At 43.3% G+C, this 72,089-nt stretch overlaps 1 protein-coding gene across 4 annotated transcripts; it reads right to left on the bottom strand.

The window, feature by feature from the left end:
- Positions 1–15,201: 15,201 nt before the first annotated feature.
- ZNF462 (zinc finger protein 462) lies at positions 15,202–67,729 on the bottom strand. 4 transcript variants are annotated; one of them, XM_033086526.1, is made up of 12 exons: positions 67,479–67,729; positions 61,307–66,846; positions 60,263–60,427; positions 58,393–58,667; positions 55,220–55,338; positions 50,886–51,077; positions 36,029–36,293; positions 32,582–32,718; positions 26,156–26,379; positions 23,648–23,780; positions 19,100–19,214; positions 15,202–18,184 (listed from the first exon to the last, which is right to left on the bottom strand). In XM_033086526.1, exons 1-12 carry the CDS (start codon positions 67,696–67,698, stop codon positions 17,983–17,985), a joined length of 7,587 nt encoding a protein of 2,528 aa, XP_032942417.1. In that variant the 5' UTR covers positions 67,699–67,729; the 3' UTR covers positions 15,202–17,982. The 4 variants fall into 4 exon arrangements, with proteins under 4 accessions (XP_032942417.1, XP_032942418.1, XP_032942420.1 ...); XM_033086527.1 differs by having other exon boundaries at positions 58,393–58,496; XM_033086529.1 differs by having other exon boundaries at positions 61,307–66,426.
- Positions 67,730–72,089: the final 4,360 nt, after the last annotated feature.

Genomic DNA, 72,089 nt, shown 5'->3' with positions numbered 1-72,089 from the left:
GAGAGAGTCAGAAACAACAGAGACTTAGGCCAGCACAGGTCAGCCAGTCATCTTGGGACAGCAGCAGCAACCCGCAAGGGTTTTATGTGCATGGCTTGGTAGGAAAAAAAAAAAAATGAGGTGTTATGCACATACTGAATAGGCAAAGCTGGATCATGGCCTAAACAAACAAATCTGGTGGGGAAACCCCAATCAGAAATTCCTATGAACAGTTTCCCCCCACCTCCACATCCCCATTATTATGGTTGTTGCTGTAATTATTGTTGTTATTATTTCACCAGTTTTGATGTTTACATTTAATCTCCATCTGCCAGACAGCTGCTGCAGAGCAGGGATCCTCTGCGTATGCACAGCTACTTTGGTGACCCGAGTAATTGCAGAAGTGCTTCATAGCTTTTCCCTTCCCTAGACACCGTGGAGATGACATCCCTGAGACAGCAGGGTACGGGTTTGGTCTGTGGCTGTGGATCATCACCAAATTGTTTCCTGAGCTCCTGTCACCACCCTGTAAAGATTAATGTGAGCGGAATGAAAAGCAGAGCTTTCCTCTCAGACCCTTCCACTCCTGCTGCTCACAAAGGAGGATGAGCACACCCCATGTGCTCTCAGCACTTGAGGCAGAGCTGGGGAGCCTGGCAGGTGAGGAAGAAGGGACAGCTGGTGTCAGGCTGAGGCATGCAGGGTGGGGAGGTCAAACTGACCCTGCCCTTCTCCAGGCACTTCTGAGAGCAGAGCTGAGCTCAGTCAGGGACAGCTCTTTGTCAAGGAATACACATTTTTTCCTGCCACACCGCCTAGAAGGAGGACACCTTGCCATGTGCTGAGTCCTTGGGCCAAGCGGCCCTCAACCCCAGGAGGCAGAGCTGGGGCACAGGTGAACCCACACTGCTCATCCTGCTCCACACACAGACTCTCAGCCCTGCCAGTGAGGCCACTCAGCTCAGCAGCCTCTCCAGTGGTCAGTCATGCTTCTGAAATTATGTATGCACTGAGCTCCTGGAGGTTCCTCAGGTTTCTTTTTGCTCTCTAGACAGCAGCAGCAATAACTCTCAGAGCTTCACGAATTTATGAGGCACAGCTCATGTCACTGCAACCATGGCTGGAAACATTAAGGGGCTAGATCCAGCTAACTATTTATAGAGGGACATAGGAGCACCTTCCAAATCACTGAAAATGCTCCGGGCTCTTTTGTCACTGGAACCAGAGGATGGGATTTCATAGAACCTGGTCTGTAAATCTGCACCTCTGAGTACCCAACAGGGCAGTCAAGAACAGTGGCCAGAGCCTCTGGTCAGCTTTTTGGGGGGCACAAAGGGAGGTAAATCCATCAGTCAGTGGAGGGGTGGTGATCTGTGCCAGTGGAAGAACTGCTGTCTTGGGGGAATCTTCACAAATGTTTTAGTCACACATTCCAGTTCATCAAGGAATTTCTCTTGCAGCAGGGCTGCAAGATGCCTCTATGTGCATGTGTGAAGCTAGTGAGATTTCCTATTTTTTTTTCCTCTGCAACTGGGTGGGAATAGCTTCAACCATGCTCCCTATGGACTGTGTGGCAGCTACCCAAACAGCTACTATACTTCACCCACCTTCTAGTTCCATGTTCTGGTGTTCCCATATTTCCATGTTCATGGTTCCCACTAAGCCTGTCCTTGCAGGACCCCAACCTTTCCCACTTCTCCATGCCCAGTACATCCCAATAACTTTGTCTCCTGTACCATCCACCAGCATCTTTGCTGTCATTGCCATAGATTGGGAAATACTCAGGAGGTGACCTTCTACTGTGTTATTTTTTCTCTTTGTGAAAAGCATTTTTAATAATACTCAGGGTCTTATTGTATTTATTCAATCTTTCTGAAGGTAATTTGACGGTGTTCATAAACTTCTTTTTCTGCAGCCACATGAAGTGCTAGAGGAAGCAAGGGTTGACCAGCGTGGGTGAGAGGAAGGAGAGCTGACAAAACTTCTGGGTTGTTTTCTTTTTTTTTTTTTTGCAGTCCTCTTGACATAGAGGAGCAAGCCACAGATGTGCAGTTGAGCAAAATAGGTGTTTTTGTAAGAAAAGGAACATTACAGCTCTGGGCATCATGTGAGCCTCAACCTTTTCTAAAGTAAGGTTTAGGAAAACCTGTAAAAAGCCTTTGTGTAACAAGAAAGATATTGAACCAGTGCAAGTCCACTGACAATTGAAAACTCTTTTTTGCTGTGGTTATGTCTCTGGAAAGGCACAGAGAGGGGAAAATACTCCAGCTTTCAGGCAGCAGCTGGTGGTAGGCTACAATAGGGAAACAAGACAGCTACTGTGGGATGCAGGCCTAAAGGCATGATCCAGTTTTCTGGCACAGGGGTATTTTCATCAGGACTATGCAAAGTGCATGCCCTTCTTTAGGATCCAGAGTTAGTGAGACTCCCTGGTATGCCTCCTGGGCTTCAGAAGGTGACAAACGGAGCCTGGTGAGGTCATGGAAAAACACCAGGGAAGCGCTGCCTGACATGCTCTGCCTTTCCTCAGCCTGTGCTGTTTCTGTAAGCCTGATCTCATCCTTTTCTCCAGTGTCCAGCCTGGATCCAGGGATGGTAACTGAAGCTTCTCATCTCAGTTGCCTGCCTCTTTACCAAGCTTCAGAGAAGCTGCCAGCAAAGGCATTGGCTCTCTGACACTTGTGCTGCTTGTCTGAGATGCCATCAATCTTCCAAGTCCCCATCCCTCTGCTCCTATGCTCCTGGTCCACAGAGATAACTCTTGGTCACTGTGCTCCCCATTTAACACCCCTTCAGCACTAGGTTTAAGACGAATTGGAGAGCATGGATTCCTGCCTCAGAGTGTCTGTTTGATTAAGTGGCCAGGTGTTGGAGTACCAGGTGTCCTCTAGGCTGGTATGGGTGAGTTTGTGGGACTTGGAGGAACAGGAATGCTGCTGTTCCAATCAAAACTAAAGCCCTTCCCTCTCAAATCGAGAGCTCCTAGCAGCACATTGTCCCTGAACAAAGGCTGTCAGGCCTTAGAGCAAGGGGCACCAACTGCTTTGATTTGCGAGGAGATTCCAGCCGTGGTAATGCTCCTGCACGGCAGGTTTTGCATCCATGGAATCAGCACTTCCCAGCAGAAAACCTCGCCTGTGGAAACTTTCCAGCCATCACTGCTTTGGAAACAGTGCTTAGGGCAAATCACACTGCCACATCAACACTGAATCATACCTCAGATGCAGATAGAAGCCTACAGCGTTTCCAGAACAAGCTTTTTTTAACCACACCCTTAATTCAAAAAAATCCTTTTTCCACTTCCAGTTCTTCCCAGGGCAATGAGCATTGTTAGAAGTGTTTACATTGCTGCTCTCTGCCAAATTAACATTATCACTCTCACCACCGCAGGAGCTTCTAGGTGATGCTAGCTACTCACAGGCTGCAATTTCAGAAGCACTAAAAGCAAACAGGATGCATCGCTACATTTAACCATCACTCTGCTTCAACAAGCAAGAATCCTAAATTCGTGAAAAAGCCAGGATATCAGATGCTTCCAAGTTTCATGGAAGCAACTTGCCTTGAACACATACTTTGTTGGTCTTTGCTCTTTCAGGCATCTTTCCACAGCCACTGCTGTATCAGAAGGTAGGTAGTGAGAACCAAAAACCATCTAAAATATCAGTCCACCTTGTGAACCAGGTTTGCATGGAATATTTCACCTCAAATCTCCTGTGGGATTCACCTTCCCTACGTTCCTGCTCCCTGTAGGAGCAGGGCAGCATTGCCACAGCTGACTGAAACAGGAGTCATTCCATGGTGTAGAAAACTGAGGACGATTCAGCTGAACCTTATCCCCAAGCCTGACCTTTAAATCTGTTTTCCCTCTCCCAGCTGTGTGTGCCAAGCCTCGATATATCATCATCAGTGGGAAATATGCAACAGCACTGGAGGAGGAAAATAACTGGGAGATGTGAGTAACTGAGACAATGCAGAACTGCCAGGTCTGTGACAGGACTGAGGGCAAATCTATGGCCTGACATTGTGCACATCCAGGTAAATTATCACTTTGATGTGTATTTTCTCGTAGGCTTGGGAACTAGCACAAACAGACAGGGGATTTTTCAGTGTTATCACATTGTGAAGGAAGTATTGGAAGCTCCATTTCACCCAGTGGCTGCTTTTTGGAGGGCGAGAGGATTGGTGGTGTTCCTCCCAAGCACCCTGAAGTGGGTTAAATGAAGGCATTCCTTCAAAAATGCTAAATCTACAACATATTTTAAATAAGCTTTTCCAAACTTTTACGAAAGCTCTCAACAACAACAACAGCAGCCTAAACACTGTAAACAAAGTGTCTTTTTCATGCTGAACAGCTTAATAAAGAACAGAAGTGAGCAGAAAAGAGACAGAATCAGAAAAGCAGTGGAGGACCACAGCTGTCCCTGTCTCTGTGGAGACAACTCCTCATGCCATGTAGCTTTGGGAAAACCTCTGGCTCAAGCCTGGAGCTTTGTCAGGCAGGTTCCTGGCTGATCTCAGCCCCTTGTGCCCTGCTAGGTCTCCCTCAGCCTGTGGGATAAACCACTTTTCCTGCTTTTTGTTGTGAGTCCCTGCAGCTCTCTGTAACCCTGGTGAAGTGCACAGTGCTGCCTGAGGCACTGAGCTCCCCCAGGCTGGTGAAAACTAAACCCTACAGCCTGCTTGGAAAGCTGTGGCCAAGCTTTGTCAGTGAGACTGGATGAAATATACCGTCTTGTGGTGGAAATATTAATTAGTTACTGTTTCTGAAGTGTATTAAATGTTATGGTGTCCCTGTCTCTTCTTATCTGCAATATGGGCTTTCTGGCCCTTTTCTTTACCCCAACCAATATTTTTTATAAAGCTGGTGTGCAGAGTCTGCGCTGACACATTACAGGATGAGCCAAGTGACTATCATTCAAATATTTATTTCATGAGAAGTAAGAACATTTTGCACTTTTCTCCAGAACTCTTTCAAAATCAGCTCATTTCTTCTTGTTGGAAGAGAGCCCATTGTTCATTTGACACTAAAGATAGAGCTTTGCTGTTTTCTTTTAAGTCAGCATTTGGAAGGTGGACAGCAGAGAGGGAGTTAAGCTTTATTATGCTGCCTTGTCAAAAGGATACAACATTATGCAAAAGGAATGAAGTGGGATAAAAAAATTTGCTTTCTTTTCCACACGCTCTCTCTCCCTGGCATACTGTTTTTCAAACGATATTCCTCCTTTGCTTTGTCTGGTAGATTGGATTTCAGATGACTGTGTCAATTAAATGGCAAGAGCACCTTGCTGCCTCAGGAAGGAGTTTCCTCTTGCCCACAGAATTTCTAAATTAATGGGGCAGAAGGGTGGTGCTGTTTGTCTGGTTTTAAATCTCCCTTAAACAAGCATTTGAACAGCTTAGTGCCGGAGCCTGCAGCCTGGAATGAACAACATTCCCCCAGAGTAAAGGCAGGCAGAGTGTCACACCCACAGAGGGGCAGGGGGGCACACAGAGGCACAAAGAGATCTGCCCGAGGTGACACCGAGTGTGGGAGCAGGGACCAGGGCTCACAGCTTCCCTGGCTTCAGATTGGAGGCAAACAGAGAGGGACTGCGTGATCCACCCAGAGAAAAGAGGACAGATGGTTGTTTTCCTCTGTGGCTTTGCAGGATAAACTAGGAAACACTGAGTGATGCCCCTCCTGATTTGTTTTTTCTAACAACATGTCCCTACATCCCAGCTGCTCACAGAACGCTGTGCAGTGAAGTGCTGGAGCACAAATCTCATCAGGAGCTGGGACAGGGGCTCACCCTGGAGAAAAGGAGGCTCAGGGGGGCTCTTTGGCTCTGCACAACTCCCTGACAGGAGGGTGCTGCCAGGTGGGTATTGGGCTCTGCTCCAGGGAACTGGGACAGGATGAGAGGGAACTGCCTTAAGTTGTGCCAGGGGAGGTTTAATTTGGATATTAGGAAGAATTTCTTCATTGAAAGGGCTATTAAGCATTGGAGCAAGCTGTCCAGGGAAGTGATGGAGTCATCATCCTTGGAGGGATTTAAAGGACACGTTGGTGTGGCACCTTAGGACTTGGCAGCCCTGGGTTAATGGTTGGACTTTATGATATCAAAAGGGATTTTTTTTCAGCCTAAACGGTTGTGTGATAGCCAACAAAGTGATTCTCTGTGTGTTTATCATCCTTAAAAGTGGAATCCCTCATGGCCGGATGCAGCTTGCATGGTGCACAGCAAGGGACTCCAGGCAGACTCCCAGTGAAATCCAGAGCTGTGTGTGATTAACTCTCCTGCACCTCTGAGGAATAGTACCAGGAAATTGCTAACATTGTAAATTGTCTCAAACATGCACTTACTGAAGCCCTTAAAGAGCAATTACTATATGTTAACTGAACACCCATCAACTGTAAAAACAGCAGTTATGTGGCTTTAATAGGTATATAAAGGAGAAAGTCTCACCACCCTGCAATTAGCTCTAAATCACATAAAAAGTGTAACTTGTACACTTATTGCTTATTAATACATAAAACATGCACAGCATGTTAAAACATTTAATTAGCGTGTACATAGCAGGCTAAAAGTTAAGTACCAAATTATCACTAAAATACTGTTGAGCTCTTCATTAGCCATGTGAAACCACCCTTCAGCATGCAGGGCTGTATTGTCCTGGGAATTGGGTGATTTCAGCTACTGTTCAGTGATTTTAGACGGGGGACAGTGATACAGTCCATTTTCCCTGACTCCAGAATCACCTCACAACTCAGGATATTCCTGAGAGAACCAGAAGGCAGGGGAGGGGCAGGGAGAATAGATGCCCCTGAGCAAGGTCTACAGCCCTCACCTCCATGAGGCTGTGTTTAAAAACCTGTTCAGAAAATGAGGCGTGAGCAAGTCGAACTGTGCTGACCTCCACCAGGGGCTATCAGCACGTCAGGACAGTGAAAAGGGTCCTGCATGAAGGTCCTCATGGTGGAAGACGCAACAGTGGTGGAGGACATCAGCAGGAGGGTTTTTGGCAGAGACCAAGGGAGTGGGGAGCCAAAACTGGAGGACTGGAGGCCCCCACCGTCACCAGGAGAGAAGTGAGTGACTGGATACTATAGTGGGAGTCTGAAAAAGTAGAGAAAAAAGGGTGAGGGATGGCAGAGCACGGGGTAGGGCTGCAGCTTGGACCTGCAGTCAGGATGGATTCTCGCTAGGGTTTTCAGAGGGAGGAAAATAATATCTGAGATGTGCCCCTGGGAACATCACCCAATCACACAGTCATGTTGACAGAAGGAAACCACAACGCAGAATTACCCTTTGTTTAGTCTAAGTCAGCTGCCAGCGTGCACACACACCACATGAAAGGCAAAACCTGAACACGTTCCCAGAACATCTTCCTGAAAAAGCCATCTGCTGCTGCCCAAGCTAATGTTACCATCCTCCCCATCACAGAGAGCTTTGGAAGCATAAACTCTCTTTCCCAAGCAAGACAGCATCCTCACCTCAGCTCCGAGCCTGCCAAGTACAGCCCAAAGAGTTGCAAGGTTTTTTCCTCTGCTTGCACACAGAGGTGGTGAGGATGGGACACCCAAACAGCCCCCTGATTCCATGGAGTAGGTCTGGAAGTGGTTGGTCAAACTGAAAGCCCAACAAGAGAGGGTTTTCTTCTGGCCCCAGACACACAGATGGAAGGTTGCTTCTCCCCAGCGTGGGTAGAAAAACCTCCCGTATTTTGACAGGCCCCAAGGAGGTGTGGAAATTTGTTTCCCCTCAGAAAAAAGGGTATCATCTCACTGAATTTGCTTAAATTATTCAACAGTATTTGATGGCATTTAATTCATTGCTCATCTAGATGGTAAACCCTAATATATGGTACCCCACCAGATTCAAAGACTAAAAAGAAAAAAAATTAAAGGAAACATTAAAAAATAAAAATAATAGTAAAATATTGTGTGCATTTCATGCACAAAATCATAACTTGGAGAAAGTATTTAATTTAAATCCTTTCCACTTCTGAATGTTTTCAGGCAAAGGCCATGGACAAACTCACCAAAATTTATTTTTGGATTATATAAAATTCCTCAAAACACATTCCCTCCTCTTCTTATACTAGTTCTCCATCTGGCAAAAAAGGGATGTTAAATCCCTTTTCTGCCCGAACAGCAAGACACGACTTGTTTTTCCTTTCTATTGTAAGCTTTTCTGTGAAAGTTTTCTACTCTTTTCCTACTACAGGTAACACTACAGAAATATTTGTGTGACATGATTTCTTTATGCTATTGTCATGCAAAATAGACTATTGTCTTATTCCATTTTTCTCATTCCATCCTCTAATTACGGTCTTTGAAAGAGCATTAGTGGCAAAGGATGAAATACTAACAGACTTCTGCTCAAACTGTATCTACTGTTGGTGAAAAGAAACATTAGATTTAAAATAACTGAAATACTTCATGAACAACAAAAGCCTTTCTAGTGGAACTGATCCTCCATGAAAGGGACCTTGAAATGGTGGTAGGAGATATTTATACATAGTTTTAAGCCCTTGTCTGTCACTGAACTATAAACAGGAATTAAAGTTCAGGGGCTTTGCAAGTTTGTACAACTCTTCCTGCTTCAAGAGACTCAAAGTTCAATATTGTAGGCTTAGTGAGTGTTATTCCTGACACAGTAAAGTTAATCAAGAAGGGACTACCACTAACTTCAGAAGAAAGACATCCCAGCCTGAAATTGGAGACAACCTGGACTAACCAAAGCTGTGCTCGAAGCCTGCTATTGAAGAAGAAAACAAGATACCCCACTGCTCAGAGTCAAGATAAAATGGAAAACTTGGTGCAGAGCAAAGCAGTCCACCAGCAAAACAGCTGTACAGACAGGTTGTTTAGGAACCATCAATTTAGATTTTCAAATTAGATATGGATCTGAGCCACAAAGTTTTGATCAGGATTCAGACAGGCTGCAGGTGAGCCTTTGGTCTGACCTACCATGGGACTGGAGCAGTGTTCACATCCTGGTGTCTCCAAAATTCTTGCTCAGTTTGGACTGAGAGGATTCAACTCACACCCAGCTCAAGCTCCAAAAGCTCAGATGTCTCAGTACCTCAGTTAATCCTCTGCTTTGAGGTCTATGTGGAAAAGCACCATGTCAGCATGGGCAGGAGCTACAGATAACCCCAAAGGCAGAAGGGAAATAGGAAGCAAGCCTGTATAATCGCTCTGCTTCTTTCTTCCCTTTCCCTTCATTAGCTTTCAGATTAGGCATTGAAAAATTAAAAAAAACCCCAAAAAACAAACAAACAAACAAAAAGGAGTATAATGGCATGGTTTGAGATACTTTAGCTTGATAAAAAGGCAAACCACCTTTGTGTGCTTAAGAGTCAGCCATGGAATTAGAATGGAGTTCCTGGTATTTGCAGAAAATATGACTGAACACAGAATTAGTAAACTCTCCCAAAGCAGAAGCTCACCTGAGTATTGGAGAACAGTATTGGAGAACAGCCCAACTGCACCCTTGATATTTCATTTACAGAATCTGCTGGTGTTCATTTCAGGATGGGAGCTCTCTGAAATTTAATCTAGATATTTTAACTGAGAAATCTTGGAAACTTGTCCTGTTCCAGGTTCTGATTTTGCACAGAAAATGAAGTGATCACCTCTCCCTTGAGCAGTTTAACCTTCTGTTAGCACAGCACTTTCCCACTGGCTGGTGAAGGTACATGATCATGCTTCTATTTGAATTCACAGTGTATAATCACAAAGTTTGCTCTCAAGGATGACACTGAGGAGAAGGTCTACCTTTTTTTAATTTTTTCCATGGGAAAAAAACAGGTGAATTTTCTCCATCTAAGGCTCTCCCAGAATGTAGAGTATCCCCAGGAACAGCTCACTGACTCAGAGACAGCATCCATTTGATACAAATTAATGGGAGGGAAAAAAACATCTCCTTGTCAGCTTTCCAATTAAATTACATGGAAAGAAATCTAGGCTACAGCATGAAACCCTGCAGAATGAGGTCCTAATTGCTAAACATGAACTTTTAAATGGATTAAATAACAGCATACATTTAATCTGATGGTAAGAATATAATTATACTCTTGTTGCTGCTGTTGATTGAGTCATTTACATGGGATATGATATCAACATCTGATCACCTGTCCTTGCTGCTTTTGCTTAATAGCACAGAAGCACAAACAGTTCTCAGGGAGGGATCAGTCATATTTAAAGCTTCTGACCCCCCAAAAAAATCTTTTTTCTGCCACTGAGCTGAAGAAACACAAATCCTGCTTGGAGCACCTCAACTAACAACCACAATAATGTTGCCCAGATCCTACCAGTCACATTCTGGCCAGTGTTTGCCCCCCAGAAAGAGATGCTTACAGGAGTAGCTGAGGAACAGGGGGAGCAGACATCATTTCCTAACCTGTTTTTCAGGAGGATAGTCCTGTAGTTTCAGCAATAAATACTTTGCAGCAGCTGCGAAACACCTCAAAGGCCTCTTACCATTCTGCAAACAGCATGTTTTGAGTACTGGATATTTATTTACTATGAGAAACCAAACCCTTTCCACTTCTGAATGACTATTTTTACTCAGATCACATGCTTTCAACAATCACGTGCTTGAAGTCCTGAAGAGCCTAAGCAGAGGAAAACATTTTTTTTTTCCTGGAAAAAACACATCAAAGACCTAGTGCTTTACAGAGCTTGCCTACTAATTATCTGTTGGTTCCTAGAGACCAAAACTACCTGCAATAGTTTAAAATTCCTTTAACTGCACCTTCTATGCTAGAAGCCTGCAATGACTTCTCTCTAAATGATTCCACAAAGAATTGAAGCAATATTTGGCACAGTAGCTAAATATGGTTTTCTTCAGTTGCAGAGGAAACTTTAAATTTCAGTCCAACATTTTCAGCACGAACTGAATTAATTTGAGGCATTGCTGGTGGGTACCCGCCTCTCTTTAAATGCTGCTGAGAGCACAACAGAACAGCTGCAGGGAGACACATTTCACTTAGATTTGGAAGTCATGCATGTACAGTTGGCTAGACTGAGCTAAGCTCTTCATTAATAGAAGTGTAAACTCTACAGAGAATTCAAGAATCAAGCTGAAGCATATTTGCTGTTACACCAAATATTCAAAGACAGAAATTATTTGAGGAGGAAAGCATGTCTCTTCTCATTCCAGCACCTGATTTCATTTTCTCTCTAAGCATCCTAGCTGAAATTAATTGCAATTCTTCACTGATTATTTTATGAAAAATGCATTTTATGAACAATGTCAGAGTAACAGAGCTCATACAACTAACTTTTAGGAAGAATTATTTTTCAGATACTAAAATAGCAAAAATTTTTAACATGAAAGTATTTTACCTCTTATCAGTTCTCATCAGAAAAACCAGGTGTTCAGTCAAATCTAAAATTGAATTAGTAGCAAAAGTACTGTAACTTGTATTACAAAATGAATATGAAAGAGGTAGGATTTCTACTTCTGTGGATAAAGCTTTTGTCAGAATGGATTAAGGTGAGACTTTCATTAGGGACAGATTATTCCCTTCCTGCTCAGCATGGGATTTTCTTTTTTCTCCTTCAGGAATCAAGACATTGAACCAGAGAGGAAACGCACTTGATCTGATCAATTTCCACATTCTGATGGAACAAAACAGATCTCAAATGCAGCAAAAGGAGAGTCAATAGTGGTACCTGAGTCTTAGCTGTGCACTCTGTCTATTGTTACACAATACATTCTCATTGCATGAAAATTTATTTTATTTTACTGACTTTTTAAGCCTTTTTTCTCACTTCTTTGGGAGCTGACAGAACTTTGCTTTGGATTCCTCCAGCTGTAAAAAGCAAGAACATCAGCTCAACCACAAGAGCAAAACAAACCCAAAATCTCCCCACACTGACACCATTTTGGATATTTAGCTTTATTTGCAGAATGTTGTGTGAGTGCTGGAGAGAATGGATTGTAGGATCCAAGCTGGAATGAATTACAGCAATTTCGCAATTACAAGCCGCACCTGATTATAAGCTGCACGTCCGGGTGTTGGCAATGTTTAGGTCTTTGTCTAGGTATAAGCCGCACTGGAATATAAGCCGCACTTTCATTCACAGAGAGAACCCACGTGCAACAAAGTAACAAATTAGTAACGGAATCGCGGGATCACTCGCCCTGGCCTGGCGCTGCCCCGCGGTGCCAGCGGAAGAGAGGCGCAGAGCCCGCCTGCACCCACAGCGGGAGGGGGAGGCACGGATCCCACTTGCACCCGCCACGCAACAGAGTAACCAATTTTTAACAATCGCGCAATGCCAGGTTTTACTGGCAGGTGCTCGGCTCGGCATCCTGGCTGGCACTTCTGGGTTGGGAAATTTCCGAACTTTTTTCATATGTTGGCCACTCCTGAGTGTAAGCCGCATTTCTGGGTTGGGAGCAAAATTTTAGTCAAAATGGTATGGCTTATAATGGTGAAATTACTGTAAATATGAAACAGAAATTAATATCTTCTCCTCTGTGATGGTAATTTTCTGCATGGTAAAGGCTCTTGTATGCTGTCCCCTGGCAGTGATGCCTATAAACCCAAAGAGAAAATCTGATAAAATCCACTTTGATTCTGCTAAGAAATCACTGTCTTAGCTACATGACATGCCACTGAGAATACATTTAGATGCCTGTTTATTTGGTCATACCTTTAGATTTGCCTTTTGGTCAGAAATGATGAGACACAGGACAGCCAGAAATGCTGTTTAGAGAAGGGTTGTGAGTCAGTGAGCACAGCCTAAAAGTAGTTCAGACTTCACCAAAAACAAGGCCTTGCAAAAAGAGGCAAGCTGGAGAAGTCAAGGGTTTAGAGAGCATCAAAGAAACAGGAATTAGGGAAACAGGTTCATGAGGGAGATCTAGAGATCAAGAATTTCAGCCTCTTGCCAAAAGAAGGGTTATTGCTGACACTAGACCAGGCCAGTGGTGTTTGTTGATCTCTTTAGAGACAGACAGCTGGGTCTCATGTGGAAAAGTCCTGTGTTCTCACAAAAATACGGAAGAGTTCAGGGTGAGGGAGAGAGCAGAAACTCGGGCCAGCTTGTCTTGAACAGAGCCCAGTTCAATGTGCAGTTGTGTTGAGATATTTCCTCAAAGCCTAGAGACTGACTTTTGCTGCGCGGGTTCACATGGAGTCTTCCAAGATAAACGGGCCAGGAGTACCAACATTTCACACCCACTTCCCAAAGAGAGGATTTTCCTCTGGAAACCCCACAGACCCAGACTTGTATGTGACTCTGCCAAGTTTCAGTGCTGTCCCTGAGTCACAGGACAACCTCAAAGGCTGAACTCTTCTCCAGGGAGGCTGGATGTTTGGAAGTGAGGGAGATAACAGCTGATACTCCTATTCCTATAGCAACTCCTGCAAAGCCTTTGCTCTGAGGTGGATACAAAGGCAAAACCTCTGCATGGGGAGCATTCAGCCACTGTACCTCCAGGCTGGAGGAAAATGCCAGCAGTCAAGATAGCAATAATGAGGCAAACATTTACCCAGGCTTCACAAGCAAAGCGAGGACAATGAGCCTGGGAACACAGTGTGTGCAAAATCCCAATTGTCCCATGGCACAAATGCTCCCTGGGAAGCCCAGGGCTCCCCGCTGAAAGAAAGGAACTTGCCCATTGAGGCAAAGGGGTAAAAATATGAATAAAGGATCATTGTTAGTAACCTCCCCTTTTCTTCTTCCCTCCTACTCCTGTGATTTCAGTTCAGCACAGGGACCTCAACAGAGATGATCCAGGACATGAAGGGAGCTTAAGGGAAGACAGGGTAAGACTGTCACCGTAGTGATAGGACAAGGGGGAGCGGGCTCAAATCACAGAGAATGGGTTTAGATTAGATTTTAGCAAAAAATTCTTGGCTGTGACAGTGATGAGGCATAGGTTTCCCAGAGAAGCTGTGGCCAGGTTGGACTTCTGGAGGGCTTGGAGCAGCCTGGGACAGTGGGAAGTGTCCCTGCCCCTGAAACAAGGCGATCTTGAAGGCTCCTTCCAACCAAAACCAATCTATGATTTTATGATCCAGTCACGTCAACCTGATACCTAAACATGCGGAGATCAGATGCTTTTTCAAACTCATACAGTCCTGACACTAAGGTGGGAAAATGCAACTGCAAGAATCTAGAACTCATCCCAAGGTCTTCCATTATTACATCAGTGATGTAATTCTTATCAGTGATATATCACTGAGCAGTCCTTTCCTCTTTTAGTTTAGTTTAGTGAAAGTGCAGGTAGGCTCTGGGCTAGAACACATAACGTGCAAATTACTTGCAGGTCTTTCTGAATAATGTTTCCAGAGATCCCTGAAAAAAGGTAGTCTGACAGCCCAAAATGCACCATTCCTCCCTTTCCCTGTACACAGGTTAAGGAAATAAGCACCTTAACAGGGAAATAAAATATTTCTCTACTTCTTGACTCCTAGGAAAGCTGAATAAGCATGTAAAGCTATCAGGTAATCAAAGGTTTCACGCAGTTTCAGAGCAAACATATTTCTTCAAGATCCAACTCCAGTACAACCAAAAAGCAGCTTAAACTGGGAACAGGATCTGATTAAAACAGACAGAAAAAAAACAACAACAAAAAACCTTCAACAACAACAACAACAACAAACCTTCTGACATCTTACCGACATGCATTTAAATACCTGTCTTCAACAAAGAAAGATTCTGTGACAACACCACGAGCATCATTTTAGGTTTTTGGAAGGGAATGAGAAAATACACCCAGTTCCGAATATTTTGGTGAATATTCAGCTCCAGTCAAGCACAACCTCAGTGCTGGATCCAGCACATCATCAGATACTGGGGAATACAATATTGCAACAGCTCATGACAGGTTTGAGTTGGTAATCCAAATTACCAACTGGTGCCCGTCTCCGTCTATTTTGATCTTCCCATACAGCCTGCAAAACTTCCTAATTTCTATGTTTGGGTTCAGGAGGAGTCAGCAGAGCTTGGCGCTGTGCCCCGGCCTCTAATGGATGTTGGTCTGGGTCACATTTGAGGCTTTTTGGGGGATATTGTGGACTCTAGACCTGTGTGAGCTAGGGCAAGTCACTCCCCATAACCTGCAAATCAAAAATTCCCTGTCAAACCCTGGGGGAAATGGTGCAGGAAGGAAAAGGAGTTTGATCTTCCCCAGAGCTGCCAAGTGCAGAACCAGTCATTTATAGGGACCCATCTCCAGAGCAAGCCAATATAAAAACCACACACAGACAAGAACACACTCTTAAAAAGTTTTTATTAATTTTCATTGTTTTTTTTTTTTAAAAAAAACAAACCCGTCAGTGCAACAGTTCAGTATCCCCTTCCTATCCCCCATCAGTAAGCAGTAATTTTAAAATCAGGAAATACCGAGTGCTGAAGCCAATGGGTTAGCATTTTGCTATTATTTCCTTCTGTCAAACTCTGAAAAAGTCCTCTGTATAAATTAAACAATGAAAAAAATGTTATTTTCAATTCTATGTCATTACAGTCAACAGAATCATAATAATGCACCTAAAATGTGTGTCCACAATATATCAGGTATACATTTTTGGGAAAAGAAAAAAAGGAAAAAAATATGACATTCTAAGCTTGTTAAAAGGATAATGGTCCCATATTTTTTATTACAGGTTAGCAAAACAAAATCCAATGGATTACAATATTTACATGTTATTTGAAAAATTAAGTAGTGATAAAAGCATGTCACAATCATTGTTTCTTTTTTTTTTTTTCTTTTTCCTTTTTGGTAACCATTACAAACACCCAATCCAGGTATGGAACTGTTTAAATATATTTGAAATGAGGCCAATTAAAAAACAAATACAGACACAAAATGTGTATTTATAATTGTCCCTCAAATGTGTTTTTGCTATGATGTTCCCTCCCTATTTAAAAAAAAAAAAAAGCAAAATAAAAATAAGAAAAAAAAACCAACAACAAAAAAAAACCAACAGAAAAATTGAAATAATCCCCCTAACACACAATTGATGAATCCCCAAAAGCAAAACACCATGCTTCTCAAGTAGCACTTATTCCACAAATGCAACGTTTTTGCCATCGCTTTTAAGTGAAGCTCTCCAGGACACAACTTCCTGGAGAGCTTCCTATTTTCCCCCCTCCCCCTCCCCCAGATCCCCCCCAAAAAACAAAAAAAACAAACGAAGACACATGCATTTCTAAAACTAGGTTTCAGTCAAGTACTTTCTACTTTTTGGAAAGAAACTTTTTTTTCAGTTTTTTTTTTTTTTCTCATTTTTCTTTTTTTTTTTAAATTTTAATTACTTTTAAATTTTTTTTTCTCTTTTTTGTTCACAATCAGAACATACCATGGGCACCAGATCCTGTATTGGCTGTACAGCCAAAATCCCCAAATTTAGTTTAAATAGGCTTTCTACCAAAGGAGTAGTTGCAGGATCAGCCACTTAAGGTATGCAGGTTCCTATCCATTCTACACTGCTCCCCTCATGCTAAAAAGCTAAGGAGGAGGGGAAAAAAACTCAGCAACTCCATCCACTGAATCGAGTTAAAAGTAGTTCTCCAGGCTCAATGTCGTATGTAACCAACTCACCTCCGCTTGCAAAAAGATGTGTTAACAGACACCCCTCCCTCCCACCACACCAAAACAGAAAAAAAACCAAAACCAAACAACAAAACAAACAAAGAAAAAACCCCACGCACAAACCACAGACAATTAAAAAAAAAAAGGAAAAAAAAAAGGCAGCCAATCTCAACGAAAAGTTACTGGTGTGAGACTGATCGATGTTAATATGACAAGCAACAGAACGGTTATGAGGACCCATGTGTTTGGCCCATGAGCTGCATAGCTGTGCTGTAAGTTTGGTTCTTTAGTTTGTTTTTATTTTTTTTTAAAGTTAAAACTTCTTTGTTATCTCCATATGTTTAAAATTAACGAGGACGACAACAACGACGACAGTAACAACAAAAAAAGGTTCTATTCACAAGATCTAGTCTCCTTTCCCTGTCCCCCACTCAAAAAGAAATACTCATTTTTACATGAGAAACTTAATTGTGCTGTATTTGTAACACCTCAGGCTGATAGAAAATAAAATGTGTGGCAAACAAAACTGCACAATCAGTCACATGAAATCTACCAAATACTAAAATTATAACTGAATACTAACAAACAGCTTACCTGGAATAAAGGATGACAATTCACAAACAGTTATCTAGGAATTAAAGTATCTCTCTCTTTTTTTTGTTTTTTTTTTTTACTAAAATAATTAAAAAAATCACAGTATTTTAAGAAATAAAACCCACACTGGGATTTTAAGCACAATTTGTTTTTCCTTTCTTTAAAACTTTTTTTCTTCTTCCTCCATTCACCACCTTGCCCAGCAGTCTCTCTACATTTAACCACAACAACAACAGGTAGTACTGACAAATGCAGAGATCTCCCTTGGTTAATTCTGAGGTACTAGGAAACAGGTGACTGTTTTAAGCAAAGCAGTTTCTGTTTTGTTTTGTTTTGTTTTTTTTTTGGTTTTTTTTGTTTTCCTTTTTTTTTTTTTTCCCTGTGTTTTTTTTCCTCTTTTTTTTTTTTTCTCTTTTCTTTTCTAAAGCAGTTGCGTTCAGTCTGGAAAAGCATTATGTATTAAAACTAGAAAAACGCACACAAACTTGTGCGTCCAAAAGTTGTCCCCCCACCACTTCTTCCATGCTCACGACGCTTCCACTCATAAAACAATTGAAGTCTCCACTGCAAAGCATGATGTGTAATGTAGGAAAAACACCGGGAGTTGCTTCATTAGTCCAAAGATGAACGTAACTTCCCATTGTCAGATCCAGGAGGAAAAAAAAAGATGCAGTGATGTAATGGAGCCACTTATTCCATCACTTAAATAACTTTAATATACACACACTCACACAGGTACCAGTGCTTTGAAAATAGATCATTCAGTCCTAAAAGCAGCTTTATTTCTTCCTTCTGCCCGCCCCGCCCGCCCTGCCCCGCTCATCACTGTTCAAGTACTGTCGATTAGAACCACACCAAATGCTTTTTCTTATTCGTTTTTGGCCTCCGGGGTGTCCAGGAGAGGTTGGTCAGCAGCCACCATGCTGACCGCTGTTTCCCCGCCGTGGGAGTAGTCCACCACCATGGTCTCGATGCCTTCCTTCTCCTCTGGCAGCGTGCTGGCTGTCTCCTCCACGTCCTCCTTGGGCTGGCTGTCCTCGCCGCTCCTGTGCTTGCTCTCGTTCAGCGCCCTGGGAAAAGAGTAGTGGTCAGACACGGGGCGCAGCAAAGCTAGCCACAGGAGGGACAGCAGCAGGTCGCTTTCCAAAAAGGCAGCCACACCATGCCACTGGCTCTGAGGGAGAGGCAGGGGAATGAAACTGCTGGTGGGACATTCTGGCCCTGAAACCAAATCTTTGTTTGTTCTGTGCTGGGACGGATTTGGGATCGGAGGGAAGAACTCGAATTATGGCACTTGGAGTTTATTCCCATCTCTCTGGTCCCTTGTAAACATGACTAAGGAGGCACCAAAGGCACAGGAAAGGAGTTCTTTTCCCAAAGAGTTAATAAAATCCAATAAAACTTTTCATTGGTTGCAGCATTTCACTTATTTTCAGACTTACATTCTCTTAAGGGTAAGAGAAGTTATTGTTTCTCATCCCACCACAGTTAACCTACAATATTGTATTCAGATGCTTCCCACCTGTCAGCAGCCTTGAATGAAATCTGCTTTTTGAAGAAACTCTGGCTAGAAAAGAGATCTCTGCTACCAATGAGATCTACATCAAGAGAAGGAAACTGATTGCTCCAGAGATTCCTATATGTGATGTGTATCATGCCACAGTGTGAAAATTGCTGCAGAGAGGAAAAATTCTTTCAAAAATCAACAGCACAGTCAGGGAAAGTTAATCCTGGCCAAGAGGCATTCACCCAGGGACAATCTTGACTTTTAGAATCACAGTTAAACCCTATGGTTGCAGCAGAGTTAAAAAGGATGCAGAGACATCCTACAACTGTATCCAAAGACATATTCAGTCTTCATAGATAAAAAATAGATAATAAATGTCTTCACATTTATTGCAACTTTTTGGGATGGGGTGGAGGGCAATATACAGAAACCTACCGACACCTTTGGTTGTTTGGCAAGGGAACACAAAGCAACTTACATGCCATGCCTCAGCACGTGCCGCTCCCACTCAGAGCCCTCGGTGAAGGATCGGCCACAGAACTCGCACGGAAAGCGCTTCTCCGGAGCGCTGCTGTCAGGAAACATCATGGGATCTGGGAAAACACAGCACAGCCCGTGAGCTCAGAAATGCCAGGGCAAGAAGGGACCACTGAGATCCTGCTCTGGTCCCCTCTCATTTCAGAGAAGTAAAAGGACTTTCTTGACAAGTAACTGGGAAAATGCAGGTCCTGAAAAGTGACACTGCAAGTGACAAGTCCCATCCTAGGTCTCACAGCATCTCTGCAAGTAAGGGAAACAAGTTACTAGTCCATGCTCCTCTTCAACAAATGAAGAGACTGTGGAATTTAAATTCTGAACCAAAACTGCAAAGCTTAGGACTGAAGTGTCTTTAAAGCAAAATCATATAGTCCCACTCAAGTCCATCTATAATTCTGGTAGTACAAATTTTAGGAAACACCTGGATTTGGTACATTTAACACTTGATTCTTGCAAGGGATCATAAAGCCTCATGGACTAAGTCCTGCATCTTAAATGCATAGGTGTTTCATGCCATCCTAATCTTTAATACAAAGTGCTCAGGGCCTCATTTGCTGAAGTGTCAAGCACCTTGTAACATGAGCGAGGTCACTGGCAGCTCAGGGAATGACATTCCTGAATGCCAAGCTCCATGTGAACACAGCCTGCTCTGACAAAAGATGAAACATTTTCTCACAAATTAAGAAGATCACCACACAAGCCATTGAAAATAACTGCATGAACTATCTCACTTGATTCTTTTGCTGGAAATGAGACAGCACCATCTGCTCAGAGCCTTAATTCCTTAGCAGGGATTATCTTAAACAAGAAATCAACAGAATGTCTTTCTGACTCCTCCTGAACTACGTAATAAAAGAAAAGGGATTTTGCCTAATTTTGGTTCTGATCTCTGCTCACTTGGTTTCTTCACTCTCAGACTTACTCTGTTCAGGATCATTCTATGAACTCAAATTTGCACACACATTCTCCATTATCCACACCTAAGTCCTGCAAATGCATTTTTGTGACACACTTCTCACTAGTTAACCTTTACTTCAGTTTTATATGGAATGGTTCTTGACACAATTTTTTGGCCTCTTCTCATGAAAGGTAAAAAAAACCCACAAAACACTTTGTATTTCTTATTGTTGGGGTTTATTTATTATGTGGTTAGATATCATAAAGCTGCTGTGTCAGGGAACACCAGAATGCAAGCAAAATGCCATCAGCTCAGTTTACACCTGGATTTTTAACACATTAAGCATGGCACAAATGCATAAACACAATGCAACACACAGACTAGTCATGACACAGGGAAAAATATTTTTGGTGGGTAATAATTTTAGAGGCAAATGCTGCTGATGCTCTGTATAAGAATACAGCTATGGATGGAGCAACCTGGGATAGTGGAAACTGAGTCTGGCCATGGCAGGGTTTGGGACTGAATGAGCTTCAAAGGGCTCTTCCCACCCAAGCCAGTCCATAATTCATACTTGCAAATCCCATTAAGTTTAGCAAGTGCTACTCTAGCAAATCTACCACCTCTCCAGACAACGCTATCTTGTTCATCCTACTCCCCAGCAACTTTTGCCTCCAGGGATGTGAATTTGGGCTGCTTCCCTGGAGGATTATCAAGAGTCTGCTCTTCTCTGGGTGCTGCAGAGGAGAAGTAACAGACACATGGCTGACCTCTCTGTGGTTTTGCTCTGCCACACATACAAGTGCTCATGGACATTTAATTTTTCCCTGTTATGGAAAAACACCTCTTGATCTGCTAAGACCAAAACACAGAGATCAGTAAAGCTTCTCTGAGACACAGTTCTACCTGGGAGAGCTGTTCTTGGCATGGTCTATGTCAGACACTTCTTTTTCCCCCATACATCTTCTTTTATACTATATCCTTTACCACAAGCAAATTAGTCCCTTCCTTTCCCATCTGAGAGCACAGCTCAGCTCTGTTGCCCAGCTCTGTCTGTCCACATGGACATATGTGGACATATGTCTACATAATGACCTTTGTGTGGTTCAGCAGCCCATCTGAAGAAGCCACAAGCTCTTATTTGCACCTTCAGCTTGGCACAGAGCAGCTCAAGTCGAAATGGTGAGTTCTACAGAAGAAATCCTGGTTCTCCCAAAGTCACAGACCTCAGACAGATACTCAGAACACACAGAGGCACTCTCAGCAAATCCAAATTCCTGCTAACACCACAAAGGCTACGATTGTCAGAGGCAACCCAGCGGCACCCAGGATTGCACAGTCTGGTGTGGTTTGAAAGCTGTGACAGCATTAGCCACTGTGAAAGGCTCTGTTTGAAACCACAGGTCTGGCTCTCTGCTACCAGGGCAAATCCTTGCTGTATCAAAATGATCTTCTGAAAATGCCTAGGGAGATGCCAGCATGCAATTTAGCATCCTTCAGTTCCTGTCTCACTGGGACATTTCTCAAAAATCTTACACCTTAAGAGTGGTAATTCACACAACTTGTCTAGAAAAACACAACCAATACAAGTGGATCTTTTCTAATATTCTTGCTATAGTAAGCATAAGTGTTTTCTGCATTTTCTGCTTATTTTACTATAATTTATTACAAATGGTTAAGAGATTCAAAAGGAGAAAAAAAAACACCCAAACAAACAAACAATGGTGAAGCATCAACCTTACAGGCCACAGAAGAAAGAAATGCTGTAAAGCAAACCTGAAAATACTCCTGATTTTTTTAGGCTGGTCATCCAAACAAGCATTCAGAAATTATTTTAGCCAGTCATAATTAAAGGTGAAAAAATATAGAAGTACAGAATCATCAATAAGCTGCCTTGCTTAACTATGAAACATTAGGATAACACATCTATTAAACCTTGCACATGTAAAACCCCAGCATGGAAGGTGATGTTTTTGTACTTCCAGGGTGTGACTGAAAGCCAATTTAAACAGTGAACTTCACCTTGGGCTGCCCCCCTGCCCATGGCACCTTCTCAGGGATTTGTGAGGCTTGGCAGAGAGCACTTTCTTCTCCTTGGTCTGGGCACCACGGCCTCCAAGGTCACCTCAGCACCTGTGCCTGTGTGTAATGCTAAGGTAATCCTCACAAGGACAGCTTGACTCCTCACCCCCTGCTAGCTGCAGGTCTACACACAGCATTAATCAGCCTGCTGCATCTGCAGCTGAGGTGAGCTGGAGCTTTAGTCAAATCATGACACAATTATTGCTCCAGCCACACAACCCAGAGGGTCAGAGCTGTCCCCGAGAGATGCTGAACTCTGAAATCCACATTGAGCTGACATCCCTCCTCTGATTTTTCTGCTGCTCTACATAAGACCTTGTGAAGGATATTTTACATTAAAACATGAACGGTTTCCTATCCAACTGGCTCGCAGTCTCATTTGAGTTAAAAGCCATCACTAACTGCTCTTGGAGCGCTGCTGCTGCTAAGCACAAACTGAATTCAAGCTTCAGGGACAGAAAATAAAACCCAGGATGCTGGTGTCTTGCTATTAAAAGGCAAGAAGCATGATCTGAAACCCCCTAGCTCTGTAAACTACTTGTGAATCCAGAAATGTGATTTTTCCAATGCCTACAGGTATATCAGGTATATGAGACAGGTTTTTTTTTTTCCTGGAAAGTTCTTGAGTGAATTTGAAAGCTAAAAAATCAGGAGGAAAATGTTCACCACACATGGTAGTGTACCTTTAGCTGAAGTACACAGGACTTGGATAAGTGGAGTTGTCAGCATCAAGAATTGCGTGGCTTGTTGTTCAAACCATGAAGGGACTAAAGATATCAAAGAATTATTGCATTTGAATGATGCATTGTTGCACCAGTTACACCAGATATTGGAATGACTTGCCTTTCATGGGATAAGATTGTTGGAAAGGAAACCCCTCATTTAATCAACAGAGAACTAACTTTTTCTTTGTTGATCTAAATTCAAGCAAACCAAAAGTATATGGCCTAGCCTTCTGGAAGTTGGTGGGATTATTCTTAGAGACAAACTTAGGCACATACATAAATATAAAAGGGTACAGACAGGTGAGCATGGATATACCCTGGCTCTGGAGCTGCCAAGTGCAGCAACTGCAAACAGGACTGTCTGACAAAGAAAGCTGGGCACAGAAATAAAGAACAGCCCATAAAGCAGCATTCATCCCTCACTTGGACAACGCCAAGTGAAAGCTGGAAACTGGTTACCAAAACAACAAATCTGACAGGACACTAAAATACAGTTACATAGTTTTCCAAGCCCTTATAGATATTATCTGAACAGCCACATTAGTCACAGATGCTATCTGTGCTTTCTCATAGTATTCTCTCTGAACAGACAAAAATTTGTAAGGAATATTAGAAACACAAGATTCCCACAGGAGCTGTGTCTTCAGAGAAGCCACATTCTGCTACTGCAGAGTTTGTGCTGTTCACTCAACAGCTGACCTGGCGTGGTTGTACTGGTGAGACAAGTTGCAACGGCCAAAAAAACCAACAAAAAACCCCCAACACATCAAAGAGCTGCACTGACCTCTCTCTTGAGCCTTGGGGCTTAACTCTTCTTCTTTTTCTTCTTCATCACTGCTAGAGCTCTCTGTTTTCCCTTTCATTTGTTCCAACTGGTCCAAGTTAACCCGTCCAACCAGCTCAAAATTACGACTCACCTTTGAAAGAAACACTTCTGTTAGCACTCAGCACGATCACCAACCAGCCAGAAAAATGCCCGCAAATGCAAAACAAAACCTAGTACACCCCAAAGCCTGCTCAGTTCGAGGTGACATGCAGTCCCCCATAATCAAATTAACACTCATTTATTTCCAGTGGAAGTGATCCTTCCATTGCTGTTTATTCTGCATTTCTCATTTCTGGTTTTTTGGAAATTAATGAGATTCAGTAAACCCCCTTCACTTCTTCATCCAAGAAATGTAAAACATCGAGTTGTAGCCTCATTTTTATGGCATTATTCAACTGCTGTGATCAAACACTGCTACCACACATCCACACTGAAGGGAAACTCTCTGTGATGGGTTCATTCAGCTTTATTCATGAAAGGATGGTTCTTTTTTTCACTAAGCACATGCTGCTGTGTGGCACATACACTCTCACTCATTAATAACAGATTAATTTTCATTACGCTGGGCTGCAAAGTGCTTTGCAAACTGATACACAGACTATAATGGGAACACTTCACCCAGCAGTCAAATTCAGCTAACCCTGGGGTGAAATGCACCAGCTACTTAACAGCTCACAGCAGCAGTATGAAAGGAGCAGCTCAGGGCACAGGAGTCAGGAACTGCTCCACATCCAACAGGAACGGCGGAGCAGCAGCCCAGATTTACAGCGGAGGCGGAGAGCGTGGAGCGTGACCAGGACACTAAAGGCTAATACTTGCTGCATGACAAGCACCCTCTGAGCTCATTGATCGCTGCTGGGAAGGGTTTTGGATTCATCTTTCATGCAGAGACAGCCCTCCAGCAGCACAGGCACTGAGCCACGCGGGCAGAGGGGATGGAGGCGGAGCAGAGAGTGCAGCACAACACGTCCTGCAAGAGGCTGAATGGAACATCAATACCCACTGCCTGCTTTTGACCCCTCTGTGGGAAAGCAAATGTGAATGATCCCAAGGAGGACGCAAGGCAGGCTGGAGGATACATCCAAATAGCAAAGTATCCTGATTACAGAGGTGTGAAGATTCCTAGTACCGGGTTAGGGTTACAGAGAGTTGCGGTGAGGTTCTCTAACTTAACACATCACCCACAGAGGTTTAAACAAACAAGATGGCATGCAAGCCACTTGATTCAACTCAGTTTATGTAAATGAACTCTTTTTAGGGTGCAATATACAGCCTGGGTGGTATCTGAGCCCAGAACTTAAGACACAAATTGAAGAGGTATAATTTAACCACCAAAAAGGGGAAGCGATGCCCCAAACTACCAGGGCCACCACTGCAGGTCAGAAGGGATAGCTAAGTGAAAGGAATAATCTTCCCAGCCTGATGCACTGTGTCAAAAAACATCAACCAATAGTTCTTCCTGGATACACCAGGCACCTTGCTGTAATGACCAGGAGCTGTGGAACTCCTTCTGTACCATTTCAATTGCAGAAGACTCTCCAGAAGTAATAAAGATGGCAGAGGAGCCTAGCATGCCAATGTAAATTGACAAAGTTTGGTTTTATAAGATGGCCAAATATTTTTTGAGCATGAAAAGTGTTTTGTTTTGTTTTTTTTCTTTTCCCTGGGATTTCTGCTGCTAATACCTTCATATTTGGCTTTAAGGAAAAAGTCATTCAGTCAATGAAGCCTTCAGTGAGGACCTTGGGCAGCCTAACTCCAACAGGTGAAGGCATATAGCTGCCTCCCCTGCAAAACTGCCAAGGAAGCACTCTAGAAAATATTCCAAAACACATCTCAGTCCTAGAATGTAAACGTTTTCAGCTACAGAAATTCAAAGCTAACAGTCTGTGGAAAGCCTTTAATGACTTCTCAAAGACTAGACCTGGTATGCACTCAGGTAATCCACAAAAACTCCAAAGCAGTCTCAACTGAGGACCTGGTTAGACTTGCTGTTTATCTTTCCCCTTGTTAAATGTAAAGGGGGATGTATAGACCTCTTTGTTATTAAAATATGCGTGGCATGTCAGGATGCTGAAGTTACCAGAGCAATCCTGTGTTTGGAATCTCCTGCCTTTTACAGAGGCTGAATCACACTGCCTTGGTATTGTTCCAGTACCCTTACCCCAACCCCCTTTAAATAAACCCAGCATACACAAGAGCCTTTTCCAGATAATCACACTCTGCATGCAGCAGTTTGCCAACTCTGATCTATCTGAGCAGCTTCAGAAAAGATTATTTTCCAGTTTCTGAAGAAAAAAAATAAAAGTGAGAGAGAAAAATGAGAATGGGAAGCACAACATGGGATTTGGGGAGGGAGAAGAAAAAATTAACCCGGTGTCAAGTTGGCTAGCCAGACATGCAAATAAACCAGTTCAGTACCTGCAAAGACTAGATTGCCACAAATCAAAACTAATTGGGCATTACCTTGTGCTCATCTCGAAGGTGAGCATCCAGCTCCTCTGTGTGTTTGGTCTCATAGTAGCAGAGTTGGCATTTGTAAGGTTTCAGTTCATTGTGCTTCTCTATGTGCTGCTGCAAGCTCTCATCACTGGAGCAGGTAAAAGTACACTTGTCACAGCGGAACACGACTCCCTGCAGGTACTTGGACAGCTTGGAACGGCAGACTTCAATGGGAACGACCCTTTCCTCTGTGGGGACAGCACAGCATTCACTTAGCGACACCAGGAAAACAATCCTTCCTGCCAGGGCAGGGTTAATCTCCAAAAGCTACAAACGCAGGTGGCTGGTGACTGAGTGAAGAGGATGGCAATGGAAGGTTTTGGGCTAAGTGAGACTCCATCTATGAGTCAGAGGAGCAGAGCCTAGGAACACAAAACCAGCCCATAAATCAGCCAAGACCAAAAGTGTGTTTTTGTTCAGTGCTTGACAGCAGCTGGGAACTGCTTCTAGGGAAGTAATAAACAGGGGAGCTGCAGGGTGTGCTTCTCAAAGCATCACACGCTGCTGGTTCTGCATAAATTGGAGCTGGTGTCCTCACCATCACACTCAAACCTGCCCTCTGGGGACTGAGAAGGTGAGCAAGGCAGCACCTCTCCCTGGAAAAAGGCTGTGCAAGTTCAGCCAGCAGCAGAAAACCTCCCGACATACCCAGAGCTTTCAGAAAGCTCTGCACACATGATCTACTGAAAATGCTCTTGCTGAGTTTTTAAACTCTGCACTCCCTCTAACAAAGCAGTGATGTTTCACAGAGCAGTAATTAATTTCGGCCATTTGACACAGCCAGAATCCGATGTGCCTCAACACTCATCCACTGTGGTTCCCTCCACGCTGTGCACACAAGAGAAACCCCAAATCTGACCGTTCAGCTGAGGGTCACCACCAGATCCTCATTAAGGCTTTTGTTACCCAAACTAGCATTTTGAATTTATGCGCTTGAAACTTAGCATTGCTCTTCCTTATGGGCTGCATACTAAAGGAGGATTTTGATCCTCCTCATCCAGGCTCATCCCCAAGGACAGGAGGGAAAAAAAAAGAGGCCTGAATCTCTTATGGTAGACATGAAGGCTGAAGGAATGTGAGACGTGGCAGTGCACACATGGATCTGAGCCAACGGGCCCTTTCTTCTAGTGAGGAGGGTAAAATTACATCCAAAGACAACTACAGAAACACACTCCCTTTACAGTAAGACTTTTTTCCTGCAGCTCAACAAAATATTCCATCCTGCCCAGCTTCTCCCTGAGCACAAAACTTATCTTGTAACTTCCTCTTTTTGAGGTTTTTCCCAAAGCTATGCCTTAACCAAAAAAAAAAAAGAAAAAAAAAAAGAAAAAAAAAAAAGAAAAAGAAACAAACACTCGAAGACTTGTGATTCTTTTCTACACCAACAACAGCTTCTCTCACTACTATAAAGAAACCAAATAGTGGCTATTCAGAGTGGAAACAGGGGAGGGGAGAATAGGGTTTAAGACACAGCAGAATTTAAAGCTGTGGTGCTGAGATTACTAGAAAACTTTTTACAAGGTTGTTGCAGCTGCATGCTTTTGGAGTCTCAGAAATAAATGACACAGCCAGTTTCAGAAAGTGAAAAAGCCAAGTTAAGTTTTCAAGAATAGAAATACTAATTAAAATATTTTAACATTCACTTTTCCTCTAACACCTGGCACAGATTAAAAAAGGTAAAACATGCAACAATATAAAACTTTAAATCTACCAGTCTGAAGTAAGGCAGCATTCTCTTATTCACATGAACAAAACCTGTTACCTCACAACCACACACAGAGTCCTCAAATCAAAGGCAACACAGTAACAGAAGAGCAAAATAGACACAAATATCAGCTCTAGATTGAAAGATTTCAATTTCAGGGACTGATTTATAGCTTTTACATGATGTATTCATGTCAGTGAGCCTCCTCCAAGCTATGATTTTGGAACTTGCAGGGCTACCTGGACCTGGAATGTTACATTTCTTAAGGTGATGCTCTCACCTCCAGCTTGCCCAGCCCTGTTTATTTAATTATTCATTTAGATTGCACTTATCATGTCTTGACAACTGACAAAATTACAGCAAACCATGAAGCCTCAAACAAAAATTGAAAAGTTTCTTTACCCCCATGAGACTTCTCCAAAGCTCATCAGTGTCCAGTGAAAGAAAACTGTAGATGCCTCACAAAAAGGTGTCCTGACTTGTGGAACAGTTTTGCAAGAGCAGTAATTAAAAAATTAACAACAAAATAAACACCTAACAAAAGCATCATCTTGGTTTAAGAAATCATGTCCTTCCATTAGACTGGAATATTCAGGTTAATTGTATCAGGGAACTTATTGAAAAGACATTAATGACTAACTATTATCAGTACTATAATTCAAAGCAAACATACATTTTTTGCTGAAGGCACAAGAGAGCTAAGGACTCTATTAGTCCTGAGTTGTAACGAGAAATCTTTGTTCAGCAACACACCAAAGCATACATAACACTTCCTTCCCTCAAAGGTAAACCAAAAAAAAAGCAGTCCTACTATCTAGACACAGACCAATTACTTGGTTATCTTGGGTTTTGAAAATATACATTTTTGCCTGGAAATCCAAAGTACACTCATAGAACAAGCAGCATTTGCATTCCAATAGCCACAAGCAAGCACTGCGTAAGGGTTCTCCATGTATCAGTGAAGTTGTATGTGCAGTGGAAAATGCCAGAAAAAAAGCATGTACAAGGAATCAGGATCTGTAGCAAGGAAGCCTTTGGGGAGGTAGGTAATTCTGGAAATTTATCTTAAAGGTCACTATTCAAAACACATGGGTCTTAAGAAAAAAATCACTAGTTCTCTAATGAAAGGATGAGGAAGAAAAATGCCCAAGGATTTAAAAGTATAGCCAACAGTGAACTTGCTAAGTTGCATCCAGTCACCAATATACTTCAAAATGCTACTGGAAAGGATAACATCAGGAGAAAAGGTGGTCAGGCTTTGGAAGGGGCTGCCCAGGGACATGTGGGAGTGCCCATCCTTGGAGGTGTCCAAGGAACATCTGGAGGTGGCACTCAGTGCTCTGGGCTGGGGACAAAGCAGGGATTGGTCACAGGCTGGACACAGACCACACATGGTCTCAGAGCTCTTTTCCAGCCTAATTGATTCTGTGACACACTAAGTGTATTGTCCAGCACAAATTAAAGTTTAACATGCTGCTGGATCAGGAATTCCCTGCTGCCTTTAGCCTGTCATAAAGATCAGGAAGAACTAGAGAGCCAAACATCTCCTCACTGCCCTGTAGCAGCCTCTGGCTGTGTCAATCCCCTGGGACAGGACACCTGTAATGAGTCTGTGCTCGTTCTGTACCCACAGAAGGGAGGATGAGCTGCTCTGACACCGATCAGGGGCAGGTGGTACATGGGAGAAGCTCTTGGAACCTCTCCTTCATGGAAATCAAATTCCTTGCCTTCATTTTTTTTTTTTTTCTCACTAGGCATTCAGGCTGCTAGCTGATATTCCTTTATCCTTGTGAAATTCAGCCTCTGTAACCACTCATTAGGAGGCAAATATATTCTCCATTTCAAGCACATGCTGTCTCACCAAGGATTAGGGGTGCAGCAACTTGGAAGTAATGTAAGAGTCATGCATCTGTAAACATGCCTTTTGCACAAAAGGAGCATTAACTATGAGTGGATCGAATCCTTCACTCATGATTTTCCATGCTGCACCATTCCATCTACCTCAAAACTAATTTTCTTGAGCCACAGCTCAGGGTTATGCCCTTGCTTTGCCAATGTAATGGCCATAAAACAGGAAGACTATCTCAGACTACATTGACTATTCCTCAGTCTTTCTTCCAGTGCATGTTAAATCTTGTCAAAACTATCTGCTTCAGTTGCCACATAATTAAACACAACAGTAGAGGGCTGTTTTCTAGCTGGATATATGCACCAGAAATAAGTCCGTGAACCCTGGATAGGTGATGCCAAAGAAAACCCTTTGTGGCCTCTGAGACTCTTTAGCATCTACAATCCCATTTGCATGAAAACTTCTTTTACTGGTTTTCTGCCCACCAGCACTGGGGTGCGTAGACCATTATGTCACTATGTCCTTTTGCCATAAGGTTTGTTTCAGCAGCAAAAACTCTTTGAGGTTGGTTTGTGCAACTGAAGCAAGTTCTACAGAAGGTAAGATCCACAGTGTCACTTACCCAAGAGGTGACAACCTCCTTTCAAATGGTCAGAACAACTCTGCACAAGCAGTAGGGCTGCTTGAGCTCATGAAGTGCTCTTCCACTTCTGCAACTCGACATTCTCAATACTAAACCTATGCATGATGGAAAACACCCTGAAACCCATCCAGTCTCCCCTGTTTTAAAGGTCTGGCAATGTCTGTTGGAGCCCTGGTGTGGTCACAAAGTGGAGCAAACTCGGCAAAATCTGACACAGCAGCACCTTCAAAGACAGGAAGCAAAAAGCCAAAGAAAGCATCGGCCAAACCCTTGCAACCAAATACGGCAGCTTTGTAATGTGCTTTCTGAATCACTGACAGGTCATTTCCCCAGATGTTCCCTTGGAACAGCCCTGCTAGCAGAAAGAAATCTGAATTCTGCCAAGCCCACTGTGCTGGTACAAGAAGGACTTGAAGCTACCAACACTGAGAAGTGGTATGCTACAAGGAATCACGACAGCACTTGTCACACCAGAATCTCCTCCAGGAAAAAGATGGCATGCAAAACCTGTGTTTGTTCACCACCAGTACCCCACTGTGAAACTCTGCCCAACCTGCATGCAGGCAGAGTGCCATCCCAACACATGGGTTTGGATTTCGGCAGCCAACAGACCATCCACAAGCATCAAGTGTGATAGCTGTGGGCAGGAATCCCAGCCCAGAGAGCCCAAACTGCTGTCTCTTCTGAGCTAGCAAGCCCACAGTTAATAGAATATAGACATCCCTATCCCACTTTTAGCAGGCTTTAAAAAAAACTTTAAACTTTAAAAATGGAGAGGTGTAGACAGAAAAGCAGTTTTACAGTAAAGCAACGAATGAAGTAATTTCACGATTATAAGCCGCACCTGATTATAAGCCACACCTCTGGGTGTCAGCAACTGTTTTGGGTTACAATACAGAGTGTGATAAAAGGTATCTATTCTATCACCATCTGTTGAGGGTGGGAGCAGTGATCCTTATCTCTGTGGCAGATATTCTGATAATGGCCCATCCATTGAAACCAGGTGGGGCATTGTTCTTTATCTTTTCACAACCCATCTTTCCTCCAGAGAGTCATTTTCTGCTAATGGCCCATTGAGTCCCACTGTGTGACTGATAAAATTACTGCATCCCATTGGAAGCTGCTCCAGCCAGGGGGAAGAGCCTAACATTTCTTACCAAGATAAAAACAGAGGTTTTGGGACACTAAGGTAGCCCCTTTCTCCACTGGACTCCAGAGGGAAGCTGGATTTCTCCACATCACCACTGGACCTCCGGAGGGAAACTGCACCTTCTCCAGAACCACTGCTCCAACTGAATCACATCTGTGACTGCAAGGGGACTGCAGCCACCATTTAATTGGACTGCTACCAACACCCTGCCTGACGGGGTGCCAGGTTGTACTCTGACTTTGTCAGGGTTTGGAGTTTGTTTCTTTGTAGTACTGTATTTCTATTTTAATTTCCCTAGAAAAGAATTGTTATTCCTAATTCCTAAATCTTTGCCTGAAAGCCCCTTGATTTCAAAATTATAATAATTTGGAGGGAGGGGGTTTACATTCTCCATTTCAAAGAGAGGCTCCTGCCTTTCTCAGCAGACACCTGTCCTCCAAACTAAAACAGCAACTTTTTGTTCTTTGTCCATAAATAAGCCACACCTGATTATAAGCCGCACTTCAGGTTCAGACCAAAATTTTAGTCAAAATGGTGTGGCTTATAATCATGAAATTACTGTATTTTGTTCCTAAGAACACCGAGGAGAAAATACTCAAGGAATTTATCAAGGGATATTTTGAGGCCTCTATGGTTAGCTGATAAAACTTCTGGGTGAGTTTATGATAGCAAGGCCTTTAAGATAACAAGGACATGGGCTGGGCAAAACTCTGGCCTAGATCAAAGTTGCAAATTAGGGCAACTCTTGCTAAACAGGTGTTTGATGGCTTTCACCTCTCTTGAGGACAAGCTTAAAAACAATCCCAAATACGCTCTGTTTCAGCACCGGCAAACTTCAAATTTCACAGGAAACAAATCAGATGCATCTTATAGAAACAAAACAAAAAAGACAACCAAGGGCTGGTGACTCCTTCAATGTATTTGTCCTTGTGCAGAAAGAGAGGAAAAATTGAACAAAACCAGTCTGAAATACTGAATGAAAGCAGTGCAGGGCCCTGTCCAGCAGTCCCCTGACCAGACAGACAGGACACGGACACTGTTACCTCTGTGCAGAACTATGTGGTCGATCATGTTGCGTTTGTATTTGGTGTGGTAGAGACAGAGAGGGCAGCGAAGGTCTTTGGGTCCTTCCTCAGGGACTGCCGAATGCCCGGCCTCCACGTGCATAGTAAAAGCAGATCTGTGGGACAGGAGGGAGACAATGGCAGTCAGGAGGGGAGCAGTGAGGTGCCACACAGCTCTATAAGGGACGTGTGGTGTAAAAAGGTGCAGATGCCACTCAGCCCTGTCCTCACGGCCCCACAGAGGGGCTGCTCACATGAGCGACACATGAGCAGAGGAATCTGCAGGGCTCCTACCCTCAGAGCAGCAAACACTCATGGTGACAAGATATTCTGCTGCATGGGCTGCTCCATATAGTCACACCGCTATAGTTAAGATAGCAAAAGAATTCCCATCCTTCAAGCTCATTATCTGTCTTCAGGCTGAAATGTTCAGTGTGCTTTCTCCGGTGAAGGTTAAATTTTTTGCAAGTTGAACAAAACCCAACTGTTCTGGAGTTGCAGAGAGGAGGACAAACTTATTTCAGGCAGAAAACATCCTTAAGCATCTTGATCTAACCAGCTAAACTGTTTAGATTGTGGGTACAAGAGGGATTTTTGTTAATAGTGAGTTTGGCACTCAGCAGTTTCACTTTCAAATCATCAGCTGTAATAATCTGAAAACCCAAGACTTAGAATACTGTATTTATTAGTGTGGAAGAATGAATGAATACTTCACAGTACTTTTGAAACAAACACTTTCACTGGCATTACACTGGCTGCATACTTAGAAGTTGCAACAGATACGCATAGCAGAAGAAATTAACTGCACATCCATCTAACCACAAGCCCCACGACTGAAATCAGAGCTGTCTCTAAACTGGGGACACTGGGCAATTTTTTTCCTAAAGCAGCGATAAACCTTGCAAAACCTAAGGGGCTTGACACATTGAACTAGAGTAAAAAGTAGCTTTTAGTAGATCCAATCCAGCAATCATTGAATTCTGCAGATACATTTCTATCAACTTTGGTCACCACTCTCATGCTTTTAAGTTTCTAGAGTGCCTTGAAGAGGGAACTGGTATGTTTTGGGGGACTTTTTTGCCCCCTGCTCCCCTTTTTTAAGACAGAAAACACGCTGCTAAGAACATGTCTAAATTATTGTTGTATGATTTATTTCATAATATCAAGGTGAAAGAAAATGGCACTTGCAAGACACAGATTGCACCTGCAAATTTCTGGTAGTATTTAAGACAGGGAGTAATCAGGATTTTAAACATGGGATTTTAACATGAGGGGAGCAAAGATGAAGCAACAAAGTGAAGAGACATATAACTAGAGTTCCCATGTGGGTTCTTTCAGGTTTGTGCTCAGCATTTCCTTCCCTTGATCCAGTCCTACCGTCTACTGTCACTCTCAACAAGTTTAAGACCTCAAATGTCAGCTGAGGGTGTTATGCTCAAGGCTCCAGCACATCAGGAGGAAATGATGAACCACACAGGTGCCTTCTTCTCTTTTCATACAAAAGAGCAGCTAAAACACACACACACACACAGATACACAGGGCAATGTGCCTTTAAATTTAAATACAGTAATTTCACGAATACAAGCCGCACCGTTTTGACCAAAATTTTGCTCCCATACCGGGAATGAGGCTCATATTCAGGTGCGGCCAATATGTGAATAATTTTCTGACATTTTCAACCCTGGGAGTGCAAACCGAGTCAGTGCAAACTGCCAAGTCGAGCTCCTGCCAGTAAAACCCTGCATTTACGCGGTTGTTACAAATTGTTACTCTGTCGTGCGGCGGGTGGAGCTGCTCTGTGCAGGCAGCACAGGGGGTGGGGAAGGCGGGGCAGCTCTCTCCTGCTGGCCCCACAGCTCGGAGGAGGCAGGGGCTCTCTCCTGCCTGGCCTTGCGGCTCGGGGGAAGGCGGACAGCTCTCTCCTGCTTGGCCCTGTGGCTCAGGGGGCTCCCGTCCCCGCGTGCCACTGCCACAGGAGCAGGCAGGCTCCATCCCCGGCTCCCATGGCCGCCGCAGGTGCCAGCGGGCTCTGTGCCCCCCCTTGCCGCCGCGGGGCAGCGCCGGGCCGGGGTGACCGAGCCCAGCAGTGGTGGCGGCCGGCCCCGAGCATCCTCGCTGAGCGGCAGCACCGAGCTGGGCCACCCAGCCCTGTCGGCAGCCCCGAGCCCTCATGGCCCGAGCCGAGCCAGTAAACCCTGCCATGCCGCGATTCTGTTACTATTTGGCAACTTTGTTGCATGTGGGTCCTCGCTGCGAACACAGAGCGGCTTATACTTGGGTGCGGCTTATTTATGGACAAAAAACAAAATGTTTGCCAACACCCGGCGATGCGGCTTATACTCAGTGCGGCTTGTATTCGTGAATTTACTGTAATTGGATTTTTTGAAATGTCTCTGTATGCTATCAAATAAGCTAGAATAGTATCTTTTTATAATTTAAGCTGGAAAGATTGGAGGGAAAATAAAATTACATGAGAAAGGTTTCTTCAGTAAGGCGATATAAATTTCCCTGTCGCCATGGGACACTGTCCCATGTTTCATGCTGGTCCCGTGTGGAAATGGAAATTTCTGCAGAGAAAGTTTTCACACTTAAGAACAAAGGGATCATGAAATGACAGTTTTTGATTCTCAGAGAATTAAGGAGGGAGGCAGTAGAACTGCCACCTTGGACTTCCAGAGGGCAAACTTTGGCATGATAGGGGGACTGGCTGAGAAAGTCCCCTGCGAGGGCATCCTGAAGGACAAAGGAATCCAGGAACACTGGATATTCTCCAAGTACAAAATCCTAAAGGTGCAAGAACAGATTGACTCCATGTGCCAAGAGATGAGACCGGCCTGGCTGAACAGAGATCTGTCTCTGGAACTAGGGGAAAAAAGGAGAGCTTATGACCTTTGCAAGAAGGATTGTGCCAAGAGGACAATGGGGATGTTGTGAACCTGTCATCTCAAGTTGCACTAGAGGACATTTAGATTGGATGTAAGGAAAAATTTCTTCCCAGAAAGGGCTGTCAGGCATGGGAACAGGCTGCCCAGAGAAGTGGTTGAGTCACCACCCCGGAGGGATTTAGAAGATGTGCAAATGTGTCACTAAGGTTTAATGTGGGGCTTGGCAGTGCTGGGTTTATGGTTAACTCGAGGATCTTAAGGGTCTTTTCCATCCTGAACAATTGTGTGATTCTGAAACCTACTGCAAGGACTCACTGTGCTTTTGTCTGCAGCAGATGGTACCGGCTGCTGTAGGAGAGAGGAAAATGGATTACATGGATGCTGCTGTGATCTGGCACGGCATTCCCTACACTCCTCTCCCTGGTCAGCAGTGGCCGTGCTCCTGCTAGCTACAGCCAGCTCTCAAAGACCTCAGAAGTCTTTTCCAGCACTAAAAAAACCCCTTACGAGTTCAGTTCATCTGTTTTGCACAGTACTTACTTAAAGCCTGTATAAAAGGAGCAATCTTTGCACTTGAAGAGCTTTTTCCCTCCGTGCTTGTCGCGGTAGTGGCGCCGGATGCTCTGTATGTAACCCGAAGAGAATTCGCAAAATTCACAGTTAAGGATGGCTTCTGCTTTCTCCACTCCCGCAGCACTCCCAGAAAGTGGGATTGGGCTGATGTTGTTGTTGTTCCTGGCCAAGGCTGCAGACTGGTAGTGGTTCAACTGCTGCTGAACATCAGGGGGCTCAGAGTACGAAGAGTCTGCAGGCAAACAGAGAGAAGTTGTTATTCCAGGTGGATCAACAGACCCAAAAAAGGTTTGATGATGCCTGCTCCAGAACCTACTGGCATTTGGAGAGGGTTGATCAAGCGGTTGGTTATGAAACTAATCCTTCTTTCTGAAGGGATTAAGAGGTGCAGCACTTCTTAATCTAATTTAATGTGTATTCTACAATTTATGAGGTGAGCAATATAAATAATGCTTTTTTAGATCTGATTTGGGGAGGAAAGGAGTGACACACATTTAAATTAAACTAGTTTGAAAAGAAGCCTGATTTTAAGACACTTAATTTGTGAAGGTAAAGCCCGTTAATCATACTGCCAAATGTTTTATGTGTTTGGCACATGAATCAGACCGGATCCTCTCAAATATCTCATGCCAGTTCACATAAGGTGAAGATCTGGCACAGGATATATGTAAATAATCTATCTATGTGGGAAAAAAAAAAAAAAGGATGCCCTTCCCTACTCATGCTGATGATGTTAGAAATTAAATCATCACTGGGAAAAAAAAGATGTTTAATCACGAATTCGAGTAAAGCAAACTTTCAAACCACTGCTTTGCTATACGGAGAAAAGAGATGTCTAAAGACACATCTCTTCTACAAGCCAGCGGAACTCTGCCACACCACTTTAATGGCAGGAGAAACAGAATCCAGAGATGTCTCTGTACTGAAACTGAAAGCTGTAACATGTTGGTTGGATACCCCAAAAAAAGAGTGTGGAGGGAGGGAGGCTGGTGTTGAACCTTTCCCAATACACTGCTTGAATGTGGAGGTTAGGAATTCATCTGCTTTGTTCTACATAACCCACAGCTGCCCATGAATGGCACAAACCAAAGCAGATGAATAAAGCACAGATTAATTTCAGTGCAGTTTTCCTGAATAGAAGACAAAAGGCTCTTTTCCTAAGCTTTCTAGAAGGAGGGAAAAAAAGCAAGGAGGGAGGGGGAGGTGGGAGGGAAGTCAGGATACAAACTGTACCAGCCACCTCCTGTTTTGATGTGTACTTCATTTTCCAAAGCTGAATTCCCCAAGGCTAGATATGTAAGAATTCCCTAACAGACACACATTTGTGGGAACTCAACACCATCCATTCCAATCAATTAGTATGGGGAAACAAAAGGCAAAGAGGCCTATACAACACTGAGTGTGGGGACTTCCCCACCTGTCTTCAAAAGGGCAAAATGCTTGCTTTCTTTTCCCACTACCACAGGCAGGGGTTACACATGCCCCAGAAATGAGTAACAAATAATGACAAACCAAACCAAACCCTGAAACAAAGCAGACACAGCAGGTAAATGTCTCCAGGCTCCCATGGCTTCACCACCAGGTGTACATAGCAAAGAGAAAGGCAGAGACATGAAAAATCCTGGTAAAATTTGGTTTTGTTTTTCCTTATCCAAGCCTCATGAGCTGAGTGAGGCTGGATTACAAAGCAGCATTTATCACCTCTTGCTTCCACCACTTCTACAGCACGTTTGTTCACCAGGAGGGCTCGCAGTGAGCTCCACCTGTTTAAATGTCACAGCTTTCCTTCCCTCATGTTTGGAGCAGGCTCCCCACATCCTTTACTTTGGCACAGGACAGGCCTGAGGAACTGCAAACCCTCTGCAGAAGTCTCCTTTCTCTCAAAGGCAGCAACTGCGTGCTCAGCCTCCTTTGGAACAGGACCTTGAGGGCTCAGAGGGGATTTGCTGACTCACTTCTCTGGGCTACCAGGTTCAGTGATTCTAAAAGATCAAAACACAGTTAAACAGATCTCCTAGCAGGGGTAGGGCAGCCTAAAAAGAAAGTTTACAGCATTTGAAACAGGATGTTTGGTGTATTTTTTAATGTTTACTGGTCAAATTATTCTTTAGGGTATTGAAGTCTACTTGGTAGCTCACTTGTTCCCTTCCTCAGGAAGAAAGGATCAAAAATTTCCACCACATCACCAGTGTTCCTGACCAAAGCCCCAGAGATATCCACAGCTAAGAAAGCTGCAGGTCTAGAAATTATTCTTTTCAAGGGAAGGAACTTCTGCTTTTGTCTGGAAGATCTACTGTCCTTCGTATGTTTTTACTTCTATCATCTGGTGTCTATTATTCCAGCTTTAGAATTTTCCATCAGTTGTTTACACAGCCCTGTGGAATCTGGTATGTGAAAACTGCAGAAGTAGATAGTTTCATGTCAATTCCCACACACACAAAAAAAAAACCCAAGAAAAAAAGCACATCAAGTAGTTTTCCCTGTCATCAGAAATAGCCAGAAGAAAATTCTACCTTTCACACTGACAACCTCAGTTTTTAGTACATTACACTCCATAACCCATTTTTAAAAGAGTTTTAGTATTTACAAGAATGAAAAAAAAGCCATCTGAAGAGTTTTTCCAGTCTTACCTTTGAACAATGATAGCATGCATGGCCTGGTGCAGTCTTTGCTTTTTCCCTTGCCAAATTCTTTGATTACACTTGCTGCAAACTTGCTGCAAGTGCAAGATTTAGCACTTCCTGAAGGAAAACATTCAGGATTAACACATGTGCATAGGGCTTCTGTTGATGTCTGAGCACCAGCTTTTCCAGACAGCTCTCCTGGCACGAAGGTGCAGCCCAGCTGCACCAGGAACACTCTGGACAGAGCCCAAAGTTGACTGAAGGCATGGCAAGTTTTCCACTGGGTTCAGCAAGTCCCACCCTGCTGCCCACTCCCAAACCATCAGAGGCAGTGGAAGGACAGCAACTTGCCTCCAGAGATGCATTCTGACACACAACAGAGAGCAAACTGCCAGTAAACGGCAAACAGTGGATGGGGGTGAGCCTTCGAACTTTTTTTAAAATTTTTTTGTTCCGAAAGGGTCAGGGGTGGCAAATCCACAGTCACAGTGCTGCTTTAAACACTGCACTTTTCCTTGCTCTGTTCCTGCTGGAAGAGTGGGCTGATGTTGCAGACATATTTTGCTGCCCCAACAACAGGATGCCAGGCTGGAGAATGAAGGAGCAGAGCTTTTCCTTCAGAACTGACCCAAAAACTGAGTCATGACCCTATACAATGCAAGTTCCACCTCTTATTTTTCCTGCACCCCCAGGCATAAAGGGCTGGGAGCACTCTGATAAAGTGTTAACAGCCTTGGCCTAGAGCAGGAAGAGGGTTTAGCCATCCACCTTTAAAAAAGTAAAAAAGACCCTAAAAGCCTAAGAAGTCAGAAAGCAGAAAAGATTTAAAATAAGCAAAGGGAAGATTTAAGAAAACTTGTATTAAGTACATGTAAAACACAATAGCAGCGAATAAACACAAATGGAAAGGAAGTTAAGAAAAATTAAACACCAGGAAGTTCCATTTACATTTTAAGGAAAAAAGGTGCTTTTTTTTTTTCATTAAACAGCCTTGAGGCAGCACAAGAAAATAAAGCACATTCATACATGCAATGAAAGGGAAGAAAATGGAACACTTAGCCCTGACTAATTTGAAACAAGCAAAGAAAAAAAGCCCATACCCAAAACACTGAGGTTCCTTTAGAAAACCTAATTGTATTCAAAACGAATGGAAGCACTTCATTGTGCAACTCCAAAAACAAGATAACAGCAAAGGATGATCTGAGATAAAATGAAGGACACCTATAGTCATGTCAAGAGGCAAAAATTAACAGTGATTGCTATAGTTAAAAATGGAAAGAACAGCAACAACGCTGCAAATCTCAAATTTGAAATTTTACATGTGGCATCTACCTACAAAATTACCTGCACAGGACAACTAACTAGGCCAACAAATAATGTAACTCCTGTCAGCACGTATGGATCTAAAAGTAATTATCTTTCCTTAATATAGAAGTGTGGTTTTATACCAAAATTCCAGAAGTTGAAAGGAAAGGAGGAGAAATTATTGTCCATGAGGTGATTTATCAACACAGCTATATCTAAATTACTGCTGCGTTCTGATAAGAACACACAAGCAAGTCTCACTGTGTCCCTCCACACACATTTCCAGAGTACCAAAAACACCAAAATGCCTGGTCAGCGATGTTGTCACCTCTAAAACTTCATCCAGATTACAGTGCCAAAGACTGGGACAAATGAGTCTGCCAAGAAATCTGGGAGTTACTACCTCAGTCAAAAGAGCAAGGCAGTACAATACAGCCATGAAAATTTAGCTTGATTCCCTGCATACCCTGGGGTCACACACTGGGAAAAAACGTACAAAGAAAATACACAATGAAAATTCATCACAGAAGCAAAATGAAAATCCAAGTTTCATTGGATCCTGTGTAGCTTATAACATGTTTTAGATACCTCAATGAAAACCAAACTTGGGGATCCTTCCAGGAGAAAAAAAAATGCAGTTTCAGATCCTGAACTGAAAACATAAATTTACACAGAAATTCCGTGTTGTTTCAGTTGTTTGTAGGTCTTTTCAGAGGTATCAATGAACATCATATACAACAGCAAAACTCTTCCACAAGATTCCTAAACCCAACAATAACAGGCCAGAAATTCACCCAGACATGTCAAAGGAAGAGACACTGAGCCAACAGCTGAGAAACAAGAGGGGAAAAGGACCTATTATAGGGAGGAAATTAAATCTGCTTCATCCTTTTAGGGTGGACAGAACCAGACATATGTAATATAAACACTTTCATGCCTGCACAGTGATGGATAGGGGTGGAGAGAGGAGAACGAGAACTGCTCAGGAAAAGCAGCTGTTGGAGTACAATGGAAAGTGACATTACTGACTTTAATAATTAAGTAGCTCAATGACCAGGAGGAGTCACTGGGAGATAAAGGTGAAGACACCATGCTCTTCTGTTATATTCACACAGACACATCAACCAGTCAAAAGAGACCAGCATGTGTAAGAACAGTGAAACTGAGGACAGAGATGTCTGGTTTATGAGATAAGAAAAAATCCCAAAGGGAATGTATAAATAACAGAAAGTGCTTAGTAACGCTTTGTGAGGAAAACAAAGGAAATTAAATATTAATACCTAGGCCTGGGATGTTCTGGATCTGTGAGGACATGTTCTAGAGGGACTAAGAGGAATGCTATTTACTTTTATCTCGGCTCATTCATAAAGAGAAAATTTCTATGAAGAACGACAGAAAGAAATCCAAGGATTTAAGAAAACCAGCAGTTTCCTCTGGATAGAAACAAATTTGTCAAACCAAGTAAAGATGCAATGCTACAACAAAGAACACCAAAAAAACAACATAAGGCCAATTGCTATTTTAAAACACTTAAGATAAGCGTAAGGATGGAATTTAGGAGATTTAGGCACACAATCCCTTCCAAAATTCAACAGGACTCAAAATCACCAGCTGACTGAGTGGCAGGATTGAACATAGCCATGAATGGCAACAGCTTGAAAAGTGGGAAGGTGGCAAAGCAGGGTGTCACACAAAGATTGTGAAGACTGCACACATTTGTTCACTTTATGCCACACAGCACTGACCTGGAAGGAAGAGTATGTGGGAGGGTGAAATGTTCTGGCAATAAATTGAGCTGAGGGGAGGGGAAGACAGAAGAGACTGAGACTCAGAGGGATGCAAATAAATGTTCATGAAGAAGCTCAGGGAACCAGACAGTCCAACTTGTGTTTAAAAACAGAGTGTGAGCCTGGTCCTCTACCTAAATTCTGATTTCTGCTTAATTACCTTTACATTTTGCCAGAATGTTGTGAGTGAAAGATAACAGAAACAAGTTTTGTGCCCTCACTCTACACACCAAAAGAAAAAAGCAATTACAAAGTAAAGAAAATAAAGCCCTGGAAAAAAATCACTATTTAAGGGATTTATATACCACTACTACCCTAAAAAAACCACACAAAAAACAAGCCTAAAACAAAAGCCCAAACCAAAACAACAAAAACAACAACAACCAACCAACAAATAAACCAAACCAAACCAAACAAAACCTTGTTGGTGGAATTTATTTCAGCATTATCTCTAAAGAGCACTTCTTGGATCATGCCAGACCAGGTTTTGTGAGAAAGATATTACATATATTTCTAAGCCTCAGAATGGAGCAATGAGAAAGGCACATGAACTATGCAATCTTGTTTATTCAGAAGAGGTGAGAGAAACTATGTCTGAATCTCTTTAGAACTCTGAACTTCCTCTAAAGTTGTGTGCTCTGATTGGGACTGAGACAGGATAGAGGCTATGCAGCTCCTTGTGCTAATACCCAAGTAATTTCCAAGGGACATAAATTTCACCTAATATGAAGAAAATAATTAATAATTTTCATCATCTGAATCACTTCCACAGAATGACTCTGAATTTTGGAGTTTCACAGCTGAGATCAAGAGTGGCTACAACAGTCTGTAAAAAAGACGATGCACTGGAAAGCAGCAGGAACTAATTATGATTTATGGAGGAGTAATATAATTGATGAGGTAAGTTATACCACAGTATTTCCGTAAGAAGTAAAAGATCAGTCCAGGACATACCCATGCCCCTCTGCTTTAGAGTATCCAACACCACCAGGAATTCCTGTTTGCATGAGCTCTCAAGGCAGGCACAACCCTTCTGGGCTGATACTGTGATTAGGAAGTTTAGAGCTCAGGAAATGCTTCACCATACCTTCTACTCATCCCTTGTTTTCATCTCTTCTCCCCACACCAACATTTCCTCCCTGGTCTCAACTCCAATAAACTTTCCTGTTCTTTAGATGACTTGGCTGCTTACTGGTCACATTTAGGCTGCACACAAACCTCTCATTGTAAATAGAATTAAATTCCATTGCCTAAACACAGGATTGCACTTAAAACCAAGATTTTCTACTTGTCAAACCCTGGGACCTGAATGAACTTACCTATTTCCATAAAACGCAGTTAAAAAAAAGTTTGTCTAGCTTTTCCTTTTTCTGTTGAACCAAACTCAAACTTCATAGATGGAAGTACATTTACAGAAGAGGGGAACACAGACAGAACTGGAAATAGCTTTAGCAAGACACTGATTTAACCAATCTGCTAAAAGGACTTACTGGTAACAGGGTCTTTTTGGAATTCACAAATGTACAAAGTTCTACTTTAATTGATTCTTCACTCGAGACAAGAATAAATTTTTTTTCTTTTTCATTAGTTACCAAATGATCCTCATGCTGTTGTGTTCCATGATTTCCTTCTCATTTTTAGGGGTATTTCATCAGGTATTTTTTGCATTTCCTTCTCTATGTGACCCTTCACATATTTGTATTAATGCAAACACAGTGCCACAAACACACATGTTTCAGTCACCTAAATGTTCACTCTCCTCTAAGGCTTGAAATGAAGAGGGAAAAAAAAAATCAATTTATCAGGCGATGCATTTTGGCATTCTGTTTTAAAACTGGCCCTAAAATTGCAGTGGCAGTATGTGGCACCAAGGATTCTCTCTAACCACAGAGCTCAGGAACCTGAACTTGTGTAATTTTTTCTGGAGACCTCCAGCACACACCTTGACATTATTTTTTTTGCCAACAGAAGGTCCCCATCTCTGTCACCAGCTCTGAGCTCAGAATACTCCGGGCAGTGTTTTCAAGCACTTGTAGTAACAATGTTCCTTAAAGAAGAAATAAAACCAGCTACTTAAATGTCAGATCTTGAGCTGTGAACTGTGATGATAACACACATCCATTTCAACAGAGCTAAAATGAGCAAAGAAGTTTTACCTCTCTGCCAAGCACCAAATCCCTCCAGCATGTTTTAAATCAGTGGGATAAACTGGAGTCTCAGGTGACAGGGAGAATATCAGTGAGGCTGATAGAGAAGACTGTGAATACATGGGAATGATAGTCTGCAGAAATGCCCTCTTATACACCCTTGCTCAAGTCACACCTTGTATCCCTTCATGCCAACAGCATCCTTTTTAATCTGTGTTGAGTGATCACAAATTCCCCAGACACACAAGAGATCAGCATCTACCACTTTGTCAGTATCCTGAACATGAAAATCAGAGTCAAAAGAATGCAAAAACCTCAGGAAAACAAACAAAAAACCACAACAGGAGTCAGGATATGGTTCTTTCTTTTCACTGTATGTGCTATCAGGTAACTTCTTTCTGCTCAGAAGGAATCCAGGAGATATTTCTTCCTTCATTTATTCCTGATCTGCCCAAACATTTTGTTGTCTTCCAACCCTAGGCAAGCCTTTCAGTGCCACAGCAATCTCATCACAACAGAGTGGCCAACTCCATACAAGGCTGACTCCAACCTCCTCCCTGCTGCATGAGCTCCAGCCTGAGCCCTGCTCAATCTCAGCTTTGCCTTTGCCCATTCAGCTCAAGCACAAAAAACAGCACCAGAAAAACAAGCACAATGAGCAGCGAGCTGACACTCCCCTCAGCACAGCCAATGACATCTCCCTCTGTTCCACCAGCCACAAAACAGTTCTCAACATGCTGCAGGAAAAGGCCAGAAGCCAAACAACTATACCCCAGTGGAAGAGAGCTACAGAGAACAAGGTCATCCCCACAGTGCCTCAGGACCTCGGAACAGTGAGGAGCTTGTTCAGTAAAAGTGGAGGTGAACAAGACCTGTGCTTGTTCCACAAGTCCCTGCCAATCTGATGAAGGAGAAAAGTCCTATCTGATCCGGGATCTGATATTTAGCTTAACACTGACCACAAGGAGTAAGACATACCAACAATTACCACAGAGTTTTAAAAGCACTGTAAGGCAGCGTGGCCACTGTGGGGAGGCAGGAAAAGGCTGAGGGGAAAGCAGGAACTTGCTCCAGGTTAGAGAAAGAAGGAACATGACTGGGGAAAATAAAAAAAAAGCAGCCTGGAGGTAACAGAGGTTAATCAGACACTTGAGAGTGAGTATGAGGCATCACTCCTGTGGGGCACAAAAGCAGGGAAAAAAGCAGAACAAGCAGACAGCTTTTTGCAGTCCAACTGTGACTACAAAAGCAGAGGCATCTTCTGTTCTGCAGATCACCATATTACATCCTTAGCATGGATGCAATCCTTCCAACTCACCTGGCAATTAAAGCAATTAGCTGTTGAAGCTCTGCCTGAATTTGCCCTGTAGTCACTACTGGCTCTCTGCCCTTCCAGTCAAACTGCAGCGAAACAAAAGGGTCTGAAACTTCAAAAGAGTCTTTGTCCAAGCCCCTCCTCCCAAAACAAACCCCAAACCTAGAACTAAATACATCCTGCTGTAATACAAAGTTTTCTGGCTGTGAGGACTGACCAAAACACAAAGACACACAAGCAACAACGACAGAGAAATAGCATCAACTTAGGAACTTTGTGTCCTGATTGCAAGGTTAGAAAAAGAACCCTTATCAAGAGTAACAATGCACACGAATAAAAGTAAGCAAATCAGCCAAAATCCACCATACGGATTTAAAAGACTCAACAACAACAACAAACAGGAGAACCCAAAAATCAGGGTAGCATGTCTGACCATATGGAAAGCCTGCCTCTCTTCTGAAAAGAGGAAGGCCAGAAACGTGACTCACTGGCACCAAATTAGGGGATTTTCTTGAAATGGTGCCTTGCTGCCCATACTTCTCCCCTCATCCTGGGGAAAATTGACATGAAATTGCTTTAGCAAAACCTGCTAAGGCCCTCTACACCCTTCAGGAGTTCATCTGTGAGGAAGCACAGAAGAAGATACACAGTCTGATTATGCACTATCTGCTTTGAAAAAGTGTACAGAAATGGGAAAGGATTTATAGTTCTGGAACACCAGTCCAAGAAACAAGACTTAGTCAAGCAATTTTGTGCCCAGCCTAGCTCTGGCAAAGCAAGCAGATATATTTATATTTCAGCCTCTAGATGAGGCAAAGTTATTTTCCACTGGCAAAGGCTAAAGTTCAGGAAAAAAAAAACTGGAACAGGGTACTGGATGTTTCACTTAGCAGTTTTCAATGCATTTGCTGCTACAAGTAATTAAATTTAATGAAGATGTTGACATGCCATGTACTAGGAGACTCAAGAAATCTAGTTCTGACCTTACATGTGTTTTGTGATGTGTACTGGTATTAATGATAGATCCTGTTTGGTTTGCACAACAGTGAAAAGCATAATTATTGAGATTTGAGGGCACACAAAAAGTGTGCTGCTTTCTATAGATCAAGAACTAGTGGTCAGTAAAAAGAAATGGTTTTATACCACAGCAGTACAACTAAGGAGACACTAGAAACCACATCCAGGTCTGTTTAGCCTTGCACTTTGCCGCTTTATTTTGACAATTCAATATTCTTAAATACTAAAATTTTAAAAAGCTATACTTTCGAATTACTGCATGCAGTCATGATACAAGGGAATTTATGAGGCTCCAAATCTGCCAGCCATATGAATAAAACACAGTGCTTTGCTCTACAACATGATTAGGCCAAAGGGGTTATTTTCAAAAAATAAAGGGCTACTCCAAAAATCAATAACAGCAGCCAGGGCAATTTAGGGCAGGTATTTCACACACTCTCAAGAAGCCTTTGCTGTGGCTGAAGTCATAATGTGAAACCCTTCATCAATCCATTGAGTCACTCTGCTTTACAGACTCTATGACAAGGGGTTGAGCTCGTGTGTCTCTCCAGTTTGTGAGAGGAGGGCAGATCACCACCTCTACAGCCCCTGAACACAAACATACATTTATAAAATCATTCACTCCTGCTGCTCTTTGTGTTTTTTCCCATTCAGCCACACAATTTTTGTGTCTCTACCTTGCCTGCAGCTATTTCTTATGGAAAGAGATGGGAGCCAACATGGTGCCTTAGCAACGCAGATTTTGGGATTCCATTGCCTTGCCCTCAACAGAAGCAAAGCTGGGAACACTTACCTGTGACAGAGTCCCACAAGATGACACCACCATCGAAAAAACCCAAAAACCCCATTCTGGCCAGAGATTAACATAAATAAAAGTTCTTATTCTCACAAAGACTGAAAGAGCATGGAAGTAGATCTTGTGAGAAGATTCATCCAGTCCTCCTAGCACTTTGTAGTATTTCAATTTACAATTAACTTTTGCTGCTGAAGTTCTCTGAACTGTTAAGGACATTTTAGGGTAAATCGCAAATACGTAAATTCAAACAAGCAAAACACTCATGCAAATATTTAGCAAATCCTCACTATTTCCTTCTTGCAAGACAAGAAATACCTGTGACCTATCAGAAGAGCAAAAGAACATTTTACCATAATGGCAACCTCATTGTGTCAACAAGACCTGGACACTACAAACCATTCAATGCCCCTCGACTATGAAAATCATAAAAATAGCACTCGTGACCAATATTTTCTGGGGGATTTTTTTCAATTGTCTGTAGGAGCACCCAAAACAAAATATCATCACTCCACACCCCCCAAAAAAGCCCACAGAGTGCTTTGCTTCTGGTGAGAAAAGGATACAGTGAAAATAGGTTCTTTATATATTAAAATATTGCCCAGCAGGCAAAGAGGGGTACAATAAAAAAGACAGGATCTTTGAATGATGTATCTGTAAAAAAAGCTTTCTCTACTGATTCACCAAGTGTGACACCACAGAGAGAAGCACACACACTCTGAATGATTGTTATTCATTGGACTGAAGGTGTTGTTATGCTTTCTAATGACAGCTGTCACCAGAATTACAGTTGAGAAGGACAGGTCTGCTCAAAATGTTCAGCACCTACTTGATTTTAGATTAATTTAGTTCCATGAGAAGTCTGTCAAGCACCCCAAAACACCTCTGAGATGCGTAGCTGAGTATTTCAGGTAAGTCTGCTGCTACCTACACAGAACTGAAAGAGTTGAGCCACAGAAATCTAAATACATTTACCTCTTTTAATTGATGGATGGATGGATGGATCTAAAAGAACAAAAGGAATGTTCTAATCATCAGGGAACAATTTTTGCAGGGAAAAGAAGTATCATAGAAGTTCCCCCGGGTTGCTGTCCCAGAGCAGCTCTATCCAGACATCCACTCTGCTATTATAATTCGGTACCCTTCTCCCTCTTCTGCATTTTTACAGAGCTCAGCAATCGACAAGATTTCTGCCAGCTCCCCAGATCTCCCCAAGCCACCTTGCTATACTTCCTACTGCAAACAAAATATTCATTCACAGGCAGGAACAGCTCCTTTGTGCAACCATTTCAATTACACAAGCCTGCTGCACATCTATGAACCTACAAAACAAGTTCCCTAACAATGGGATGTAGCCTTTTGTCTGCCTTTCACCCCAGCCCAGGTTCAGCGCTGCATCCCTGGTGAATTGCCTTTCATCACACTTCACACTGTGGTTACTCATATACACTAACAGACAAAATCCAGCTACTCTACACCATGTGAGTCCTTTCTAATACTCCAGCTGGACCTAACAGTGCCTGCACTACCTGTCATTGGGACCAGTATTTCATCTAGTCTTGCACACCACCCACAACTCATAGGCTGGGCCGCAGAGGTAATGATTTATAGCCTTCTAAAACCCTCCAAAAAATGCAATGCTGTAAGAGCAGCCACCATTAACCTGATCTGCAGCAAACTGTATAATGTGAAAAAACTATTTAAAGCAGGTTATTCCTTCCTCAAGCACTGCTGAAAATGCTAACACTATTATTGTAACACCTGTACTTGTCCAACCAGCTCCCCAGTGGGTGGCTTCTATTATTGTCAAAGTGACTTAACCATTAACCCCATTTACAGATGATCTAGCTAATTGGGACAAACTTGGACTTGGTCTCAGGCTGTAGTACAGATCTAGGCAACAAAGCCAACCCAATGAAATGTTGTTGTTAACAGAGTCTATGTTTTAACAATTTTGAGGAACAGTTCTTAAAGGCTACAAAATTATTCTCCATAGGATACAGCAGGCATCCTGAATTCTAACCACTAATCAATAGTTTGAGCTCCTGGGATACGCAAAATTTAAAAAAAAAGCAACAGAAGCATTCTTCCCCAAACTGAGTAATGTCCTCCTGTATCTCTCCACACACACTAACAAAAGACTGCTAACACACAGGAAAGGCTAGGACAGACACTGAAAATTTTTCTCCACTTCTTATGTCAGTGATGGAACATTTTATTTTTAAAGCAGAAAAAAAGAGTAGTAGAACACATCCCAAGATATACTCAGCTTGCTGGATTAGCTTATGTTAGCATTAGCAAAAAACCTCAGTAGTTGCACTGCTCCAGACAACCCATAGACAAAAAGTTGTCTGGGAGCAGCTGGTCAAAATCTCTTGTTACAGTTCTGATTCTGACCCAAAAAGTGACTTGCTAAATCACAAAAAAATTTTGCTGGCTTTTTTTTCCCCCTTCAGTGAAGTATTTCTATACAGATTATTTGCTCCTTTCAATTCCTTTCAGTCATTTTCTGAACTTTTCTTTCACTCTTTCTCATTTCACTTTTAGTTTTTTTTTGTTTTGTTTTGCTTTTTTTTCCTTCTGGTGAGAAAGAAAGGAAAATAGGAAACCAAAAATGCTACAAAATGATTACAATGATTACTGATAATATTTACCTCTCCTCCTTAGTTCATTGGTATCCCAAGCAAAACAGCAAACAACAGAATTCCTGCTGTTTAGCAGCTAGAACTACTCAAGCTTCTGGGGAAAAAAAGTATTTTACCCTCTTCTAACACAGCTCCCATACATTCCAGTTCTTTGAACATCTGAAAATATTCTCCTTCCATGTCAATGAAACTCATCCAGGACTTAAGGTTGGGGTTTCTTTTTTCCCAAAGAAGAGCTCTTCTCTTAACTGGTAGGCAGTGACACCAAAAGATGCCTCATAAACTACTAGTTAAAAAGCCTTAAAGATTGCTGTGATAGTCCCTACCACCTCTTCTATTTCTCTGTTTAAACAGTGTCCCTCCCTCTGCTACTTTCCGAACATCCTCTACACACCCCTCCAGCACAAGGGGATTAACAGCTTTCAAAAGAAGCATTGGAAAGGAAACAGTGTTCAGGTTCTTCCTGCAGCTAAATATGTGAAGGTACTTTTGGTGTCCTCTGTACAGCAGACAACAACAATATTTACTCCTCCTACTATTAAAGGTTCACATTTAAGGTTTAATCATGTGGTTTCATCAAAGTGGTCTGCTCATGAGATTAGATATTAGAAAAAAATCGCTCCCTATGAGGATGGTGAGGCCCTGGCAGAGGTTTCACAGAGAAGCTGTGGCTGGCCCATCCCTGGAAGAGCCCAGGGTGAGGCTGGATGGGGCTTGGAGCAGCCTTGGATAGTGGAAGGTGTCCCAGCACATGGCAGGGGGGTGAAAGGAGATGATCATCAAGGCTCCCCTTCCAATCCAAACAACTCTATGAGTCTATGAATGTAAAGGAAAATCAGGAGCATGGATGGAATTCAAAGAACCTTTTTCCACTAGCTATGAATAGAAATTAGGAGTCTGAAATATTTTCTACAATGTAAATCTCTGCAAACAAAGCCAGCAGTGTCATGTTCCAAAGTCAGCTGGAGCAGTGAGGGAGCAAATTAATGTAGTATGAACTGGTGAGGACCTAAACCAGATCACTTCCTACAATACCATGCTTATGCTTGGTTTTGATGCAACTTCTGGCTTCCTCTTAATGACCAAATGAAGATGCTTTTGGTGCAAAGCTGCCTGCTGCAATTTGGTTTGCAATAAAAATATTAAGCGGCACCTTAGACAATTAAATTATCGCTCTGAGGCACCTCTTACCATTAGAGTCCTCCACTTCTTCAGCAGGAGTGTGGTTCTTGGAGGTGTGGTGGGCGTGTGAGGCTGCAAGGTTGACAATGCGGGGTCTTGGTAGTGTCAGTGCTTTCCCATGCACTTTCAAGGAGTGCTCTTTCAGCTGGCTGATTGTCATGGTGGAAAATGAGCAGGAGGAACATTTGTAGGCATGTTCACCTGGGTGAGCGAAATACAGGCAAGTCATCAGCTCACAAAAGAAACAAAATGGGGCCTTCACACTTCTCTTACTGAACTTGGCAGTAAAATTCCCATGGACTCTTCTGCAAAAGACTGATCCCAAAGGAAACAAGCTATGCATGTCTCCTTGTTGGAGCAGTCTGGAGTCGGTGGGTGTAGACACCTGCTTTGGACCAATGTATCACTTTCTGGCAACTGCAGATCCTTGTACAGCGGCTGATGTCAAGAAAAACAGAGACCAGACTTTCAGCATGCCTGTGTTGCATGGTATGGGAAGAAAACAGACTCTGTGATGAAAATGGAGTAACTTAACCACAGCACTTCCAAATTTGTTTGGGAGCGCAGCAGCTAGGGATGGTGAAGTCATTTGTTTCTGCATGCAGCACATCCAGCGTCATTATTAATGAAGCAAGAAGGACACTACAAAACTCTAACAAAGGGCCCTTCACAAACAAAAAAAGAAAGAAAAAAAAATTTTTAAAAAAAGTATGTGGTGTAATTACGTTTGGGAAAGGTTACAGTTTTACTTATGAAAAATCTGACATTAGGCAGCATCAATCTTCACAGAAGTGGCAACCAAGTCAAGGCTGGTGAAAATGGCAATGCCAAGTACAAAAGGGTGTATCTAGCAGGCTGTGTGGAAGTGTGTTATGAGAAAGCACTAAAAGAAGTGAAAGAACAGAAGTAATGCACACTAGTGGATTTAATTTTGAATACATTCCAAGCCATAGAGACAGCAAACAAGGGGAAACAAATCCTGATACAAGATTTGTTTTGCACGGAGGCATGGAGGCAATTGGAACACGAAATGAAACTCTCCCAACACAAACAATGTGATATTATATAGAGGTGCCAAGTTATTGTTTTGGAAGTGCCACTTCCATGTACAAGAGTAACACTGGCCACATATGAGTTGTACATAAAGTGCCAAAACTAATACAGCAGCAAAATATTCATGAACAGTAACAGAAGAACAAGAGTTCTGGTAATGGATGAAGCAGAAAATGTTTTCCACTTCTTGACAAATCCAGCAAAGAAGGTTCTCAAGCAGCACTGTTTTCTACACCAGAAATAAGTGAACCAAAAGAGAGTATCAAAACACACTGTTGCAGCCTTCAGAGCAAGCACACCTGAAAGGATTAAAAGCCATCCTCCACAAAACTCCCACCCCTGTCTTCCAGAAAAACCATGCTAATCATCAGGACAAAATACAAAACTCTTAGAATTCCCTTTTTTGGTGTCTCTGAAAAAGAACAGATCACTTGAAGTGTCTGAAGTGGTGAAAGAAAAACTGCTCTGTGTGTTTTTTCAAGTGACATTCCTCACCTATATATTGCATGAGTCACGTATTTCCTTTTTACAAACAGAAATACAACATTTCTTGAGTAGCACTCACAACAAGTTGCTCAATGGAACACAATCTAAGGACAAAAGATATTCCAAGGTTACAAGATACCAGTTGGATACAGATATAGACCTTCATGGTTGTATCAGTGTAAGAGATTCCTGGATGACAATGTATACCGATCAACTGTTAACTTAAAAGCACCACGAGACATTAAAGCAAATCAAGGATGATTACATACCAAGCAGCCTAGACACACCAATAAATATGCCCACTATTCATTTTCAATGGACATCAGAACATGAAAGGATGTGTCTGATTGCAGAGGAAAAGCTGCAGTTTGGCCCAACAGAAGTCTTCTGCACATTTTTTGACTGCTAGTTTTGCGTCTCACGAAGTGATCATACAAATATACATACAAATAAATAAATGTAAGCATTTATGTAGTGGGTCTCAACACTTGATATGTACTCAAAGCACTATGTTCCAGATTACACAGAAACTGAACAGGTCCAATACTCTTATCTTACAATAACCCATTTCTGCACTTCCAGAGTAATTGCTGAGTAAGAAATTGGTTACAAGGATTCCTCAAAAACACAAGCAAAAAAAGAACCCAAAAAACCAATAAAAACAAAACAGGTGAAAAAGTTCAGATGAAAACAACAGAGAGTCCATTTAGAGAAACTATAAATTGTTCTGCTCCATGCCAAAGGAGATGGCACACACTGGATGAAAAACAAATGCCAGAAACACTGGTACCAGATGTCACACAAGAACAGATTTTGTAGTTCACTGAATTTTGATCCATACCCAGAAAATGAGGCAGAGAGGCAGACTGAGTAAAACACTTCAGGAATCAGGATTTTATGGACTTTTTAAGATCTCCAGCAGACTTCAGGAAAAACTGAACTGAATTTTTGAATTGAAGTTTTAAATTATAAATAAACAGATAATGAGACGATTGACAACTGGAAAAAAATGGCAACATAAGAGAAGTTCAGAAAACCACTGTGTTATTGAAAAACTGGGGAGTTTGAGGAAGTCAGACATTTTTGTTCAGTAATACATATTTCTGAATGACTGACTCAAAACAAAGCAAAGCAAAGCTCTGACTGAAAAACATACAAGCAACTTTTCTGTGACATGACCATTCATTTAGTAGAAATGGGACTGAGGCAGAAACACATCTATAAGCCTTTGGAAACCCTATTACCCAAGTCACTGTGCAAGCACTATCTAGGCAGCCATGAAATTGTGGTCTTGTACAATGCAAAACGTGGCCCTTCAAGGGGTTCCATCCACTAAACCAAGTTCAGAAGTATGAATTCCTAATAAATCAATCAATGAATTACATGAAGAGAAGTGTGAAGTAAATATTACTTGCATGGTGACTTTGGGTCTAAAAATCTGGCAGATTCAAGCAAGGAGCCCAGTTGTGTAATAGCGCAAAGAAAACATTACTTTATGGTTGGTGAAAATAAAAAAAACATGGCTCTTCCATACAGGATGTGGGATTGTGAGCTGGAACTGCTGCATACTGCTGGATTTCCTAGAAGGGACAGAATACTATGGTCCTCCCACACAAAAGGCAGGTGGCAAAAGTTAAGCTAATCTATTTTATCCATCCAAGAAACAGAAACTGGCACAAATTCTGTGAAATAAAAAGAAAGAAAAAAAAAATCCAGGAAACAAAGTATACAAGACCATCCATCCCTCCTATATTTCTGTAGATGAAAAATGCCTTTGGATCAATGGCAGCAATAATTTTATTTCTTTTTTTCCATCAGCAGAGCACAACAAACTTCTCACGCCTTTTCTCTCCATTTTTCCACTTTCCTCCTCCACCCCAGAGTATATAATTTTGACTACGCAAATAATAGAAAAGGGAATGTACTTGTGGTCCTTTTTATCAGAAATTCCCATTCAAGGAGTTTCTACTCACAATTTTTTTAACAACTGGGCTGGCTTTCAGGTTTTCAGACTGGTCACTATGCTATCATTTGCACCAGAGTGCATGTTTGTATTGAAAACCAAACGATAACCTTTCAATGCAGGTTGTGTGACGGTGCCGACAGTCTACAGCCAAGGAATAAAGATGAGGAAACCTTGAGTCTCACTTTTTAGTAACCAAAGGTGCAACATTTTCAGGTGACCTACTCTGTGTGACACATCACATTCCCAATTCCTGTTCCTCAGAAGCATGGCTTGCTTGTATGGATTCCATACTGAAATACAGAGATTTGCAAGACGAATTTCCACATTTGGTAATGCAATTTTGACATTCTCAGTCTGTTGCACACAGACCTGACTCCCAATGTTCTCAGGGTTTGGTTTCAACATGAAAGCCAGCATAAGACTCTACCAAAAATCAAGGTACTGCTCACAGTGTTTTTCCCAGAGTCACATAAAGCACAAACATAAATACAAAGAGTAGGTCAAAGCTCACTGCCAATTTTGTCATGGCATCTGTGGTATAAGCGATGAAATCCACTTGGAGAAAAGAGCAGAAATAAGGAAAAAAAATATCATTCATAAAAAAGAAAAGAGAAGAGAAGAAAAGAAAAAAGTTCTTGAAGTACCTACCACTTTAAATCCTTGCCCTTCCCATTACCCAAGCTCCCACTCGTCCCAACAGGTTCCATGGACTGTGGCCTTTGGAAAAAAATCTTACCCAGTTCTGGTGACAAAACACGTGGTTCAACCCAGCCTCTGTGATCAGCCACAAGAACACACCGGGCCATTTCAGCTGCAAGACTGAGAGGGGAGAACTTACCAGCATGAGCCTTGAGGATGTGGGTTTTGAGGCGGCTGTTGTAGGATGACTTGAAGGGGCAGAGCTTGCAGCGGAACGGCTTGTGGTGTCCATGGTGGGTCTGCATGTGGCGGTCCAGGCTTGAGGAGAGACAGGAAAGGGAGACAGAACAGGGTCAATTGTTTCAGCTGTCCCTTCAGAGGCAAAGCAAAGCATTCCATAGCAACAGAAGAGCAAGTAGGGATCCTTTCTCACACTCTCTCCTCAACAAATTCAACAGGTCTGCTTACACAATGAAGTCAAATCTAGTGTGAAGGAAAGGAGCAGAGCTGACACCAATTCTGTTTATACAGAGAGCAAGTCACCTAAATAAACTTACAGGGCAAGATCAGTATAAATTAAGTTATGCATGATGCAGACAGAAAGGATCAGATGAAGAAACATGAAACAGGCAAGAAATTATTTTCTTATTAAATTATCATTGCACCATTTTTCTGCTGCCAAACATTTTTGTGAAAATATATATATACCCCCTTGTCCTGTTGATCAAGGGTAAAAAAAAAAAAAAAAAAAAGTAGTGGTTTTTTTTGGTGGGGTTTTTTTTTTATTTTGTTTTGTTTTTTTTTTTTGTTGACCAGCTTTATTGAGGAAGCCTTCTTTTGGTTACAGCAGCAAAAGCAGATTAGAGATCCTGCTCTGGGGAGAGTGCCAGCAGGCTACAGTTGATGAGTTCTAGGATTAAAAGGCAGCAGAGTTTCAGAAGCAGCAGTGTAGGAGATTCTACATGAAGCTCAGCAGGAAAAGAAGGGGTGGCAAAGACCAGCCTCTACTTTCTTCAGGGAAAATGGAAGTACCAATAGCCTGAACATTGCAAAGTGATCAAAAACTGCACTCGACACAATTTGTCCTAGCAGCTCAGTAAAGTTTGGAGGAGGAAAAAGGACGTTTCCTACATTTTCTAACAGAAGATCAAATTCATTCTAACTGAGTGAATCCTGCAGAGCTCTGCAGTTTCTATGCTGTGGCTGACAGAAATGAATTCCCTGTCTCTGGGTGGCAGGCAGGTAGTCTGAGCCCAAGTTGTAAACATTTCCACCACAGCCTCTACTTTGGACACATTTATGCTTTGTGATCTGGTCTTAGGTTGAGTCATCTCATGGGGCAGGGACACTGCAGGAGCTGTAATTTGCCAAAACTGCCATCCACCCCCACATCTCAGCTCTAGATATATTTCAGGCATAGTTTTTTTAATTGTCCTAAATTGTCCTGCTCTTTTGCAGAGTACCAACATGTAGCTCAAATAGCAGTTGTTCCAGCTCTGTCACACTACACAAGATTTCACGTGATCTTTAGTCCCACACTGACGAGAGCCTGAGCCAGAAAATCCCTGTTTACGAGAGCTAACACTGAAGCCTGTGTATTCAAACATCTGATAACAGCAGAAAAATAGAAAATGAACTCGTGTCTCCTCTCAGGGTCACTTCATGCAAATACAACTTAGCAGAAAATCCAGGATGGAGTTTGGGACAAGACAAAATGCACAGGTTTTCTAGAGAAATGGGGGAAAATGTCTCCTAAATGAGTAAGACTTTGTACACTTGCAATGAATACTTCATAGAACAAAACTTGTTTTAAATAGCCTCCGGGGAATGAGATTACTTAACAATTAAAGCAGACTGCCAAAGAGGTATGTAATACATATTAAGCTATTATAAATATATATACCTTAAGGTATTTGACATGGCAGTAATTAAATCTACATTCACAACCACATAGTTTGCCAGCTGCACTCTTTCAAAAGGAGGTTTTAAGTTTTGGTCAGGTCTGGGAGAATACTGGGCTGTTTAAACATCTGGTTTGGTTTCCTTTGCCAATTTAATCCCTCAGGAGAATAGTTGCATCAGAAACAAAAATAAAGAAGAAGCAAACAACTTCAACAACAGAGACCACACCTATTATCAAGTTAGGTGGTGAGCTCTTCCCTGCCATCCACCACTTTTTGGTTTACCCATCTCACAAGTTCTGGGACATGACTTATCCTCAGCAGGAAGCAGAGTGACTAGGCACTCAACAAAAGTCTGATTGTTGAAGCAAGTTTACCAGGCAAACAGCAAGTCCTGCAGAGGCTCCCCTCGCTGTCAGCCTTGCCAAAGCAGGGTGGGATACACCCCGCAGTGCACATCCTTTCCCCAAGCCCCTGTCCTACCCTTGGCTGCTCAATCCCGTGGACCTTTCCAACTGTGGCATCAATTTGCAATGCTGTGCATTGCAACCAGCAGAAATCTTAGGTTTTTTAACACAAGGAACTAAAAATTGTCTTCTCTTCCTCGTGCATTTGATTGCGAAATGGTGGCATCATCACCCAATTTAAGAGTGCTGAGAATGCCTGCATCAAATGAGCACCTGGATCTGTCTTCTTTTGTTAAAACAGTGGACAAGCAACTCTCTCCCCAGAAATTAGGAAGAAACACAAACCTGTGAATCGGGTCCAGGGTGCCAGTGGAAAATTTATCACAAACCCCATTTTTGGGGGGACACATATACAATTATTATTAGAATAATTTTTAAAACTAAAAAACTTAAAGCTAAGTCGAATTTCAGGGAAACAAATTATGAGAAATGTGACAATTAATGATGACCACTTATCAGACAAGGAAGCAGGATGAGGAAGTCACCCATACAGCACACTGGTATGAATTTGAAACACTGAAATGCCATAATTGAGAAAAAAAAATCTGATTTAAGATAAATTTATGACATTATTTAAACATTAGAAATGAAAACTCAACCCACAAAGAGCTGTAGTAATTACAAATCAGGTAGTTACATGCAGCAGAAGTTTCTGGAATATGGAAGATTAACTTTTCTAGTCTTGTTAAGTCTCATGCATTTGACAGACATGCATAAATGGTGGGCTGCACTGTTTGCCTACTGAAATAATCCTTATTCTTTGGCCTGCATGCCTCTCCCCTACACGTAAAAAGAGGGCTAATACAAATTCAAGAAGTCAATCATAATGGCCAAAGATTTTGCAGTGTGGAAAATACGTTAATGCCATGAGAAAAGTGTGGCTCAACATCAGGTCAAGCGAGCTCTTCTTCCCTATCAGCCCACAAAACAGCACTGATAGATGGCGATTCCTTAGGAAACACAAAACTTTGAAAATAAGTAAATAAATAAAAGCCACAACTTACTTGTGCCTGAAAGCAGAGACAAAGGAGCAATACTGGCAGCTGTACTTGTCTTCCCGGGCAAACATGGCCAGAGCCAAGTGACTCCTCTCGTGAGATCGCAGACCCTGCATAGACATCAAAACCCGGTCACACTGGCTGCAGTGGTAGCCCCCAGGCCTGGCTTCATCTTCCAGGGATGCTCCATATTCAGCTTCTGTAAATTCCACAATGCCAGGGTCTTTGGCTCCCTCAAAACCCTCCATCAAAGTTGTGTTTGAAGGATCTTCAGCTTCCTGCTAAAAAACACATATCCCCCCAAAGCCATCAATTCTCTCTCCCTTCTGTCCCTCAGTCTTTCCCTTGTGTTCATCAGAACATCCAGGCTTCCCACTGCATTATTTTTCTAAACATATCCCTACACAAACTCCACACCAATGGCTTTCTGAAAAAAAATTACCTATTCTTGGGAGGGAATATCATAGTTACATCTATTATATACATGCATGCATATGTCAAAAAAAAAGTATCTCACTCCTTGGTCACGTTTGTGTCAGATCATGAAAATGAAAAAAGACAAGAAACCTATCTTTCAGGGGTCTTGGTGTGAATGTTCTAAACTTGATCAGATAATAATTAGTATGTTGCAGAGAAGTTAATTTCAGTTTATTTTGCTCTAGCTGACCCTAGTAGCTACCCTTCTGACTAATACGTCCATCTACTCTTCAGCAGACTTTGTCCATCAGTTTAAAACTCTGAAGAAACAAGCTCATACGCTAAAACTCTAGAACCCTCTGAAAATAAAGAGCAAACAGAAAAAAGCCTGGTTTTTTAAACTCTCTTTCGTAACTTTCCTTTCCCATTTCTAATCAGAGCATGCATTTGTGCAGCTACTTAATACCCTGTGAGAGGCACATTCTTTAGGCCACGGCTGTGGCAGGGAAATCTTGTTCCCTGATGCAAGATTTTATTTACTCAAATGAAAGCACTGACCCTACACAAGCATCACTCGAGAAGTGAGGAGAACAGGGAAAGGACTCTCAGGAGGGAAGTATCTGAATCTGTCAGGAGTATCAGTGAGAAGGTAAGGAAAGGTCAGTGGTAGGGCAATGAAAGCTCTCTCAGGTAGTGAGTCAGGCTGTGGAGGACACAGCTTCATCACAAAAAGCAGATTATGTCACCAAAAAAGGCCTGTCAGTCAGGCAGCAGGAGCCTCTCACAAGAGCTAGTTCCCACAGCCTTGGCACACTTTTACCTCCCCTGACAATAAGCATCCTGGAAATCAGACTTTTGGAACACAACGTGTCCTTGGAGATGTCATAGGAGGCACCCCTTTCCACAGGGAGAAAGGAGCAGCGTGTTTGCACCTAACCACCTGAACGGGATCGCTGGCTCAGCTGGTCACTGAATATTTTGCTTCGAACCAGTGTGTAAGTTCCATGTGGAAAGGTGTACCACAAGTAGCTTCCCACATTTGTATGTGCACACTTCCTCTTCCTAAAATAAAAATCATATACATATAGAAAAAAACAAAACAACTCATTTTGAGCTTAACTAAGCAGAAATGTAGCCCATAAAGTAGCTGAAAGTTTCCTGCTCATAAACCAGTCTTTTGGTCATCAGCGACATCAACTCCTTTGTGGCTGAGAAGAAATGAGAATTAAAGAGTCTTCGTGCCCCTGGATCGAGAGTGAAAAAAAGTTAAAACATCTTGAAATGAACCAAACGCACTTCAGAAATTTAGTGTTAGATTAAAGCATCATGCTGAACCGGAATGCCCAGTTCAAAACCCATTCAACTTCACAAGAGCCCTCCATAGGTTATCAACGAGGCCTTTATTTTAAACAATGTAAGTAGTTTCAGTCACTTTCAGTCACCTTTAAGGAATTCTTACCTTCACAGTGGCCGACACAGAAGAGACATTCCCGTACTGGACATGCTTGCGGAGGTGATTGCAGATGGCTCGAAGTGTTGGATGGACTTCCACGCAAAATTTGCATTTGTAGCCAACCACCTTCCTCTCCTTGAGTTTTGAAACATCTTCCAAGTGTCCAAAAGCCTGTTTGAGCACACAAGCATAAATCACTGAAGCAGGCTTTGTCACCTTGTTTTTAGGAGCACAGACCAGACTTTAGACTTGATGTTACACTTGTCCAGTCTTGCAGAACTGCAAGGTTCAATTTCTGTTGAGATCATTAATTCCTAAGTAAGTGGACAACACATCTATGCAGAAAAAACATTCAGTTTATAGCTAATAGTGGTCCTCTAGAAGACCATTCTGTTTCGGCCTGAAACTGTGCCTCCTCCTCCTCCACAACCCCGTAACTCCCCAACTTCTGTGCAAAGCTTTTCCTGCGCAAGTGCATTTTTTTTCAAACTGAAGCAGAAGGAAGGGGGCAAGTGGGCAAGAAAGGAGAAACAATTTGGTCCTCTCCTTATGAGGCACTTGCCCAAAGCTCTTGTCACCAGACAGATTCATGTTATGCTAATCCTGAGTGCTCAATGAGAGAAAGGACTGAGAGAGAGAAGGTTGAGAAGAAAACTGATGTGTTATTCAGAGGAACATGGAAGAAGGGGATGGGACATTTTGTAGAGAATCTGTGACACAAAGTACATGGCAGCCTTGCCACAAAAGAACAAGCGACTGTCAGACACAGATGGCCCTCCAGAAGCGTGGGAGGGAGGAAAGAAGATAAAGAAAATACTGAAGGAAGCGGTAGGAAGGAACAAGGTTTCCTACAGAACCTAGGGAGATGTGGCGGATGGATGAGGAAATTAAAGCAGGATGTGTAATTGACTTATGGAGATCACTGGCACTCTGAGTCATTCATTAGCCTGTGGTCATTTGGCTGTCAAAGAGAACATGCAAGTGGGCATTGGTGGGCTCCCCAGTGGGGAGCAGGGGGCAGAGGAAGAGACCAGACACACAAATCCTTACCCTCTCTTGTTTGAAATCTGCAAAAGCACCATCTGCATATTTCTGCTTGCTCAAAAGCTGCTTCCTCCTCTCCTGACGTTTGGCACGCTTCTGGAATTCCTCATTGTGACCATTCAAGTGTGCAGTCAGCTCTGCCGTGCTATGCAATTTTGTATCACAGTGCTTGCACTGGTAGACAGGGCTCTGAGAGCGGGTGCCACTTCCAAGTATGGAGAAGTCCCTCTTCAAATCCTTGCTGTGGTGGTCAGTGTAATGCATGCACAGCAGCTCTGCCGTGCTGAATGACAGCTTGAAACATTTAATGCACCTGAAGGGAAGCCACTCAATTTCCTGAGCCTCAGCCTCCACCTCAGGCTTTTCAAAGTCATTCCTCTCCTCAGCTGGAGCTGGTTTTTCATGCTCGTCGGCATACACAGCAGTGAAGTATCCCCCCAGCTTGCTGGCGTGCTGCTTCTTAGGGAAAACACCGGGGTGACGCTTCATGTAGTGGGACACGATGCCCTTCTTGCTGAAGGACTGGAAGGAGCAGAGAGAGCACTTCTTCTTCTCCACAGCCCTCCTCAGCTCCTCACTGAGCTGAGGAGTGTCATCCTTGGGAGGAGATGGAATGATCACTTTATTGGGTTTGTCGCTTACTGTCCTGGAGGCTGCCAGGCAGTGAGTGTAGTAAGCATCAATGTCATGTCTTTTCTGGTAGTGTGCCGCAAGCCCTTTGCGGATGGGGTTGGTGTAGGAGCACAGAGCACACTTGAAGAGGTTGTTCTTGCCCTCCGGCTGCGCCCGGACGTTGTTATGTTTGATGCGGTAGTGTCTTGCTATCCCCTTCCGAGTGGAGCAGAAATATTTACAGAGCTGACACCGGAAAACTGTGTGAGACACTAAGTGAGAACTGGAGAAATGAGGCGCCGGCATGGAGACCTCCCCAACATCTTCAGCAGCAATTTCTGGGGAGGCCTTTATTTCAGTCACCATGTCTGGCTCCACTGAGGCAGACACCTTTGGTGGTGATTGGGCAAAAACATCAAATTCAGGTTGATTATGGTACTTCTCATAATGGATTTTCAGCTTCTCAAGGGTTCCGTGGGTGTAGGGGCAGAGTTTGCACCGGTAAGCACCATAACCTTGCTTGAAAATCCTGCTTGTCTCTTCCACGTCATTCTGAGCAATGTCAGTCGACTGCTCCACGTCATGCACAAAGTCTTCAGCAGTGACTTTCACGGATGGGTGCCGCTTCTGGTAGTGTGTGAGGACGCCATGAATGCGTGTGTTAATGTATGGGCAGTGCCTGCACTTGTACACAGCCCCTGGGTTAATGTCTATGTCCTGAGCAAAGTCTGCTGCCTTCACTTTCATGCCGGGATGCTTCTTGCCATAATGTGTCAGGAGGCCATGCAGGTTGTTGTACTCAGACTGGCACACTGTACACTGGTATGGAGTGGAGGAGATGGCAGGATTTGCAGAAGCCAGCTGGACAGTTTTTTCATGGGACAGGCTGGGATCCTCTGCACACTCTGGATCCTGATCCATCTGCGGTGTTGCTATCTGATCTTCAGAATCCATCCTGACCCCACCTTCATCAGGCTGTGGCATGGTCTTCTCAGCAGTATCTTTCTCCTTAATGATGTCTAACAACACAGACTCATCTCCATTCATGGCCCAAGGGTGAAATGCTTGGTAGTGATTTGTAATATCCCAAATAGAAGATGCTTCAAAAATGCAGTCTCTGCATTTATAGGTCTTCATCTCTGTTGGTATCACTAGGGCAGGAGGGGAAGGATCGGGACCTGCCCAGAGTTTGGTTGCCATGTAGGTATAATCAACATAATGCTCGGGATGTCTCCTTTGGTAATGCACAAGCAAGCCACTTGGCTCTGTGTGTGAATAAATGCACCATTCACAGTGATAACCAGCTTCTATCAAGCCATCCAGAAATGCCCACCTCAGTATGGACGTCACCGTGGCCTTCAGATTCGGGTGGTCTTTCTTAATATGCTTCCTCAGGGCGTAGAAGTAAGGGGAAGTGTAGCTGCACTGCCTGCACTTGAGGGCTCTCAGCTTGGACTTGTCCCGCTCGGTGCCGGAGCTGTGGGCGGGCAGGCTGCCGGCCGACTTCTTCTGACCGCGGTCGCAGAGGCTCCTGATGGTGGCCGTGTGCTGCCGGATCACGTCCGCGTTGGCTTTGAAGTCGCGGTGCTTCTTCTGGTAGTGGATGAGCACGCCCTTGACGGTCCGGTTCCCGTAATCACAGTGCTGGCAGAAGAACATCTCGTTCTCAGGAGGGTTCACTGAGGCCTCGGGCCCGCCCCGGCCCAGCTGCTGCATGGACACCGGGGGCCTCTGGATGCCAGGGGGCAACTCGCCCGCCCGCATCATGGCTGCGGTCGGTGGGGCCTGCCTGATGTACTTGGCAGTGACCTTGATCTCGGGGTGCCGCTTCTGGTAGTGGACGAGCACCCCCACGACGGAGCGGTTGCTGTAGGAGCAGTGTTTGCAGTAGTAGAGCTCGGTGGAGAGGTCTGGGGGTGGTGGTGGGGGAGGTGGGGGCTGAGAAGCCAAGTTGGACAGTTTGGGGGAGATGGGAGCCCCCAGCTCAAACGACATTTGAGCGAGGGCAGAGCCCCTGTCAACAGAGACTACGCGCATGGTCTTCTGGATTCTGAAATATGAGGCCTTTTCTTCGGGGTGCTTCTTCTGGTAGTGCACCAAAACTGAATGCATGTTAGGGCTTGCAAATGAACACACATCGCAGTCATAAACAACCACAGTGTTGACTGAAGGTTCCTTCTGATTTTCACATTCAGGACTGAAACTTTTGGTAGCACTTTTGTTAAAACCAGCTGGCACACCAGTCCCGCGAGCCACGGGGGTGGAGGTTGCCATAGTTTTTGGAGCAGAATTCAAGATCTCTCTCAGTGTCTGAGACTCTGTGTTCAGCCCTTCTTGCTGCTCAACAACATAGCTTGAAAATATCATTGCATTGTTAATTTTCACTGTGGGATGCATTCTTTGGTAATGTGGCATCAGGCTTCTAACATTCGGGCTTGTGTAAGAGCAGAAGCGGCAGCGGTAGATCAGATCAGAATGATCAAAGTTCAGTACATTCATAGCTTCAGGATGATGCTCTCCATAATGCTGCTGCAGGTCTTCAAAATTTGTGTAGTCAATGTAGCACTCGAGACATCGGTACACTGCGCTGTGATCATTGGGATCCAGGATGTACCTAAAGCTGAATTTAATGTAGGGATGCATTCGCTGGTAGTGAGTGCTAACACTCCTGGCAGATTTGTTGCTGAAATCACAGTGTTTACAATAGTAAAGCCTGCCAGTGTCACTGAACTCCGAATTCTCATTGTTCTGGTCGGTGCCATACATGCTAGACTGGCTGCCCAGAACAGAGGCATTAGGGCTCTGATGATCCTTCATGCTGACAGCAGAGTAGTAGTCCTCCTCATCCTCAGACAAAGTGAGCTCAATCTCTGCCCCGTTGGTGGAATTGTAGTCGTGCTGCATGCTCCTGAAGCTCGTCTCCTTCTGGGAATCATTAGCCTCTCTGCCCCACATTTGCTGGGGTGCGTAGGAACTGGAAACCTCCATCATTGGTTCCGTTTGCTCTTCTTCTCTGTCTAACTCCACCTCTATCTCCACCTCATTGTCCTCCTCCTCTTCCTCATCGTCCTCTACATTAATCACAGCATCCTCCTGCTGTTTGTTTTGGCTGATCTTGCTCTGCAGATTGCTGGCAATTTCATCAATTCTAGTTCTCTTTTTCACGGGAGAGAGGTCTAAAGGGAAGTCATTTGAGACCTTCCTAGGGGCTTTTGCAACAAAGTTATTTTTAGACGAGAGCCCAAGGATGGAGGTCTGGCTCTTCTTCACGGTGCTGGCAGAGGGGTGAGCATCTGCCTCACTCTCCTGTGGTGCATTTGATGGTGGCCCATCGTATTTTGGCAAGTTGTCACAGAAGGAATGCTTGTGCTGCTGATGAACTCTGAGGCCCTTCAAAGTGGTGGTGGAATAGTTGCACAACGTGCACTTGTATGGGTGCTGTGAATGGGGCTGGGGAGATTGCTGCTGCTGCTGCTGCTGCTGCTGCTGTTGCTGCTGCTGCTGCTGCGGTTGCTGCTGCTGTGGCTGCGGCTGCACAGGTTCCATCATCCCAGCTGACTTCCTGCCATTGATATTCCCGCTCTCGTAGGACACCGTGCTGTCATTCAGGGATGAGGCGATGCTCTCGGCCTGGGAGTTCATGGTGTCCCACTCAGATGTTGTTCCTGTGTGACACTGTTTGTGGGCACCGAGCTTCAGAGAGCTCTTGCAGGTGAAGGGGCACTCGTCACACTTGTACACAGCAGTCTTTCCAGACAGATGGATGTTCTCAATGTGGCGGGAAATACTTCGGCGGTGCATCGTCAGGAAAGGGCAGAAAGGACACTGGAACCTGTTCATGTATCTTCTGAAGGGAATTCCCTTTGTTTCCAATAGTTTGTTGCCATCAGATCCCATCAGCTGCTCTGCAGACATTCCTGAGGTCTGGTGATCCATGGAGTTTAAGCCATTCTCACTGTCCATTTCATTTAGCTCTTCATCTGAGCTGGAGTCATTTAGCATACTGCTTGTTTCCAGGTCAGCAGAAGAATTCGTCATATCAGCAATTCCATAGCGGGATCTGTCAGACAAATTAACCATGCCCGAGTTGTGAGGTGACTTAGGCTTCATTTGAGGGTAAGACACAGAAGAAAACTTTGAAGATGTAGAAGAGTTGGGCCTGATAAGTGAATTGCCCATAGATCCCCTGAAGTTTGAGACATTAGCACTCGACATCTCACGTCCTGTTGTGTTCATGGACATGTAATTCGAGTTTGGAGAGGCACTCTGGGCACTCTTACTCTGCACCTCGGGTGCACTGGTTCCATCCTGTTGCTGTCTCAGGCTCGACAGGATTTTCACCATGCTGCGGTGCTTCTTCATCATGTGGTCACACCAGCGCTCCCTCCGAGGTGTCTGGTAGCTGCACCACTCACAGCAAAAGTTGCCCCTAGACTTGGTCAGGGGCTTGACCATCGACTCCAAAATGCTCCGCTCCACCACCTCTGCCGGCAGCTCCTTGCAGGGTTCCTGCACTGGCACAGAAGCAGACGTTGATTCAGACACAGCAGCAGCAGCAGCAGCAGAAGGAGCTGAACTCTCTTTCAGGTTGTTTTTGTGATACATTTTCTGATGCTTAATAATCCTCGCACGCCTGGGTGACTTGTAGGTGCAGAACTGGCAACTGAAAACTTTACCAAACCCTTCATGCATCATGATGTTGTAATTTAGGGAACTAGAAGCTGGTGGCCCCACTGAGCTCCCCCCAGCCTGTGCTCCATGAACCTTCCGTGTGTGCTCTATGAGGAGGTTTTTGGAACGGAAGTAACGCACACAGAACTTGCACTGGAAAAACTTGCTGGTTGGTTTAGGATTTGGAGCCATATGCTGGCCATAGAAAGTCTGGCTCTGGCTATAGTAACTTCCAGTCCCCATCTGACTTGTTGCATTTTGCCCTAAAATGAGAATTAAGGTGTATATATAAATAAATAAAATAAAATAAAAAGGCTTTTCCTTCACCCACCCTGCATGCTCAATAATGCAACCACACCCTGAACTGACAACAGCCATTCCAGGATTCCCTCACTTACTTATGGTAATATTCTACAGACCTGGCAATGGTCAGAAAAGTGACCATTATGCATAACTTCTACATATAAATGACTGTGGTGTGTAGTTTTGGGTGGATAGTTTCCAAAATTACCTTCTTGGGGGGAAAAAATAAAACTACTTTCAGTTTGAAAATTAACAAAAGTTGTAATTTTGAGTTGGTTTGTGGTAGATGAAGAGCAACCATGAAAAGCTGAAAATGAAAAATCAGCATGAAGAGCCCCATGAAAAGAAGCAGGGAAACAAAACCATCTTCCATGCTTGCATTTGCAAGAAGATTAAAAAAAAAAAAAGGCGCCATGGTCAGAACCAGTATAGCAGGTGCTAAATCATCTGCTTTGCTGGCATAGCCATAAAGATAATGCAAATTTTTAAACCACAATAAAAGCAGAAACTAAAACACACTGAAATAAGACACATGTAAAACAGGGTATAAGAGCTGAGATCATAAGAGATCAATCTTGGAGTTGAGATTTACCTGCTATGTCATCTGCAATTGCGAATTCATCCTTTACAGAAGAAAATTCCACCTCGGTCTGGTTGCTAGCATTGATGGAACCAGACCTCGGCTGGGTAGGACTCTCCTCAGAGACATCAGTTGGCTGCAGAAAAGCAGTGTGAACATCCTGAATGTGAGCTTTTAGGTCTTCGTAAGATGGAGCTCGAAAATCGCAGCCATCACACTGCAGGACCTCCATGGTTCAGGATGATCTTTTACATTAGAAAAATCTGCAAGAAAAACAGGGGAAGGAAAGAAGAAGAAAGATTGAGTTTACAGCAGTGCTTTTGGAACAAATCCTGGAAACACCAAGGTAACACCAAGCTTTCGATGACTCAATCATTTGCAGAGATTCCACAAACACAGCAGCGTGAAACTTAACCTTTCCCTACCCTATTTAAGAAGTGTCTACTCAGATCCACAAGAAGTCCTATCTAGGTAGCTCGCAAGCTGCTGACTCAACTCTGTGAACAGTCAACTCTCTGACAAGTGACCACTGATCCAGTGGACTTTGTCCTTTTGGCTTTTCCATTACAGAGGGCTGTTATCCAGAATTTGGTGTTGTTCAAAGACAACAGCCCATGTGCAGAGAAATGGCACATTACTCCCAGCCGTGCACTGGAATTCACAATCAGAAGACAGCAGCTTCTGCCTTCAGGAGACACACACTAACCTTCCTGGAAGTTGCCAATACCTGCCTCATTCACCACCTCACATCAAAAGCTTTCATGGGGATAAATCTGTCTTTTCTTCACAGCATCCTATCAGACCTGATATTGAAAATCTAGACCTAACAGCAGGGTTACATGCAGTTACACAAAACCAAGGCAGAACACTTTGCCTCCCCTCCACCAAGCTTTTAAGGGTACCTCCACTCTTTGTTGAAAGGTTTACAGCTGCATTTCAGTCCATTCTAGGAACAAGACCTTTGTGCCTTAGCAGTCCGGGGGATGGAGACAGCCAGAGGAAGGAAAGGACAGCAGCCATACCAAAGAAGTACAATGGAACATGAGTTACAAAGACTCAAGAGTCACGATGACTTCCTTGATGTATCCAAAAGTCCTGCACACCTTCAAGTACAAAGCAACACAAGATACAGTGAAGAATGGTGGTTCAGTTGAGACAATTAATCCTGCGACAGAAGGGTGCACTGCCATGAAGGACAGGAGACATAAAGCACAAGCCAAACAAAAGACTTTAGACCCTCCTACCCTGTGCAGTGCTTAGACACAAGAGCTACCTTCCTATGCTACTACAGCAATTGCCTCTTTAAGCTTCCATGCATGTGCATGACAAATGGAGCATTTCAGAGGTCCAAGACACGACAGTAGCCCACAGCAATTTAAATTCCATGCGTTTGTTGAACGTGGAGTATGAAGGAGGCAACCTAAAAAGTGAGGAGAAAGCTCCAAAGCATTAACGCACAGAAACAAGAGAGGGTACTGCACCAGGATTTTAGATGAAAGAATACTTCCTCTGATAGCCTGCTAAAATAAACTTCTAGCAAGTCAAATTCCGGACAGTCTGAGCACAGAGGCTCTCCACATATTTACCTACATTACTTTGCAGGCTGCACTGTCGTCCCTTCTCCCCCTACTCCCTCTCACCACCAATAAAGAAAATGAACGCTGCACCAGCTTCTTTTCAGCTAACAAAGTTACAATAATCGAGATACTCAAGCTTTTATGTGCAAGCACCAGACCAAATTGTGTGGAAGAGGGTTGCTATCTGCTCTGGATCAAATTACAGCAGTGAGTGAAGCCCCACCCCACGTCTCCTTTAGCACAGTCCATTAGACCTGAAAACAAATTTTTCCATGGAGCAGACGACTCCTGCATTTAGAGCACTTCGCAGAAAAGCAGATCATCCAGTTTTCACTACCCATCCCCCCAAGCTTAGTCCTTTCATCTCAGCCAAACAAGCCACAGCTCCACTGAATGTGTTTATCACACTTTCAAGAGATATGAGCCCCTGCGTCACTGAAGCTTTAAGACTCACTAAGCTGCCCTAGTCCTCTGAGCTTTGGGAGCAGCCATTTTAGCTCAGACAACTCCTGCACTCAGAGCCTCAGAGCTTCTCGCCTGTGCACAACATGGCCTCACTTAGCTTCAGCTCAAGCACACCAGCCTTTTCTTCTTCCTTTTTCTTCCCCCTTTTTTTTCCTTTTTTCCCCCCTTCCCTTTTAAAATTCCTCATCCTTAGGTGATGTTTTAAAAAATCTCCATCCCCCAGAATCACATCTCCCTTTTCTCCTGCATGGCTTGCCCTCCAAATTCTGTCGCTGCTCTCCCCCTGCACCTTCTCCTTCAGGAAAAGGCTTGGGTTTCCCCAAACCATCTCCTCAGGGTTGGGTTCCCCTGTCCCATGGGTGACAAAATGTGGCGGTTCGCTCCACAAACGCTGCGTTCACAGCATCAGGACACTGGTCCAAGCTGTCCTACAGGCAGAGGCGACACGCAGCTGAGCCTCCCACGAGGAGGAGGAGGCGCGGGGGACTGAGGGGGGACAGCAGGGGGAAGCCTCCAGCCTGGTCTGTCCCTGAGGAGCTCTCCTGCCTGGCGCAGAAGACACACCACCCCTCTCCCCTGCCAGATTCCAAAGTCTAATGACCTTTGTTAATCACCACCCAGCCCGTCTGCATGCAGCAAACCCTGCCAGCGGACACACCCTTCACACAAAGGCTGTAGCTATGCCTTTTAAGAGAGGTTCTCTGAAAGCTCCATTGTGTGGAAGAGATGAAAAACAACGCGCACACACAAAAATCTCTCTCTTGCCCCCCTCAGCCCTCCCCCTCCTCAGCCCCCCGAAAACTTCGGACCCTTTGGAAACATCACCGCAAAACGCTCTCGTCCCTTTTTTGGAAAACTTCAGGCTTACGAAATAGAAAACCAGGAGGGAGACCAACCCTGAGGATATGGAAAAAAAAAAAAAAAAAGACAATTCTGGCAGCTCCAAGAGGTGAAAACCACCACACCATCTTCATTCAGCTCCAGCACACGCTGCTGCTTGGAGAACGCATCCTTTAGGATGCTGGTTGCTGTCTACACAAGCTTAACCCAAGCATTGTGGTGAGAGATATCATTAATAGCTGCTGATTACAGAACTGGTGGAGAACTCTCTAATGGGTACCACCTTGAATCTCAGCAGGCTCTGCACCACAAAGGCAGCACCAAGTCCAAGAGAGGTTAATCTTCCTTACTTACTTGCTGAGTGGACTTCAGTGTGATGTTTTCACCTGATAGGTGAAAGAGAGCAGGAGGAAGCATTCTGTAAGGGATTCTGCTCTACCACTTCCACCTCCTTCTTTAAAATCCTGCCATTGCGCAAGGGCTAAAAACACTGCTAGTCTGAACTCTTGTATCAAAAGAAACTGTAGTAGCACAATGTGCGTCTTTCTTCTTTTTTATCCACATGGACACCGGGAGAGCTCACCCACCGATCAGCTGAGAGCATTTTCAAGTGCTGGTGTTAATAAATACACGAGGCACATCCCAAGCCACGGAGACAAAGCAAGGTTCACACATCTCCATCATGGTCAGCTAAGCTAATGCATTCCATAACTCTTTACATCTTCAGTAAGAAAATTTAGGTGGAAGTGTGGGAAGAAAAACCCGATGTAACCAAACAAAACCACCATTAAATGAATCCATAAATCCCAGAATCCTTCAAACATATTCACAAGCAATCTCTTGAGACCACATTGCCTATAAATAATATGTGACTTCTAAAACACCCTTGCTAATACAATGCTAACCTCACAAAACATTATTAAAGTGCCGTTGTCTGGCTAATTTGCATTTACAACCTCTTCTTAAATACATGGCCTTAATGCTTAAATATGGAGGTATTCTCATTTTTCTTATGGGCAAAAAGCTTTCAAAACATTGGGCAATAGAGATTCTCAAAGCCACTGTTTTAAAGACACAAGGTGGTCTCAAATCGTCTACAGCATCCTTCTCTACACTCATAAAAGCCTGAGAACATCTGAGACACAGTTGCATTAGATTTTGAGGTTTTTAAAAATCCAAAACAAAAGATAATTGTGCTTGTTGAACAACAGTAATTACAGAATTTGGCAGCAGCCAAAGTACTACAAATCATTATGTTTAAGTTTGGTTTTAAAGCTTCAAAATACAAAATTAATTGTGAAGCCCAAGGCACTGACCTCAAAATTGAGCTTCTGTGGTTTGACTATCCATCTGTTATATTTTGAGATGGAGTCAGCAGAGCTTCTACAAGTTAAGAATATGCACATGCACAACCACAACTAAAAAGGTCAGTCAGACCACACAACACTCCGTGTGAGCTTCCAGCTCAGCATTAGTGACACTGCATGTGGGACAAAGGCATCTCCAGCTCTCCAGCTCTTTTTCTGCTCAGATGATCAGAAGCGTCTTCATCCCCATCTCACACAACTGCAGGTTGCACTCACAGTTTTCACTTTACTCAGTTGAAAGGTGGAGCAGAAGAGAAAATTTCTTCCCCCAAGCATGGACCAGGGAAGTGTTTGAGTCACCCTCCCTGGAGTTATTCAGAGGATGTGTGGATGTGTACCTTGGGGGCACAGTTTAGTGGGTGGAACAGTGCTGA

The sequence above is a fragment of the Catharus ustulatus genome, assembly GCF_009819885.2.
Source record: "Catharus ustulatus isolate bCatUst1 chromosome Z unlocalized genomic scaffold, bCatUst1.pri.v2 scaffold_29_arrow_ctg1, whole genome shotgun sequence".
NCBI classification, from domain to species: domain Eukaryota; kingdom Metazoa; phylum Chordata; class Aves; order Passeriformes; family Turdidae; genus Catharus; species Catharus ustulatus.
The sequence above is the reverse complement of the archived record's forward strand: the minus strand, read 5'-3'. Positions and strand labels throughout refer to the sequence as shown.

What these genes read in the sequence shown, in the direction of transcription:
- ZNF462 (XM_033086526.1), bottom strand. Translation starts at nt 67,698, where the DNA reads ATGGAGGTCCTGCAGTGTGATGGCTGCGATTTTCGAGCTCCATCTTAC. An exon ending in CATCCTCAAGGCTCATGCTG is followed by an intron (nt 51,078 to 55,219) that starts GTAAGTTCTCCC and finishes TCGCTCACCCAG; the next exon opens with GTGAACATGCCTACAAATGT. An exon ending in AGAAGTGGAGGACTCTAATG is followed by an intron (nt 36,294 to 50,885) that starts GTAAGAGGTGCC and finishes GTTTGCCTGCAG; the next exon opens with ACTCTTCGTACTCTGAGCCC.